Genomic DNA, 72,089 nt, shown 5'->3' on the forward strand with positions numbered 1-72,089 from the left:
TGGGGGCACGTGCATGGTCCAAAGGGGTTCCAGGAGGGTTAGGATCAGGTTTGGTCCACGGTGGCTCGAGGATGGCTCGGGTTTGTGGGGAGTCGTGGCTTGTTTAGGGATTAAGGTTCGATTTTGAGGCTAGGAGAAGAAAGGGTTCGAACCATGTTCCACAGGGGTCGATTCATGGTTTACGAGGGTAGTTTAAGTATAAAAAGTTTAAGTTTAAAATTTGGGAATAAAATATTAAAGTTGGGATTAATTCAGAATTAAAACGTTTTACGAATTAGCAATTAAGAAATTAAATCAAAAAGCTCGAGTTCACGTTAAATAAAATATTAAAAATCAAATTTAAGCTTAAATAATTACTGGGATAATCTTGAGTCAATAAAAGTGAGAAAAAGTCAAAATTGAGAATTTTAGGGTTCAAGGGTAAAAGAATCATTTTACACCTACGTAGTACGAAAAGAGTTGACATAGTCTCGAAAAATCATAACGCATGCTAAAAGATATTTTAAAATGTTAATGAATAAAATATGAAATTTTATGATTTATGGTAGTAAAGCTGTGAAATTCTTATTGTTAAAACTGTTATTTTTCAAATGTGGAAAGAACACGATATTTTATGATTAAAAAGAAAAGGAAAAATATTTTGAATGATGTGAATTGACTGTGACATAAAGGATATGATATATGATTTTTGGGAATATCATGAGAGAGAGGCCTCAGAGAGAGCCCAACGATCATATTTTCATTCTACGTCGGTGCCTAGGGCCAGTCCACATGCGCAATGGTGAGCTAAGACTGATCATTCGAACTGAGATAAAGGCTAGTCACTTTCAAGGATCAAACTTCACTCAAAATGATAAATGATTGACAGCTTTACGATTTGACGATTTATGATTTATTTGTGCTTACAAGCTTATTTTGAATAAAAATATGTTTTCAATGCATGTGTTTGTATATGTAGTATTTGCTACTCATTTTTAGAACGTGCTGAGTCATTACACTCACTAGGTTTGAATGCTACATGTGATGATGATATTGAGGGAAGCGCTGACGCTTGAGTGGATCGAGTCTGGCAGTACACTCCCGAGGTACATTATTTTTCGCATTAGCTTTACAGTCAAAGTTTTAAAGATTTTGTTAATGATTTAATTAGAGATTTTTATTTTGAAGTTATTTTGAGAATGGATGTTGGATTTTGCTAATTGACGAGTTAGGGATTTTATGCACTTGAGATTTAAAATGTTAAATTAAGTTTTGGTGATGGAAATGTTGAGTTATTTTTAAAGGTAACTTTCGAATTTTATAATAATAATAAAAAAAATTAGTAGGATTTTTAAGAAAACAATATAATTGAAATTTCAGTTGATATTAGAGGGAAGGTTTTACCCAAAGGGTGTGTTATCGCCACTCCGAGAAGCAACAATTCACGGCTCAAGTCTGTGAGTTTTTACTGCTTTATATTTTATATGTTAAACTTTAAATGATTTTATGATACATGATATAGAGGAAATATGCATGTTTCATTTAAAATGTTAAATGCATGTTGGTTATGTGGTATGGACGATTTGTACATAGATGCCTTCTAGACGGATTCTACGTAGCATAAGGATAGACATGAAGATTAGATTCTACAGCATCAACCTAATCAGGATGCTAGTGCCCGTGTACTAGCCGGTATGGCTCATTTACTAGAGCAGCACGTGGGAAATGGGGCGAGGGTCCGACCGAATGCTGTCTATGAGCGATTTAGGAGGATGGATCCTGCGAATTTTTCTGGCACTACTGATCCATTCATGGTTGAGGGATGGATTAGATCTCTAGAGGTGATATTTCGATATATGGATATGGAGGACACCAACTGAGTTCGTTGTGCCATCTATCTGCTGAAGGGAGACGCTTACTTATGGTGGGAGGGAGCGGAGCGAGGGGTGAATCTAGCTACACTGACTTGGGAGGATTTCAAGAGGATATTCAATGAAAAATATTTCACCGCCAACGTTCGTTCGAGGTTGAAGAGAGAGTTTATGAGTCCCCGCCATGGGGAATTGACCGTTGCTGAGTTTGTGTAGAAGTTTGATAGGGGCTGTCACTTTGATGCTGCGGAAAAATTACGACATTTCTTGGATGGATTGGGCCGAGATCTATCTAGATGTGATGTTGACTGATCCTATTGACTATACTACTGCTGTTTCTAAAGCTTTTTGAGCCGAGCAATATCTGAAGGATATTGATTGGGACATGCAGGTCAAAAGGAGTCGTGCTCAAGAATCAAGCCAGCAGAACAAAAAGCCATATACAGGATACCAAAGCGGCTCGTGCTCCACAATCAAGCCAGCAGAACAAAAAGCCATATACAGGAGACCGAAGCGGCCGGGACAGCTAAAACCACAAGGAAAACCACCTAAATAAAATGTACCGAAGACTACTGAGAAGCCACTTTGCAAGGAGTGCGATCGCCATCACTATGGGAAGTGCATGTGGGGCACCTAAAAGTGCTTCAAGTGTGGAGGAATGAGGCATAAGGCTGGTGATTGCCCAAAGCTTAAGCAACCCATGATTGGAAGGGCCTATGTGATGCACGCTGAGCAAGCGGAGCCAGACACTACGCTTATTACAGTACTCCGATTATTCAAGCATTTAAAATTGCCTCACTTCTTAAAATAATAAGCATGAATGCTAGAATTGAATTGAGGTGCATGTAACTTGATGACTTAGAATTGTATGTTTCAAATTCTAGTGTTTAAGGAATTAAATTCTAGCAAACGCTAATTATTTGGATCAAATTGTTGAAGATTGAAAATTATGGGACTAAATAGAAATTTTCGAAAATCCTAGAGGTAAAATGGAAAAAACTCGAAATTTCCAAGGGTCAAATTGCAAATTTTAGAAATTTAAGGGGTCACTTGGCAATTTTCAGAACTTAAGGGGCTAATTAGAAATTTACGAAATTTCAAGGGGCTGAAATGCTAATATGATAACTAGAAGGGCCTAGATGGAAGGAAAACTTTTGAAAATTTAAGGCCATAATCGAGAATCATACAAATATTACCAAGACAAATATTGATAGTGGGAATTGTTATGCTTTGTTAGATTCTGGAGTTACGCATTCTTTCATATCTGAATCCTTCGTGAAGAAATTGGGAATCTTACCATTGTACGTAGAGTCGAAATTCCGAGTTACAGTGCCTTCTGGCGAACATATTGTCTCTAGTAGCATGGTTAAGGATGTTGAACTTAAATTGCACAAGAATATTATACGATCGGACCTTATAGTACTACCAATGCCCGAGTTCGACATTATTTTTGGGATGTATAGACTCTCACTAAATGGGGCTACTATTGATTTTCGATGGAGGTCAATATCTATTATACCAGCGAATGGGAAAACATTTATCTTTGATTCGGCGCAAAACAATCAAATGCCGCACATTATTCATGCATGCGTGCGAAGAAGCTTATTCAAAAGGATTGCCAAAGTTTTCTCGATAGTATTGTATCTGCACCCAACACTGACAATCGTTCTATTAAGGACGTGGAGGTATTCAAGGATTTTCCAGATTTATTTCTCGACGATGTTTCCGGCATCCCACCAGAAAGAGAAGTGGAATTTAATATTGAATTGATGCCTGGTATCATGCCAATCTCTAAGGCATCATATCGCCTAGCACATGCTAAAATGAAAGAATTAAAAGATCAAATTCAAGAGCTACTAGACAAGGGATATATTCGTCCTAGTTTTTCTCCATGGGACGCGACAATACTATTTATGGAAAAAAAAGATGGGAGCATGAGATTGTGCATCGATTACAAAGAGCTAAATAGAGTGACAGTGAAGAATAAGTATCATTTACCCCGAATCGAAGATTTGTTTGATCAAGTGCAAGGAGCTTCGGTATTTTCAAAGATAGATTTAAGGTCTGGATACCACCAGCTGAGAGTAAAGGAGACGGATGTGCACAAGACGACTTTCAGAATGTGTTATGGGCATTATGAGTTTTAGTGATGTCTTTTGGATTGACTAATGCCCCGACGATCTTCATGGATCTCATGAATCGCGTATTTCAGCCATACATCGATAAGTTTATTATATTTTCATTGATGACATCTTGAACTATTCCAAGAGCCGAGAGGAGCATGAGCTGCACTTGAAGACGACCTTGCAAGTGTTATGAGATCGGAAATCATATGCAAAGTTCAGCAAGTGCGAGTTTTTGCTGGAGAGGTTGCATTCTTAGGCCACGTCGTGTCAAACGAAGGAATAGAGGTCAACCCATCTAAGGTCGAGTCAGTCAAGCAATGGCCAGTGCCTAAAAGTGTGACGAAAATCCGCAGTTTCTTGGCTTTAGCTGGCTACTATCACAAGTTCATCAAGGGTTTTTCCTCCATTGCAGTACCTTTGACATCTTTGACGAAAAGAATGCGAAATTTTTTTGGGGACCAGAATGTCAAAATAGCTATGATCAGCTGAAGCAAGCACTCACTACCATGCAAGTTCTAGCGATGTCGACAGAACAAGGGAAATATGTGGTTAGACCGATGCTTCGAAGCTAGGATTGGACGCATTTCTTATGCAGCATCAGCGAGTCATAGCGTATGCTTCTAGACAGCTGAAAGTACATGAAAAGAATTATCCGACGCATTTCTTATGCAGCATGAACGAGCCATAGCGTATGCATCTAGACAGCTAAAAGTACATGAAAAGAATTATCCGACGCATGATCTTGCAGCAGTCGTATTTGTGTTGAAAATTTGGAGGCACTACTTGTATGACGAGAAATGCAAGATCTTTGTGGATCACAAAAGACTCAAGTATTTCTTCACCCAAAAAGAGCTAAACATGAGACAAAGAAGATGACTAGAACTTGTAAAGAACTACGACTGCGGCATTAGCTATCATCCCTACAAAGCTTATGTCGTTGCAGACGCTTTGAGTAGGAAATGGATAGTCTTGGCCCATCTATCAGTACAGAAGCCTCTACAAGTGGAAATTCAGCGCTTCGATCTTGAAGTTTATGCTAAGGGAGAGGCCCCTAATCTCGCTACATTGACAGTTTATTCCACCTACGAGATAGAATTCGATCAGTACAGTCTAATGATGAGCAATTGCAGAAATAAAGACAGTGAGATGAATCGAAGGGCAGCATGTTGTATTCAGTCGAGGATGACATTGTTAAGTATCGAGGTCGACTATGGGTTCCTAGTGATGATTCACTTAGAGTTGACATTATGATTGAATTTCACAGTATCCCTTATTCTATAGACCCAGGAAGCACAAAAATTTACAAGGACTTGCAACTTTTATACTGGTGGCCAGGAATGAAATGAGATATTATGAGTTTTGTATCCGAATGCTGGACATGTCATCAAGTGAAGGCAGAGCATCGAAGACCAGCATGAATGCTTCGACCACTTCCCATTCTAGAGTGGAAGTGGGAAAACATTAATATGGATTTCTTGATAGGATTGCCAAAGACGGTGAAAGGACTCAATTCCATATGGGCAATAGTGGACCGTCTTACTAAGTCAGCACGTTTCCTATCAATGAAGACGAATTTTTCCATGACACGGTATGCAGAGCTATATATTTGAGAGATATTTAGACTGCATGGGATTCCAGCGTCTATAGTATCGGACAGAGACAAAGTTTCACTTCATTGTTTTGGAAGAGTCTACATGCGGCCTTGGGAACCAAACTACTATTCAGTACCGCATTTCATCCTCAAATAAACGGTTAGTCTGAGAGAGTTATACAGATTTTAGATGATCTACTCCAAGAATGCATGATTGATTTTCAAGGGAGTTTAGAATCGAAACTACCTCTAGTGGAGTTCACTTACAATAACAGTTATCAGTCATCTATAGAAATGGCCCCATATGAGACACTCTACGGAAGGAAATGTAGATCGCTTATTCATTGGGACGAGGTAGGAGAAAAAGATACATTAGGGCCTGAAATAATTTAGCACACCACAGAAATGGTCGCCAAGATTCGAGAAAGAATGAAAACTGCCCAGATTTGACAGAAGAGCTACGCGGACAAAAGAAGACGAGATCTCGAGTTTGCAGTAGGTGATCATGTGTTTATACAGATAGAACCTATGAAAGGTGTTATGAGATGTGGCAAGAAAGACAAACTTAGTCCAAGATTCATTGGACCATTTGAGATACTAGAAAGAGTGGGAGCATTAGCCTGTCGAATGGCGTTGCCACCTAATTTCGCAGGAGTTCACAATGTATTTCACATATCGATGCTCTGAAAATACATGTCAAACCCTTCACATGTACTGAAATTTGAGCCACTGCAACTTACACCAAATTTGTCATATGAGGAGAAGCCTACTCAAATCTTGGGTAGGCAAGAGAGAAGATGTGGAACAATGTGATAAAAATGGTCAAAGTCAAATGCTAAATCACTCGGAGAAAGAAGCCACTTGGGAGACTGAGTCAGAGATGAGGAGTCGTTAGCCCGAACTATTCGGTAAATCTTAATTTCGAGGATGAAATTTTACTTACGGAGAGAGGATTTGTAACGTCCAAAAGCCAACTCACGTAAATCACATGCATGCAAACGATTTAAATTGCTTAATTGATTTCAATGGATTTTAAATGCTAGCATGATGCATACAACATGATTAAGGGTCTAATGATATGATTTTATTAAAACAGTAGATTTTACCCGAATATTCGATAATAGGCTGGGAAAGGAGACCAGAGATGATTAAGATAAAATAAATATTTTTCAATAAATATTTCTAAGGCTTATTAATATAATTAAATATTACTAAATTTTTCTAAAAATGGTAGAGTTCAATATATTTTACGAGACGCGCTTGATTTTATCTTGGAAGCCGATTTTGGGCAAACAAGGGATTTTTAAAAGATCAAAATTATTATTTTTGAAAACTAATTTTTATAAACTTTTATTTTTCAATTAAATATGTGTTATTGGACCTAATTTACCTAAAATTAGTAGGTTCAAAGGCCCCAAACCTAAGCTCATTAACATATAAATTAAAATCTATAAAATAAAAATCCTAGGTCTTTTGAGAGGCCATTTAGCCGAAATCACACACACACACACAATACACACAATTTTCGAAAATTTGAGTAGGAGAAAACAAGGATTCGTCATCGCACGTTCGTCCTTCTTCGTCCCACGCCAACTATCGCATATTCGAGCGTTCTAAAACGCAAATGCACGTTTCTAAATTCCTTTGACGCATCATTCAAATCATAATATGCTTGTTTTATCTATTTTTGCATGAAAAATATTTAAGCATTAATCATTTAATGATAGAACAAATATTTTCAGACTTTTGACGATTTTATACTTGTTTGAAAAACGTTATGATTTCCAAGGGTTAGGTTGCCAATATAGGATGTTAAATGGGTAGAACATGGACGATTTAAGGTGGAAACGAGGGCTGAAGTCGAGATTGGCTAGGAAGAACAAGCCCAGGGTTTTCGAATGATTCCTACGTGAATAAGCAATAGGCTTGGTGCATGGCTACGTGTGGCTCGTCCAAGGCATGGCTAGGGGTTTTGGGCTGGATGTGTTCAAGGGGGAAGAGTTCTAGCATGGCTAGGGCTCGAGTATAGCAGCTAGGGAAAATTCCTCATGAGCTAGGACTCTCTCCTTGTACATACACGGCTAGGTCCAGGAGAGGGGAGGCTCGCGGCTGGTCTGGGGGGACACATATTGGTATTTTTAAAAGACATGTCTCAATTAAAGGATACATATTGATAATATTAAAAGAAAAACATTGTTAAAACAATTATTTTAACAAACTTTTTTGCTCACGTGAAGTTCGTGCAATACATATCGCTTTTTCTATATAAACCTCAATTAAAGGACTCAAAATATATTTAAAAGATAATAATTGTTGAAATAATTATCCTAATAAACTTTTTCATTAGACTTTTTCACTCACGTAAAGTTCGTGAAAGTAGATTTAAGACACGGAACTTTTTGCCACCATCATACGGCAAAAGTTAATAAAATAATATTAGACTACGTGAAACGATAGTACTTCAGTGATTTGAGCAGTGAAATAACGCTTCACTTGCATGTTCAGAAAGAACATTTCAACTGATTCTACAAATTCGGATGCAGAAAAGTATGCAAACCTATGCTGTAACAAACACCCATTACTTGAGCAGAAAAAATTATAATCGTTTTAAAGGAACAAAATATATCGAGATTATCCATCTATACATGGTAACTACTTACCCAAACCAATATGCAAGAGATCAAGATAAAACAAGAACCAACTTCCCAAGAATTCCTCGATACAACGGAGAAAAATCGAGGTAAAAGCTTATGAAAGAGCTTGATTCATCGTGGAACGCATAGACAGCTGCTGCTCGTAAAGTTGCCGGAATATCTGATATTTAGCATCATGGTACTTCTTTACTTTTGGATCTTTAGATGGATGCACAACCTATTAAAAATTATGAAAAACCATAAATCCAAGAGATAGCAAATATTTAAAGATGAATCGTTAAAAGTATTTAATCTCTCATTTTCTCTGGAAAATTACATTTTTGATGTGTGCACATTTTCTATTTTTGATCATGATATTGTTTATTCTACGGTCTTGGTCCACTATTTATATATTTTTTCAATTTAATCACTTTTCACAATAGTGTTAATGTAACATCGAAAAATGACATTGTGACACCGAAAATCGCTTGTATATATCATCGGCTATTACTTACAAGTTCATGTCCCGTCGTCAGCTTTATATTGAAAACAATACTATAATTGGAAAAAAAAATATCACCCTATTATGAGTTTTACAAAAATCAATTTAAACAAAATTTGCATTATTTGACAAACAATAAAAAATGCCTCCTGATAAAACAATAAAAAAAATAGTTTAATCTTTCAAAACATTTTCCCCAAACATTTCCCAAAAATATAAATTAAAACCAAAAATTGGGTGAATCTTTGTAAAATGCTTAGTTGCTACAAGTCTACAACTAGATAAATACTCGTCTCATAAATGGTATAGATCAGAAACGTAGACAGAAAATTGAATAATCCAAAGGAGAAGAAAAGAGGATAAAGGATAAAAATAGAGGATTTACTTGGTCTGCATCTCTTTATAGTTTTAAGCAGATGACAATGGCGAAAAATATTTATGAGCAAAAGCGGAAGAGATGCCTACCACATGACTTGTATCATGCTACGAACTCAAGTATTATAGCTGAAGATCGTGTGATATCGATAACCATCTATCTCTCCCTTAAACGATTAAATCATTTTGGATATAACAAGAGCAGTTACATGCATACCTGACCAGCTGCATTTAATGCTCTCATGGCCTCTCGGACAGTGGAATATTTCTTTGAGGCAACAGCACCAAGAATAGCAGCACCCAATAACACAGATTCATTTTCTCGGGGAAGAACTATAGGATAACCTGCCCAAATATACAGTAGTACCAAAAGTATCTTCAGACTGAAATTTAGAAACGAAAAGAAAACGTATTAAACTCAAGGCAAGAAAAAAAGACATCGTGGATTGAGTTCTTCTCCCCTCCAAAACAGGCATAGATCAAGTCTGGAAATTTCAAGTATGATCACTGTCATCTAGAGGCGTCACAGGAAAAATGCAAAACCTTTGAAATTCTCTCCAACACAGAATTAAAATGAATATGATGTGTCAATCACCATCTAAGGAGGCCAGTAATAAGGGAAGCTGACAATGAATGTGCATACAAAGTTTGTGAGTTTTATTTTTCCAAAACATTCCGACTGCTATGGCCATCTATACTAGGACAGTGTAAAGATTATACATAAAAAAACATAATGGTTCACGTGTGCAGCTAAACTATAACCCATTCAAGATTCAAGATAACTTATTGGAGAGATAAATGGAACAAAGTTACAAAATAAAATTTCGGAAGTCATCTTCTTCCAAGCATATTCACTTGTACGAATGCATGTATGCGCAAATGCGCACATGTATATATGTAGAGAGACAAAGATAACCTATGATGTCTGCATGCTCTTGAACGAACAAGGAATTCTTTGCAAGTCCACCACATGCAAGCAATGTGTCAATCTGGAGACAATGAGCAGATAGGAATAACATATGGCCAAAAGCCATTGAGAATGCAACATATGAGTGTTAATTTTAAGAACAAATCAGATTGTTCATCTTATAAAATTGTATGGCGCACGGCGCACCAGAGATGTCAGGATAATGTGATGAATATAAACTTAAAGCAATTAGCAGAAAGCTAGCAACACCGCCAACGCAATGACATGAAAATTGGGGTAAATAACAAAGTGGACCCGCCACGTTATGCCAAAACGGCTAAAACCACTCATGAAAGTTTTAATAGAGAACTAAAACTCTCCAGCCGATATTTATTTGTAGTATGCATTTTTCTATGCACCTATGAAGAAGGCAGTCAAAATATCATTTCACTATTATGATAACATAATAAAATTTCTCATTTTATGGCATCCCAAATTCTTCAAATACTTTTGCTTTTAAAACTCCAATTTGCGACAACTTCATGATTGTGTATAAAAGTATGTATAGCACCCTAGAGAAAAAAACTATAGACAGGAGGGTTAATTATTAGTTTAAAATGCTGGACGTTTCCTACCAAGCACAACAAAGAAGATCTATATGAATTATCCTAACAATTGTAAAGATAAAGAAATGATACAATTATAACTACAATTTTTCTGGCGTAATATCTGCCAATGATTTCCAACTATAGCACAGAGAAATTTGCACGCATCAACTTCCTTACTTTGTGTCCATGGGAATTGCAATGCTCTACAATATGCCGTGTCCCATATGCAATTCCCTGTACTGTGGCAAGATAAAGAAGAGCCAGCTGCTTTTCACTTGTATCAAGAGTTAAGCCACATATCATTCCTTTCGATTTTGGATCTGCAATCGGAGATCTAAAATAAAAGTTTAGAAGGTACAATCAACAATTTAGATTTGCGAGTTCCAAATATAAAAGGATTGAGGAAATTTTGAGCTTTTACCTGTTTCCATGAAAATCAGGGAGGACGTGAACATCATTAGTCAGAGCAGCGAGAAAAGGAGAACCTAGTTCTTGTTTCACCGACTCCAGTATCTCACCAAGAAGTTCAAATATTGAAATGCCTACAAGACCAAAAAGAGGAAAATTTTTAAAAGCGATTAGGCGGGAGAAATAGACCAAACATAAAATACAAAACCATATTAAACAGCTGTGAGAAGCTCAGGCAATCTCACATCGAGAAGCCGCTCGATTCGCCAGATGTGGAGAAGCGATATGGTTCTCTATGATATAATCTAGTGAAGCGCCAGTGGCACTCTGGCCTCCTTCTGTAAGCCAATACTGAGGCACCATAGCTGAAAGAATTTTGTGAAGTTGAACAAGTCAGATTTTAGTGCTTAGTCACCTCTTAAATAGAACAAGAAATACATTAACTATTCAGAGAACCACTTGAGACCCCACTCCAGTCACAATCATTTTAGCTATTGTAACTTGTAAGGTCCTGAATTGTACTTACGATAATTTTCTCAAAATTATATTTTAAAAATGATTCGAACCAAATATTTTAGTGTGTAACTTGAACTTCTAAATGGATCGAAAATTCGACAAAATTCTAAGGAAGTAATTAGCATAGCTTAGTGCATGGCCACCATGTGATGTTGATTGTATTTTCTGAAATTATGACTGCCTTTTGCAGCTCAGTGTCGACCCAATCCATGGTGTCATGCAGTGTGCAGGTTAATTTCACGGTAGATGCCCTGTGCACAAATAGTGGTATTTTGGAATTTCAAGCACCCAGTGTGCAGCAACTTGCATGTTTTAAAGCTTTTCTCAACTTATAGCATGGCCACTGCACAATGGTGTGCATAGACGGTGGCTAGGGTTTTGCATAGTGCATGACATCATGCATTTCCATGTTATTTTCTTTAAGGTTCTTACACCAGAATCTTATTTCTGATATTATGAAGCTAAGGTGCTTAAATGTGATGGGTCATGGGCCTTACATGTAATAATCCATTGCAGCAGATGGAAAGATAAGCCCAAAAAATAAATTGATAATCTATTATCTTTTATCTAGAAATTTGATTTGTTGTTATCTTATATTTTTGTTAGGACATGGTGATACTTTTATATATGATCAAATGATCTTTTTATTTTGGTTATGATATGCTGATATTTATTTTTTTATTAAGATTTGATTATCTCTGTTTGAATCATTATACTTGTTATAAATAGTGATAGGTTGTAATAGTAAAATTATCAAGAAATTATTCACAAGCTTGTCTTACGAGATCTGAGGTCCTCTTCCAAGAGTCTCAAACCAAGAAATCAAAAGATTCTCTCTAACGAGCCTGAAAGAATCACCCCATTACTGAATCTAAATCATGGGACCATAACAAACTGGTACAAGAGGGATATCACGTTTTTCAACAAAACTTTAAAGCTTTTGTAGAAAGTTATCAGGAGTACAAGGTAGCTGCCACGAAAAGGCAGCAAGCTCTTTCGGATAAGTTGGAAAAGATTTCCATGTGTCTGTTAACCATGCGCTTGAAAGAACGAGATCAGAGAAGAGGACACAAATCAATGGGGCACCAACGACCAGTATTCCAAAGGACGACGAGGTAGCACCAATGGCCATCTTTTTTTTTGATAGAAAACTATTTTATTAGATTAATATGCCTTTTGTTACAATAGAACGAGGATAAGCAATCCTCTAAAAAAAGCTGCATAACTAACTTAAACTACATTAAATGACACCACATTACTGGCCTGGCAATACAAATTTCCAATCTCGAACCAAATCATTAATACACAGATGACTGAATTCTCTCAATCTTGTCGTCCAGCTTGCCAATCTGAATTTGACTTTTTCCCATACTTGCTCTGCCGAATCTGTTTGTTCTTCAAAAATTCTCCTATTCCTCTCGAGCCATAATGACCAAAAAACGCAATGAACAATCATTAACCAGAAAACATTTAGTGAAGATGTCATTGGGCATTCAAAGTCATCTTGTAACAGCTCTTTAGCAGAGTTTGGAATTGCCCACTGGATGCCCATCTCCCTCTGAACTTTCATCCAAATGCCTCGTGCAAATGAGCAGTGTAGGAGTATATGATCTTGGCTTTCTGCATCTTGCCGACATAGGCAGCACCAATTAGGTAAAAGGGCACAATTCTTCCATCTTCTCTGCACACTGTCACAAGTCGGCAACTTCCCCAAAGCGATGATCCACGAAAAAATCTTAATCTTCTGTGGTACATTTACTTTCCAAATGTTTTTGAAACAACCGAATGTTCGAAAATGAGAGTCTGGGAAGAAAGAATTATAGAAAGATTTGACAGAGAACAACCCCGAGGAATCCCCCAACCATACTCTACTATCTCCCGACCCCAACCTCAACCTGACCCCCTCTAAGACACCTAACATAGAGGTGAACTCTTGAACCTCATCGTCATACAAATCTCTCCTAAATCTCACATCCCAAGTATAAGAAGACACCACCCCATTGTTCACGGTTTGAATGTAATGGCTGATAGGCTTATTAACTGAGACCGAAATACGAAACAATGATGGAAATCTGTTTTTGAAAGTGTCCCCTCCCTCCCAAACATCCTCCCAGAATCTAATTAAGTTACCCTGATTTGACACTAATCTAGTAAGTTGATGAAAAGCCCGGTAAGACCTAGAAATAAATTTCCAAGGACTTTTGAACGATGTTCTCTCCGCCAATCCCAAATCCCACCCATTATCTTGTAAACCGTATTTGCTTTTGATAACCATTTTCCACAACGCCTCCTTCTCTGACGATCCTCTCCACCACCATTTCCCAAGTAGAGCCTTGTTTCGAAGACCGATATTCCCCAATCCCAAACCTCCTTTATCTTTTGGTTTGCACACCTGCTTCCAACCTATCACATGACAATGTCTATCTCCTTCATCCCCATCCCAAAGAAAGTTCCTCATTAACCTTTCCAACTTTGAAGAGGGACATGAAATAAGATGGCATTGCACAAAGGACCGAGTGAATCAAAATAAGGCGGCCACCTCTGGATAGAAAGGCTTTTTTCCAGCTTACTAATTTCTTAGCCATCTTTGAAATGACAGGCTCCCAAAACTCCAGCTTGTTGGGATTACCCCCCAACGGCAGTCCTAAGTACTTAATGGGCCATGATCCTTTAACTCCTCCGAATGTTGCTGCCATTTCCTCCACTTCTTCATCCTCAAAATTCAGACCTAGCACAACACTCTTCCCCACATTTATTTTGAGCCCTGATTTACTTGAAAAAAAACTTAGAATGCATCTTCATCACATCATTAGTAGAGTCCAAGAAAAACAAAGTGTCGTCTGCAAACTGTAAGTGGGAAATTTCCAGCTTGTCTTTTCCAATTATGAATCCTTTTACCTCTTTATCTTCCCTAGCCTTATCCACCATTCTTCCCAACACATCGGCCACAATATTGAATAAAAAAGGTGATAATGGATCACCTTGTCTAAGCCCTTTTTGGCCCCTGATTTTTCCGCAAGTTCTTCCATTCACAAAAATTGAGAAAGAGACAGTAGAAATACACCCTTGAATCCAACTCCTCCAACTCTCACCAAAACCCTTTCGAAGCAGTGCATAGTCCAAGAAATTCCAATCCACATTATCATAAGCTTTTTCTAAATCAACTTTTAACACCCAGCCCCTTTTCTTCTTTTTACGGTATTCGTCCACCATCTCATTTGCAATTAGACAACAGTCTAGTATCTGCCGTCCTTTTATAAAAGCACACTGGTTATCCGCTATAGTGTTAGCCACAACCTTTTTCAATCTTTGAACCAAAACTTTTGCCATGATTTTGTACAAACTTGTCACCAAACTAATTGGCCGGAAGTCCTTAATACTTGTAGCATCATTTTTCTTCGGGATGAGACAGATGTAAGTCTCATTTGTAATTCCATTCACAACCCCTGTTTCGAAAAATTCCGCAAAAACTTTTAACACATCCATTCGTATCGTGTCCCAATTTTTCTGAAAAAATTCCAATGTGAATCCATCTGACCCTGGCGCTTTTGATCCATCACAACTGAATACTGCCTCTCTAATTTCTTTCTCCTCGAAACTTTTTTCCAGCCCATCTGCCTCTGCTCTCGTAATCGGTTTCCAATCCAGACCCTCCATACCCAGCCCCAAATCAAATGACAACCCCGCTGCCCCTTCCACTTTTGTGAATAATTTCTTGTAAAAGCCAACAATTTCATTCTCGATTTGTTTTTCATCCGTAATAATGCTGCCGTTTTCCAATTCCACTCTGTCGATCATGGCTCTACTCCTTCTGTTGCTCAGCAAGGCATGGAAGAACTTAGTATTTTGGTCCCCTTGTTGTAGCCATTTAAGTCTTAGTTTTTGGTTTTGAATTTGACAATATGTAACCGATGCCTTTTCCAGCTCGCATTTCACCCGCTTCCTCTCATCTTTCAACTCTTCTGTCCAGTTTCCAGTTTGCTCAATCCCATCCAATTGACTAATCTTGTAGGTCAACTCTTGTATTCTTACTCGGGCATCTCCAAACACTGTCTTATTCCATTCGGTGATATCTTTTTTCATCAATTTCAGCTTTTGCATGAATTTGTATCCTTCCCATCCCTGAACATCCTCTTTATTCCACCATAACTTAACTAATTGATTGAATTGTCGATGAGACAACCAAGCATTTTCGAATCTGAATGGTGCTGGTCCCCATCGACGTATAGTTGTGTCCAGCAAGATAGGACAGTGGTCAGATGTGAGTCGTGGAAGCACTGTGTGTCTGAAGTTGGAAAAAGCTGCCTCCAACCATCGGAAAATAGAAAAGCTGCCTTGGTATTCGAAACTCGTTTTTCCCAGGTATAAAATAGAATCAAATCTGTTGGGATGGTTTAGATTATGCAAACAATTTTTTCGACTCCAACACTTGCAGGAGGAAAACAAGGTTTGGTCTCTTTCTATCTTGAGAAGAGGATCCAACTCTGGTCTCTGAAGTCAGAACTAGATCATCCAGGGTTACGGTGGAGGAATTTAAGAACTATTGTCATCTATGCTTAATCCTTGAAATATTCCAACAGCCATAATTGTTCTTGAAGATATCCAAGTGCCTCTTTGCACGAACTGTGGTTGCATACCCTTTTCTCATGGTTGAGGACAACCATGATCCAAGGGGGGGGATATCAATGTCATTGGGCCTTACACGTAATAAACCATTACAACAAGATGGTAAGTCAAGCCCAAAGAATAAATTGAAATGCTATCATCTTTATTTAGAAATAGGATTTGTTGTTATTTTAATTTTGGTAGGATATGGTGATATTTTATTTATGGTTAGGATATGGTTTTTATAAGGACTTGATTATCGTTATTTGAATCATTTGTACTCTGTTATAAATATAGGTAGATTGCATTAATAAAATTACCAGTAAAAATATTCACAATCTCGTGTTATGAGATTTATTCTCTTCCACCGAGCCTCAAACTAAGAGACCGAGAGTTTCTCCTAACGAGCCTCAAAGAATCACCCCACACTAAGCTTCAAGTGTTGGTGGCAAAAAATGCTCAAGGAGACTAAAAACTTTTGTAAGAACCTCAGAACTAACATTTCTTAAGCTTAATCTTGTTTTCACAAGTCTTGATCATGTGCTGAGCATGGAGTTAGAGTCCTGAATAGAATGAGGAACTTTCTTGATTTCTATGTTATTGACATGATTGACTGCTAAACATATGATAACTGATTTGTGTTATTGTTGATGGAATTTTTTTCTGAATCAATGATCCTAGCACATTTTAAATTTTTAGGGACGTTTGTTCCATAAATTGCTAGCACTAGTCTAGTACATGGGAGGAAATTCATGTTTGACATTTAGAGATAATGGTCACGTGATATTGTTGAATTTTTTTATGACAGTAGTAAAATAATTGTCTACAGTTATGACTGATTCATGTAAAGAAAGTGTTTGAGAAAAGAAGGAAGAGAATACTTGGGACTTAGGCGATTGCTAATCTTATATTCAGGCATAAGCTTGTTGATAATGGCTTGAGAGACAACAAGTTTAAGTGACTTAATTGAATTAGTAGACTCGTGCAACTATTGTACTAAAACCATGTCTTAATATTTTGAGTATAACACGTGTTTGTGATTGGACTCGATTTATTCATGTTGGATTTAGGAAATAATTTTAAAAGTCATGAGATTTTTTTGTTCCATAATTTTCCACTAAATTTGTGTCTCGACATCCTATCACCAACTTTAGTCATGTCGCATACGTAAGACGAGAAAATAATAGAAACTTTTTGGATCTTAATGACAAATCGAGCAGCATAATCCCACAAGGTATTTTTGTCTGCCTCACTATACATGTGTGGTAAAAGTGGCTTTTATTGTAGCTTCAAAATTCTAAATATATCCTCGTCAAAAAAAATTCTAACCATAGCTCGTATGTAATAGTCATCCCATTTTCTCACCTATTGAGATAAAAAAAATACACATTTGACCACCACTGATTCTTTTGTTTTTCAAAAAAATTATCATTTAACAGAAGCCATTTAGAATAAAGTTGAGAAGGAGACTGAGTAAATTGTTCTTTTGTTTCCCGCAACATTGAATAAAATGAAAGGGCCAGTGGCTGTTCGTGCTAGAGATAAAGAAACCAAAAACATATATTATGTTGAATTAGTGTGTCACCTGACCATCTACAAAAAAAAGAAAGAAAGTTACCTGACCAGAATGGCCCCCAGACCCCAGGGATGAATAGCTTGGTTTTAGAGATAGCCATGTGGCATGTAGAAGTTCCACATACTAATACCATTCTATGACATATAGTCTCCTCATCAACCTCTGCAAGTCCAAAACTCCCAAATAAACACATATACAGGAACATATGACTTTCCAGCAGAACCAATTGTTCGGTTTATTCGCTGATATTTAATTTCCCATAACAATGGCAAATATTGTCAACCCATTTTATTCTCATTCCCCAAAATATATTTTCCCTAATTTTCAGATCTCCCAACAAAATTATTACTATTAATTCAGATTTGTATTGCTTCCCGAAAAGACATTATTATTATATTATATTATATCTTAAAAACAAAATTCAATAATAAATTATATTAATATGACACCACTATCAGATAATAGCTTACATGAGTCGGCATTTACAGAAATAAATCTTCTTTTCCCAAAACAAGGAAAATGAAACCAAACAAGCCGAGTCATTTTGAGAAAACAAAAAAATATTAACCTTTAGATTCTAAATCTGAGGCCGGCGCACTTTCCATTACTCCCACACCACCAGCATGAGCGTCTATCAGCGATGATCCAACTGGGGTTCCAGCCACCAGACCCAATTCCTGAAAATATGATTTTGTTTAGCAGATGGAATGAAGACCCCCAGTAAAGTACATTAAGCAGTTTAAGAAGTGAAAGATTCAAAAATAAAAAATATTAAGAAAATCCTGTCCTATTAAAACATATGAATGCATGTGCTCTCATGTTGGTTAAGTGGTTCTTTAACATTGTTAATACAATCAAGAAGCATCGCTTGGAAAAGAAGATCCAGGACTCCTTGCCTTCGCAGCATCAGGTGTGAGCCCAGAGCCCAAAGCATGACCAGGAAAAGATACACTTCGTCCTGTAAACATAATTTCAAGTAAAAATCAAGAAATACTCACATAAAACAATAGAACAATAACACCAAACATATTAGCATAAAAATAGTATTTTAGAAGCATTAAAAAAATGCCAAAAAGCACCACAGGATCAAGATGTAGACAAAAGATTTATTGTAGGGGCCTAAGAAAGAATTTGCACGAACTTCGTACAATTTGGAACTTTCTCTTTAAAGCTACACTCAAATGACTTCCTATTCAGAATTTACACATCAAACTTGTTCAGCGAAAAATCAAGATAAAAAATATCTCCACACCCAAGAAAGAATGCCATAGTAATTTGTGAAACACACAAGGCAGATCCTTTTCTTTACATTTTAGTGGCATATACCAATTCATCATGATCCAATACCTTAAGAAAAGTAATATATTATATCAACTAATAAATGGTACAAGGAGGCTAAGGAAACTTCTTCAAGTCAAAATGTTTTACTAGTTGTACACACATAAAGTTAGATATATACCGATTTTGGAATGATGACCATCCACAAGATCACCTAAACCAATCTCCTCCCAAAAATCATCATCCCAGCCAAGAGCTTCCATGTCACGGGAGTCTTTCTCGTTGATCTGTTGCATATGTGCATGACCTAAATAAGTCCACTTGCAGACCGTTGTGCAAAGACTCCGAGTATCATCTCCTGTTGCTCTAAGAAAGAATTGATATGAGATATGAATTTGTTTCACTAGTGTAGCACGACAGGTAATATTTCAGGGCTTTACCTATATGATAACCAATCACTTAGATCCATCCACCTAAATGCCATCGACCAAGACTCTGGCAAATTTTCTTTGACCCACAAAAGCTGCAAATAGAATACTGCAGAATCCATAAACACGTTCAGCAATCTTAAATGCACTCGTGATCGTTTATTTCTTTACTTCTTCATTTGCCTCACAAAATAAAAAAAAAATCACCTTAACACACTGCCATTACAATCAGAGACATATTACCAAACTGAACGGAAAATAAAAGGTATCGCATGTAAATTAAAAACGATAAAATTAAGGCCGACTCCCCATCCCTAACAAAATTGAAGTACGGAAAACAAAAACTACCTAAAAAGTCAAAAGTTTCAAGTTAACCATATCCATTTCATCGTTCGGTAACATAAATTTTAATCCTTCTGCTGCAAGACGGTTGTCTTCCCTTTCTCAAGTGACCTACCGCCAACATCTTAACCTTCCCTATATCCATATCTTCTAACATGATTCTCGCCACAAGTTCAGTTTACCCTTAAAGACTCGGTGATTTTCATTGTCCCCGATATTCAATTCAATCAAAACACATATCAGACTAAATTTTCACAGACAATATTTATACAAAGTCACATTATTTACAGATGTTATATCCCGCAAATAAATAAAGCTGGTTAAAGAAAAGGCACCTTGATGTAATTTGTTGTGTAAATTGCATTTGGTTTTGTCTATGCAAAATGATTTACTGAAGAAATGTATCGTCCATATTTACTTGATTGGACAAGTGTCAAATTAACCAAGGCATTCGTAAACTATATTTTTAATGCGTGAAAGCAGAATCTTCTGCCAAATTGCTGAACAGAAATAACTCGTTCTACGTTTATTGTCACAGTTTAAGCAAGAATCTAAAACTGAGGATAGGGTGATGATCCAATTTTTATAGATATTAAAGCCTCTTATGAAAACCTAAGATAAATTATGTCAAAGTTTGTACAAACTAGAAACTTTCAGACTGCAAAACCATCAATTGTGCGTCAAAAATTGAAGTATTCATTGAAAAATGCAGAAGGTTGACTCAAAGAACAAATGTAAGCATTCAAGGGTTTTCTGCTAATGAGTCGGATTGACATGGTGATTTCAATTCCAAATTATTTCGGGAAAACCTTGTATCTAACAACCAGGGAATGGGGCGAGTAACATTTCGCAAATAGCAGACGTGTGACTTTAATAATACTTTGAACTGATCGAAAAAGTCCTTTTCAGATGCAGAAAACATCCTAATAGTTGTTGTTATTTTATAAAGTTCCTAACCATGGGCTGGAAAACACGAGTCACAAGGCCAATGTTCAAACGCCTCAATTCAGCATATGATGTTCTTGACATCTAATACATCATAAACATTTAACACTTGGAACGCCTTCTAGAAGACCTCAGTTTAAAGTAATTCTGCCAGCCATTATGTCGATTACAAAAATGTTCAGATATAAACACCATCATCATACAAGAAAGTGAAGGCGCTTTCATAATTGTGTAAATACCTTAGGTGGCTGCATCTCCGGGGATACAGCCCCACCACAATATTCCAGCACTGGCGAATTAGAGGAATTGATCCTCTCAGCTTGTTTTACAGCTCTATGGTCCATCCACACTATCACATTTCTTCTTGTGTCACTGCTCCAAGAAACTGTCACAGGTTCTCCATCATAATCAACAGCAACTGCAAAAAGAAGCTCCAGCTAAAAGCTGCATGATGTAGACGTAAATAATTGTAGCATAAATAACAATCTCAGAAACATTTTTGCTTACAAACCAAGAGAACAAGTAGCAGCAAATCCCAAACTTGTTACTTCTTCTTTAGATATATTTGCAAGAGAGCATGCTGCTTTGACAGCCGTGCAAATTGCAAGCCAAATATCAGTTGACGATTGCTGCAATTCGAAAGAACAAGGCATATGATTTATATAAATGCCAAACACGTGTGACAATTTTGTACGCCTAATTGTATAATTTAAATTATATTTTGATAATTCGCAATGGTCAATTGTCACCTCAACACAATCACCATCTTTCCAAATCTGTATCGGGCTGCTAGAACAACCTAAAAGTTTCCCATCTTCATCAAAGAGGCCTGTATTAAATTTAAACATAAGAGAAGAGAGAGGGAAGGAGCATCCAGCAACAAGCTCCGTAATGTCAGATTTCAAATAAACATAGATGTGCCATTCCTCAATTTCGATATGTTGAAATAAATAACCCGAGATAAAATATAAAATTGAAACGCAGAACCATAATGACTGATCATCAACCAATGTTTTAAGCTTCGACCCGATCAATAAGCAGCACATAACTTCTTTTCTAAGAGCCCGTTAACTAAGGTACAGCAAAAAATGACCGTTCAGTAATCAAATCTAAACGAATTAGCTTAAACTATAATCCGAAGAAAATAAATGAATGTAGCTGTAAACGCATTTAATACGTACCAACAATAAGCGATGTCAAGAAAATCGAGTGAATTTAACCGTAAAAATAAAAGGATTCAGAAAAAACCAAGAACTAATAATTTACAATTCGACAACCATCACCCGATAAGTTCATTCACAAACAACAGCAGCAAATCACACCATATTCGACGTAAAAATATATGATGGGATGGAATCTCAAAGGACCTGCGCGTGCGCTGCCGGTGCCAACATCCAAACCAAGATAGACGGGGCGTCGACGCGGCGGAACCGGCGGAGCGGTTTGCATTTCGACGGCAGCGGAGAAGCTATGACGTTGGCGATAAGAAGAGGGCAAGTTATGATTCAGTACATGAATCTTTTCCATTTTAGTTTTAGTATCTAGTTTCCCAAAATACCCTTCAACTTCATTTTTTAAATCATTGATTTTCTTTTTTAAATAATGGCCCATCATGCTTTCGAAAAATAAATTAAATCTTATACCTTTTTGACCGGAGTACCACCGGGTTATATCTACCGTATTTTACGAACAGCTCCTCACAGTCCAACCACACGATCGCAACCGATGGTTACAGACGCAGATTCCTTCAGCAGCACTTGGCACAACTCTAATTCGTTTCCTACCTTAGAGTGTACAGTATAAAATAAAATTTTGAAAATAATGCATGAGAGGGGCTAGAGCAAAGATCTCTTTTATTCAAATACAAATATTTATTTATTACATAGTAACCTCCTGTAGAGGAGAAGAAACTTGTTTAGCTACTAATAGTAGCTGAACTTACCACACTCATAAACTTGAAAGAAATATTACAAATGAGTTGAAGAAAAATGAAGAGGTTGATCGATGCCTTCATCTTCCTTCTGCTCTTTTATTTTTAGAAGGCTTTCTTCGGATTTGAAACTCGGACTTCAAATCTTGATAAGCCTTTACAGCTTGCATATGGACCATGTAGTGGTCCTTTTTAAGATGGTCCCTCCATCTTTCTTGATTTGTCTTCTTCTAGATTATTAATCTAGAAACAGTCATTTCTTGCAATTTTATCTGTCTGCATAAATAGTTTATATGCACCTGGATCAGATCAGCTTGTATTTCTCTTCCTGTTTCTTCGAGCTTCTTTTGATATTCTTTGAAATTTTTCAGCTCTTTTCTTGTTCCCTTAATCCTTTTCCTGGAAACTCTGAGATATGCAAAATACATTTTGTTTCCAAGTTTGGTTTAAGTCTGGTGTGAGTTACTGGTTCCCATTTTGGTCTTATTTATAGATTTATTTGGGTCCAGTTTCTCGTCTTTTTATTAGATTTCCTTTATCTTTAAAGATAAGGAATCCAATGTCCTTTGTCATTTTTCACCTATTATTGGTGGTCCTTTCTTTTTCCACCGATTATTGGTGGTCCTTGAATTCCACTCACATGATTTTTCACATGGTGGTCCTTCTTTTCTTGGTGGGATGCTCACATGTTCCTTTTAACTTTGTCGAGGAATCTTTGGCTTTCGGTTTCCTCGAGGAAAACGTGAATGTGGTCCATCCCCACTTGTTCTTGTATCGGTAAAGTGTTTCCGATCAGATCTCGGCTTGAATTTTTTACCGAATTCCGGTTCCTTCTGGTTTTGGCATTCCAGGCAGATGTTTTCTGACCATCTTCCTATGTGTGCCATATTACAGAATTTTCGGCGAGTTTCTTTACTAGCCGGCAGCTTGTTGTTCCACAAAAGATTTCTCTTTTTCTCGAATAAATCTTCTGCAAAACTTGTTGTTTTTCCTGTCAAGGTATTTAACAGGAATGATCCGTTCACTGAATGATTATAGAATTTGAACGGAAACTTGACTTTGTCCATCTCAGTGAGACAGACCCATAGACCCCAAGCTCTTCTGGTAGAAATATCATCTTCAGTAATTGAAGCAACCAGGGGTGTTTCTTCTATCGGAGGATCCTTTATAAATTTTTGGATATTTGTATCCGGCCTCCTTAGCTTGATGAAATGAAAAGCTTCATGAGAACCTTTTCCTGCTGGTTCTGGTGCTGTACTAAAGAAGTATAGCTCCAGGACATCTCCTCTGGACAAATAATCATTATTCGCCCAGGTCTCGTGAACAGCTTCCTGGATCCACTTTGGTAATCCTGAGATTTCTTGAAAGCTGGGTGATGTAGTATAAACTGAGGCAAGAGCCCCGAATTCATACCATTCCTTGACCTCCTTTGGATATGAATTTTGTTTCATCCATACCCTTGGATATTTTCCTGAAACATCAACCCTATTGGTAGCTGGGTTAATGCCAATTCTTGTTTTTAATTTCTCCCAATTCTGCTGATAGACCTGAAATGGAGAAATTGTTGATTCGTTAATACCAACCTTAGATTTGCCTTTGTCAATACGAGGCCTAAGGTTGATCTCTCCCTCTTCAATCCCCGAGGTGAAGGGTTGACTTGATGACTCAAGATAAGGATCAGGAGTCTCAATTTTTGTTTCAGCCGAATCATCTGGTGATGATCCCGACTTAACACTTGTGCAAGGGGTATTTGAATCCCCCGCTACAGGTATAGAGTCCTGTACTCGAAAACTCTCCATTTGGGAAACCAGTGGCTTCTCAATGCCTTGGAGGATAGGCCTTTGCATTACAGACCATAACTGAGTATATGCCTGTAAACAACCTGTAATTCCATCAGAGACAATTCTCTTATCAGCTTGTTGTAGCCTTCCCGCAACTTCTGCGTTAACGGCCAACTTGTTAAACTCGGTTTGAAGCATTTCAAGGTGTTCCCTCAAATGCCTCTGCATCTTGATAATAGCATCAATGTCAATGCTGTCCATCTCTTGTTAAAAAATCTGCAAGAATATTTTCATGAGATTTAATTATCACAATATCAAAAATATAATTCTGACATAGGGCTTGCCATCGTAATAATCTAGCCTTCTCAGGTTTAGACTCAATTCTATTCCTTAAAAAAGCTTTAACTTGAGTGTTATCAACTTTCAAAGTGAATTTCTTTACAAGTAGAAATAATGGCCATTTTTCAAAAGCCCTCTTTACTGCATAAAATTCATTTTCGTTGATATGCCATCTTATGGCTTCTGCATCTGAGAATAACCCACTACAATATCTACATGGTTGTTCTCCTTCTGGGGTGAGCTTCGTAAGAACTGCTGCCCACCAATGATCACTCGCATCAGTATATAATACCAAATCATCTTCATCTTGAGGAATAGCCATTTTCGGAAGATTTTTGCAAACCTCCTTTAAATGGATAAGTCCTTTTGTGTGTTCGTCTGTCCATATAAATCTAGCATATTTTTTCAACAATGGACTGAACACCTTTCTGTGTTTTGCTAGGTTTTTGATAAACATCCCAGCAAAATTAACAACTCCTAAGAAACTTTGAAGTTGTTTCTTGTCTTTGAGATTTTCTGGAAAATTCTGCACTTTCTCTACTATGTGTTCTTGCAGAATTATTCCTGACTCATCGATTTCAATTCCGAGGAATTCAATATTTCTTGTAGCAATGACTGCTTTCTTTTCAGATAAAACCAGTCCTTCTTTCTTGCAAACATTAGAGAAAATCTCCAAATGTTTAACATGTTCATTCATATCTTTGGATGCTATTAAAACATCATCAATATAAACAAACATAAACTTAAAATAATCTTTGAAAAGATTATCCATTTTTCTTTGAAATATCTGGGGTGAATTAGCCAATCCCATTGGTAACACTTCCCAAATATAATGTCCTTGAGGTGTGGAGAAAGCTGTGAATTTCTTTCTTTCTTCCTGCATCCGAATCTGATAGAATCCGGACTTGCAATCAAACTTAGAGAATACCTTGGCATTGCGTATACAACTAATCAAGTGTTCTCTACTAGGTATAAAATACCCATCAAATTCCAGAATTTTATAAATCTCTTGATAATTAATAACCAATCTGGGTTTTCCTCTTTTTATCTCACCATGATTTCTTACCAAAAACCCTGGACTGCTATATGGTGACATACCTGCTTTGATTAAACCAAGGTCCAAATGTTCCTTGATTATTATCTGCATATCCCTTTGATCAATGATGTTCATTGGGATGGGTTTACAACGGACAAATTCATACTCTTTGCCTTCTTTGATCTTAAGGCAAGCCTTGAGTTGATTTTTGTCCCACCACGCCAAAGGATCTTCGTTATAGTTTTCTTTGATCCTCTTCTTGACATCTTCCAGTGATACCTTAGATTCAAACTCTACTTCATTAGTCTGTAGAGTTATCTTGAGGAATTCTATATCTTCTGGTTGGAGTTCCTTATCTGTTCTTAACCGTAGCATTGTTTCTCCAAACCGTCTAGAATCCTTCATTTTTGGGTTCAGAAGTTTTCCTGAATCACCACGCTTGCTGCGAAACTGGATTGGCAATTTTCTGTAAAATGCCTCCCTAAGTCTCTGGACTATGATTTTGTGAGCACATGGTGTTGTGAACACTAATCTTCTAGTCTCATTTTCTTGTGTATAGGACTTGAACATTTGTAGGAAATTATTTCCTAATAATATGTCAGCCCCTGTATCATGAAAATAAATTGGTGGTGTCTTTACCTTGTACCAAGGTGTTTGTCCAGCACCGCCAATCATGATTTCAGTCATCTTAATCCCTTTACATAAGATTAAGATTCTTCTGGAAAAATCTCTTCCAGCAATCTTGGGTAATTCTTCTTCCAAATTATTTGGAAAAATTCCTCTTTTTGCTGTACATATTCCAGCTCCTGAATCAATATAAGCAGCAAAATATTCTGCCTTATATTGTTCATACAACATTCCTATTGGAATGTATATAGAGAATGGACTTGTGGTCATTGGATTTTCCACATTTTAACTTCTGCCATGAACTCCATTCCATACTCTAGACGTTTCCAAGGTTTGTGTTCCTCGAGAAACTCTAGTCCAAGAATCAGTCGATCTGATTCTTTACCTGGAATCCCTTGGATATGGACTTCCAATTCTCCGATATTAATCAGTCCTTGGTAAGTTCCTATCGTCGGTTGTTCTAAATAGTATATTGAATTACAAGGAAATTGATTCCTTTGTTTTGTAATATCAAATACTATTTCTACTTCCTTCCAACCTTCGGGGCATCTGAGCTTTCCTATTGTAGAAAAACTTTTCAGCTCCTGTTGGGTTTCTATGACAGGCTTTTTATCCCATCTGTAACTTGTAATTCTATCTCCTTGAAAAGATAGTCTTCTTGATTCCAGTCTAAGACTTTGATTCCTCTGTAGAATCGGTTTGTCTTGGATCTGGATATCTGTTTCCTGTATCAAAGGAAACTCGACTCTTTCTGGATAAATTGCCTGAGCAACTTTTCCAAATATCTCAGGGATTTCAATAAACTCATTTCTAATAAACAATTCAGAATGGTGTGTATTAGATAGAGCATATGAAATTTGATAGGTAATAGAATATGGCCTATTACCTTCTTTCATCAGCCTTTTTTCCTTGAAGTTCTGATGCAATGTTAAGGCTCGGCTGAAATCTCGATCTGCCAAATTGTAGGCTATCCTTGGATAGATTACTCCTACAATCTTTCATGCACAGAGATTTCCTGAGATTGTTCCCAGTACTGAATCTTGTAGATTCCCCATTCTTTTATCGCATATAGCAATATCAATTGGTGAATCTATCCCTTCCTTGAAAGTAGCTTTTATCATAATTTGGATTGCTCCGATATGAATCCAGGACATAGTCCTTGCTACTTCTATCTTGAGTTTTTGTAATTCCTCCTTGATTTCTTCGGAAGGAATTAACTGCATCTCCATTCTATTTCCTGTAAGTTCCATCGGGATTGCCATTTCCCTTCTAGAAACTTTATAGATTAGATGATGCTTTCTGTTTTTTAGACCAAGACTTCCTAAGAACTTTTCTACCTGTCCTGCAGAGAAACCTTGATATCTCTGTAGACTCGGATTTTCTCTCATGATTCTTTGAACCATGTTATGAGATATTGTTGTCTGACTGAAAAACCCAGACAGATCTTCATGTGTTTCGTGGCGAAACACCTCGTCTTCAGTCAGATTCCGATTCTGTTCCATCAGAGTCTACCTGACTTAAGACTTCTTCTTCTTCATATATACTTTCATCTGAGGCGATGTCCTCAAATAGGTATACTTGAATAAGATCTTGGTAATAAACTGCTTCTTCAATATCCGGGGTAGGATCGAATCGTTTAATACCTCTTTTTTCATTTTCTGGACAGTTGGTCGAGATATGTCCTCTTGCGCCACATGTCCAGCAATTGCAATCCTTAAAACTTTCATTGGCTCGAGTATGAGCTCTTCTGAAAGTTTTCTTTGTAGGTGTTCTTCCTGTGCTTCGAGATGTACTCGATGCTTGGGATGATGTCCTACTTCTTGATGGTCCGCTTCTTTGCCCAGATTTATAAGATCTGGCTTTCTGTCTAGACCATACAGTTCTTGGTTTCCAAGAACTTCTTCCACTTCGTGCATAAGGATGAGTTCTAAAACTTTTCCTTTTATGCTTCTGTGATTTACTTCCAATAATTGTTGGAAGATCATTTTTTTTACAACACAAAGGAGTTCTTTTGTTGATACCCCTTAAGCGTTTGTAATTCTTTTGTAATGCTGCTATGTGACACCATTCTGCCAATTTTCCTTTAAGGAAAGAGGCTCTTCTTGCCAACGTATCTGGATTACCAGGTACGTATTCCCTTATGAGCATTTCTCTCCAAGGGCTCGGCATTTTTGCGAAGAAAAGCTGCATAGCTATATCTTCTTCGACTCCTGAATTCCATCTATATTTAGTGAATAACATAATGTATTCATCCACCAAACATATGTCATGTAATTCAAGACTATACAGAGCTTGAGTGTATTTCTTCTTCTTCTCTGTATCTTGACTGTTGAAATAGTCTACCCCTATAAAATGGGCTTTAAATAGGGTAGCCATTTTTCCAGCGATCTCACTAAGAGATTCTCCAACTAGGACTGACTCTTTCATGTCTGATGAAGTCATGTCCCAAGCAATTTTCACTGATCCCATAAGACTCATTTCCAAAAGTTTAATGAATCCTTCTTTGTTGAGATCGAGTGTTCCTGCTGCAATTCTCATAGCAGATGTCCAATCATCTATGAGATCTTCTCTGTTTTTAAAGTCTAATACATCAAGGTTAAGCATAACCCCGTAAGGATGTATAGGATCTAAAACAGTTTTTCCATAGGGTGTTTGGTGCAAAGGAATTTGATTTCTCCTTGCCCTTGTCCCTGCTGGGTGTGATCCTCCATCAGTATGGAAATCAGATTGAGATTCTCTCATGTTTACATTTCGAGATCCCACACTTTCCCTTGGTGGTTCCTGAGGATATGACCAGGTTATAGCAGGTGGTGTTTCACCTACTGCAATGTTCATCTTTAGATCTACAACTTTGAGATTTGCGAAAGATTCCGCAAGCTCTTGTAGATCCTCTAAACCAATCCTTTCTAAAGTTGTCATCAGATGAATTTCTTTTCTGAGACAGACTTGATTAGATTGATCATCTTTTCTTCTTCAGTCAAAGGTTTTGACACCACTCTGGCCTTCCTTTGTTGATGTAACAAAGGTTCAGTACCAAAAGATGGTGGTAACCAACCTCCTGAAGTTCTTTTACTAGAACTTGGTTGTTGTTCCAGTTTCTGAATTCTTATTTGAATATCCTTTAATAATCCCAGAATTTCTTCTTGGGTTTCAAGGATTTTCTCAACTCGTTGCGGTACAAAATACAACATATTGCCATAATTTTGGACTGTCTTTTGAATTTCTCTAAGATCTAAAGAGAGCTTAGAGGAGTCTGGAACTATCTCCAGAAACTTATTATTTTGAATCATAAGTTTACCTGAGATTTTACCTGAGGGTGCAGTAGCTTCCCTTTCTGTTTCTGATATCTAACAATAGTTAGATGTACTTGTTTATATTCCAAAATATTGGAATATTCCTTGTAAATTATTTTCCTTGAACCGAAGTTCGGATTCATAATTTCTTCAAAATTCTCCTTCTCATACAATTAGTTACTAGTAATAATAAATTTTGTGTTTGAAATAAATCAACCTTGGGCTCTGATACCATTTTCGAGAGCGCGGGGATCAATTAAATTTAAAATAGGAAATGAGGGTATTCTTGGCATTTAAAATTAAATTTTCTCTTTCTATGTACTAGAACCCAATTTCTTTTATAAAGGGTACTGAATCCTATTTAACCCATAAGAAGACAAGAGTGGTACTTTTTCTGCCTCCGACATTTTTATTTAACTAAACAAATATAGTAAAACTAATTGGTGAATGATTCACACATTGAATAATTATGGACAAGAATTTGTGTGAGACGATCTCACGGATTATGCTAAGAGTATTACTTTTTATTGTGAATATCAGTAGGGTTGACCCGTCTCACAGATTAATATCCGTGAGACGGTCTTACATGTGACTCACTCATAATTATGTTAATCTTATTTTTGTTTTTGAGTGAGTCTCATGTGAGACCGTCTCATGGATCATAATCTGTGAGACGGATCAATCTTATTCATATTCACAATAAAAAGTAATACTCTTACATAAAAAATAATATTTTTTCATGGGTCACTCAAATAAGATATTCTTCTCACAAATACGATCAGTGAGACCGTCTCATACAAGTTTTGGCCTTTGTTTTTTTGAAGATTTGATGTTAATCTGATTTTGTTCATCTGATGTAGAGTTCTTCTTGTTTTCTCGGATAAATTGCAAGAGATTTAATCGACTTGATCATTTTTTTTAAGCATATGTTTAGTCTCACGGATATATATTCGTAATACGGATCGACTTGATCCATAATAAAATGAAAATTAATATATTTTGAATAAAAATTAATATTTTTTGTGGTTCAAGTCGTATAAAAAATAAGTTTAACAAAAATAACTCGTGAAATCGTCTTTTGAATTTTTTGTGAGATAATAATAGAATATAATATTTTACTAATTGACGTTATTAACATAGCCAAAGTGTTTTTAGTTAGTGTTGACGTTTCTTTAAATTGTCTCCATCCCCGAAAATTAGAAGTTCATTACATTTTATTTTTTTTTGAAGCAAGTTCATTACATTTTAAAAACTAAGGTTCTTGACAATCCACTTACAAATTCATATTTTATGATAATCACACCTTATTTATTTTTCTAAGATTATTTAATTTAAGAGTGGATCTCATGTGAGACCGTCTCACAGATTTACACATATTCACAATAAAAAATAATATTCTTAGCATAAATGTAATATTTTTTCATGGGTGACCCAAATAAGATATATGTCTCACAAATACAACCCGTGAAACCGTCTCACACAAGTTTTTGCCTTAATTTAAATATTAAAACAAAATATTCATTGGTATGTTTGTCTTTGATTCTTCAGCCATCCACTAACAAATTCAAAATTTTCTGAAAATTGTATCTTATTTATTTTTCTCATATTATTTAACTTAAATATTTTAAACAAATTGATCAGTTGATCTGACTACAACAAAATTCATTTTTTTTTAAATTAAACAAAGAATTCGAATTTCTAAATATAGTTGCCTATTTTATTATTCTTAGGGCATGCTTGGTAGGATAAATGAGGTGGAAATTGAATGGACATTCCTAATCTCATTTCATTATTTTGTTTAGTATAACTTTTGGAATGCCAACACACATTTCAATCAGAATGCTTATTCGCATGAACATGGGAATAAACATTCATATCATATTGATTGGGTTTACTTATTCTCTTTCTCATGCAGGAGGAGAACCATTAGAAATAAATTATAAACTACCACAAGCTTATATTTTCAAAGATAAAAACTGTATTCAAACCAGTTTTTTATTAGCGAAAGATATTTCTAGCCAACTTATACTTGGTCTTCCTTTTATTTATCAAATTTATCCTTTAACATATGTTGATGAAACATGTATTATAGGAACTTATCAGGGTAATCCTATTTCTTTTCAGTTTATAACTAAACATGTTCATAGAATTTTAAATGAATTACAGAACAGATTGAAAGAAAAACTTTTCAAATACATTCTTTAAAAGATGAAATAAATTTTCTTACAATAGATGATAAATTACAAAATCCTAAATTACAAGAGAAAATTAAAAGTATTTATAATAACTTTTTTTTAGAAATATGTAATGATCTTCCAAATGCTTTTTGGAATAGAAAGAAGCATATTATATCTCTTCAATATGAAGAGAATTTTAATGAGAAAAATATTCCTACCAAGGCTCGTCCTTGTCAGATGAATTCAAAATATTTAGAATTATGTAAGAATGAAATTCTTTCTTTAGTAGATAAAGGTTTAATAAAACCTTCTCAATCTCCTAGGTCATGTACTGTTTTCTATGTTAATAAACATTCTGAGCAGGAAAGAGGTGTTCCTAGATTAGTTATAAACTATAAACCCCTTAATAAGGTTTTGAATTGGATTAGACATCATATTCTTAATAAAAAAGATTTATTAGATAGATTAGTACATGCAATCATATTTTCAAATTTTGATTTAAAATCAGGATTTTGACAGATTCAAATAAAAGAATCTGATATATATAAAACTGTTTTTAATATTCCAATAGGACATTATGAATGGACTGTTATACCATTTGGACTTAAAAATGCCTTTTCAAAATTTCAACAGATTATGAAAGATATTTTTTATTCATATAACAATTTTATAATTGTTTATATAGATGATATCTTAGTATTTTCAAATGATATTGAAACACATTTTAAACATTTAGATATGTTTAAAAATATTGTTATTCAAAATGGTCTTGTTATTTCAAAATCTAAAATGATTTTATTTCAAACTAACATTCGTTTCTTGGTCATATGATTGAAAGGGAAAATAATTCCTGTTCAAATAAGTATTGAATTTGGTTCAAAATTTCATGATGTAATAACTGATAAAACTCAGTTACAAAGATTTTTAGGAAGTTTAAATTATATTTCCCATTATATTAAAAATTTAATCAACGATTCTGCTATCTTATATGATAGATTAAAGAAAAATTATTTACCTTGGTCTGATAAACATACTAAGGCAGTTAAAAATATTAAGGAAAAGATTAAAAATCTCCATTGTCTTATGCTTGCAAATCCTCAATGGGATAAAATTGTTGAACCTGATGCTTCAGATATAGATTTTGGAGGTATCTTAAAACAGATAGATCATCAATCAAAACAAGAATATCTTATTAGATTTTATTCCGAAAAATGGAATAATGCCCAGAAAAATTACTCCACAATAGCAAAAGAAATTTTGGCTATTGTAAGATGTATTTTAAAATTTCAAGATGATTTATATAATCAAAAGTTTATTATAAAAGCTGACTGCAAATCTGCAAAATTTATGTTTAATAAAGATTTTAAACATGATGTTTCCAAACAAATGTTTGCAAGATGGCAGGCTCATTTAGCTTCTTTTGATTTTGAAATCATTTATAAAAAAAGTGAAGATAATCATCTACCTGATTTTTTAACTCGAGAATATTTATCCTAATGTTTTCATTTACAGATATGTATTCTCGAAGGAGAGGAGAGTCTTCTTATAGAGGGCAAGGTGGTAGGAGAAAACCCCCTAATATTATTGCACAACATGGAAAACAGAGGCTAATAGCCCAGAACTTATCTAGTTCATCAGCCAGTAATACTGAGCAGAATGAGTTATACAACGAATTTCAAGAATTCTTGAAACAAAAGCAGAGAAATAATACAGATTCTCAAGCTTCTGCATCATATGCTAATATCATCAAAGAAGATAATAATGATTCAGCTCTATATACAGAGACAAAATATCGTGAATTGATTCTTCTTATAGAAGAAAAAGATATCCAATGGGAAAAAACTACATGGACTATCATGGAAAGATATTTAACCAATACAACATATGTATATGGTTCTTATATACAAAGAGGATTTTATGAAAATCTTCTTTTATCTACAAAAAGTGTGGACATAACTCACTTTTTTAGTAATACTCAGCAGAAAGGAATTTATAACTTCTCCAAGTTCATTGTCAAAAAGATTTTATCTATTGAAGAATGGGGTATATCCCATTGGTGGAAAAAAAGTTTTATTCTGAAAGTCATAAAATGAGTTTTAAATTCAATTTTTGGGATTATATTGAAAGTTTTAATAAAACTTTGTTTTATGAAAATGAAAAAAGGAAACATACATGGTTCCTAAAGATTTGTGAAAATGTTTTTCATTATCCTATTCCAAATTGATTTTTAATTTGGTGGAAGATATTTGGTCCATATGCAAAGATTTTGCCAGAGGTTTTTATAAAACCCATGAATACTTGGTTAAATGTTTCCCCAAGTATTAAAAAATCATTTTCTGAACATTAGATCGATGTCAAGACTTTATGTCTATTCTTCATAGAATTTGGAATACCATGGATCTGGAAATGGCAACCAGAATTTGGGTACACTGATGAAGGTATCCCTTGCATATGGCGAGTTAGTCTCACTAAATTTTGGGAAAAATTACTACGTGATGATCCAGAAACTGGAAAACCTTATGGTTATGACACTCTTCATCAAATGGAGGAAAAAATTTCATTATATCAGAAAGAACTTCATAATGAACAAGAAAAGGAAAAAGCCTATGTGAGTCCATTTAAGTTTCTCACTTAGAAATATCAATAAAAGACAATATTAAAGACGATTAAGAGGAATCTCTCAGAGTTGGTGCAAAGTTGGTGAAATATCAAATCATGACGTATCGTGACAAAAGTGGGTGGCATATCACTGTAACCTTTTACTATTTGCTTTAATAAAGCATTGTACTGTTTTTATTTTAAGATGGAATCCGGGGTTTCATGTCCGGCTCTTCTATATATTTATAGGTTCATTCTGTGATCTTAGGAGGACACGGTCGAGTTTGCTCCCCTCTATTCTCTCTTGTAAAAACCTTTTGATTTATCAATAAAAGCTTCAAGTATTCTGATAACAACTTTGTAAGTTTATTGTTTTTATTTACTGTTTTTAATATTTATATATCACATATTAGCCTGTCAAGTATTCGTGTTAAATTATTAACTAACTATGACATGATCTATATTTATTTGTAACTTGGAATCAGATTGAGATAATAAAAGATTTATTTAAATCTTTGTAATTTAATGTAATATAAGTGTTTTTGGTTAGAACATAAGGTAAAAGATGAACCAGGAAATGGTTAACACAAGGTTCGAGTTCATCCGGGAAAAATAAATTCATGTTGTAGCCCTTCAGCCTGCTTAGCCGAGAAATGGCGTTTAAGGCGTTTATGAGTGATTTTTATGAATTTATGATTCTTTGGTCCCTCGATAAATCCTATGTTGTTTAATTTCTTTGGTATATCTTTCGTAAATCCTTTGTGTTTTGTAAAATTTCAAAATAAGAACCTTATATTCATTATTATTCTGGAGTTTAAATTTCTCATTTTCTTAGCTCAATTTGAGTTGAAGATGGTATATAGGCTGGAAACCAATAACCTCCATGTGTGCGAAAGCCACTAAGGAAAAGTTTGGTAAAACAATGCCACGTATTAGATTTATTATTCGAATCAATTATTATTTTAAATAATGTTTCTTTTAAGTTTTCATTTATGTCTAAATTATTAGTTTTGTTTTTAGCCCAACATTGATTAGCATAATGTCCTGGCTTTTTACATTTTCTACAAATTATTAATTTATTTTTAGCTTTATAATTTTCAGCTTTCTGTAAATCACAGCTTTCTTTTCTTTTCTTCTTTTTCTCTTTTTGTCTTTCAGACAAATGTCTTTTCTTATAAATCTGTTAGACTTAACTTTATTTTGGTGATAAGTATTAAAACCAATAGGAATAATATCAACCAGAAGATTATGCAAAACAGTAGCTTTTGAATTGCTCTATCAGAAGCAGTATTTTAGTTAATACTCAACGGCTTAGCAGAACTTAGTTATACTGGATCAGCACTTAACGGCTTTCTACTCGATTGTTTCAATCTTAATTGTTACCGTTATCTTATCTAGTAACTAGCATTTATTGCACCATTAAATGCAATACTAAGTCATTTAATGCGCTTTACCGATTTTAGTATAAAGTAAGACTGATTGTTCTGTAGCTCTTATGCAAGAACCTATTTCGGTATTAAAGCTGATTGTATCAGAAGACAGGAGACAATCTCTGATTATAGACGTTGGACTCAAGTTACCTATATATATGGATCAAAACCATTTAGGTAATAACGCTAATAATTCTTATCCATCCAACGATACATTGAGCAACCTCGAAATTTTCATTATCTTCAAAAGCTCAAACCTGCAGAAAAGCAGTACACGCATCATATTATATATCTGATCTTTGGAGATCATTTTGTACTGCTGTTTCTTTATCTCTTCAAGACAAACTTTATAATATCGTGTAAAAGAGTTTGTAAACTGGAAAAAGTCTTTTCCAGAGCATTGCTATTTTTGAACTATTGTATTGAGTTACTAAGAGTTTCAGTAGGAAATAGATAAGCCCTGCTGAAGTGGGTGTGTACAAGTGTTTACTACAAAACCAAAGTCTTTTAGTGAACCTTCTGGAAACAGAAGAAGGGGAGACGTAGAAGATTTTATCTTCGAACTTCCAGAAACAACTACTGTGTTACTACCTACTGCTATTACTGTCTTTCACCTTACTCCATCAGATTGTTTCCTCACTTTCAATTGTGATCTTCTGGACGTACTATTGAACAAGAACAACTACAATCTCTAACAGGATTTTAACACCCTTTGCATAAATTATCATCAAAGGAGAAGAGTTTATTCACCCCCCCCCCCCCCCCTCTACACTCTACATCGATCCCCAACAAAATCTTTTCAACTTTATCTTTAATTTTCTTCTTACCTTTATTAGGTAAATTCATACCAAATTAATCACAAAATTTACCTAGTTGTTTTTTCTCTAGTAAACTCTGTCTTTTAATTTGATTATTCAATTTTAATTTATTACAGAGAGCTAAACCCTCTTGAATACAAGTACTTATTAATTTTTCGTAAGTATAATTTTCATAAGGAATATTTATATCTTCCTTCCTTAATACTTTTCTAACCCTTTCAGCAAATAAGAAAGGTAAGCCATCTATGAATTTAGCTTTCCAAAGACTATTATTACAGTCTGGAATCTCATATATACGAGATAAGAAAGTATCTTTGTACCATCTAAAATCAGTAAGTGTTTTACAATTTAGATTACTTAATAAAGTTCTAATTTGTTCACTATTATCAGTGAATTTTTCAGTAAAATGTTCAATCATAATCATTATTAATGAATATACTACATTTTTTGATTGAATATTATTTTCAATTTTAATTGAATTAAAAATTTCATCTTTATGAGAATAATGTAAATAATTATCCCACTAACCTTTAAGTTGGCCAGTAAATCCTGTTATTATTATTTTAGCATATTTTTATCAGTATTACCTGATGTTTTACATACAATAATACTATACATAAGCATTCTATGTGCAGTATTATAAACCTGCTTGTCACTAAAACCATCAATATTCCACTCATAAATACTTATAGCTATTAGAAAAGATATATTCTTGTTCTTCAATAAGGACATCCATATGTGTAGGTCTATCATAATAATATCTATGTTGGGTAGGTCTATCTGCCCATTTAATTTTATTAATTTCTTCATCAGAAGAATTATTTATTTTTTCAAACTCTTTATTGAGAGTATTTAAATTAAGATTTTTAAATTCTTTTCTAATAATTTTTCTATATCAGAAACAGAAAATTTAAATTTAAAATTTTTTATATCAGGAGGGGATTGTATAGAAGAAGTAGCAATGAAAACAATATTAGTTTCTGGTTCTTGTATATGAACATCTGGCTTAATCTGATTGATAGCTAAAATAATTTTATCAATCCGGTCTTTAAGAGAATTTATCTCTTTTCCTATTATAGTAAGATATAAATTTGTATAATTTTATTTTTCAATTATCTGTAGTTATCTGTAACATATCATTATCAAATAATTTTGAAAAACAGTAAAATTTAAAATTTTATTATTTTTTTCTATAATAAAAGATTGTTGAGGGGGATAAAAAGATTTTTGAATCTGTCCTGAAGAAAGTTTATAATTTCTTTCAAGTATAGAAATATAATCAATAATAAATGTTTTGAAAAACCAAGAAACAAAATGTATTAATTTATTTTGATTTTCACAATATTTATAAAATTCTGAAACTATATATTCAAATTCTTCTTCAGAGAAACTTTTAAAACACCATTCTCTGAAAGATTCTCATTTGAGTAAATAAAATTCTGCATTGATCTTTGCTCTTGCAAGAGATCCTTTAGTAAAATCAATTTTTGATTTACTATCCATTAAATACTAAAATTCATCTCTGAAACAGTATCAGTTTCTTTAACTTTTTGAAAGTTACTTTTATGAACAATATTATTCTGATTTATTTTTAAATCATCTACTGTATCAGTAGATTCTAAATCTTCTCTTATTTGAGAAGTAGATGCTCTAGAAGTTTGTGGTATATCTACCATATAATCTAAAGGAGATATAAAAGAATGACAGAATCTTGATCTAGCATAAACAGAAGAGGGTAATAATCTTCTTTGTTCATTATTAAACTGTATTTGAACAGATCCTTCATTAGTTTGTATAACTTGTGGTAAATCCCTATTTATTATAGGATTTCTAGGAACAACTTGTTCAGTTTTCCAGTTTTCTGGAAATTCTATTTCTTCATATTTTATAGATCTACGAGTTGTAATATTAGATCTATTAAAATTAGTTCCTATTAGAATTGTTCCATTTAATTTTTTATCTATTCTTTTACACATAGGATTCAGTGTAAACAATGGTTTATAATAAATACGATAACATATACATATAACTTATGTTCTAGGAGTATAATTATAACCATGAGTTTTAACATTTAATGTTAAAGAGTTTAATATATTTATGTCAGACAAAGATAAAGATAAATTAGGATAAACATTAAAATATACTGGAACATGTGCCAGACTAGATTGAATTATTCCCATAAGAGATTGTTTCCAATTTAAATTCCTACCATCTCTTAAGGCTGCTATGAAGCTTTCCGGTAAACCTTCTAAAGTTAAAGGTCTAAAGGAAATTTGTATTAAACCTCTATGAATAAATCTGTAATTTTTCCTATAAGTAAAATATCTTTATTGTTTAACAATCTAATAACCATTTCTTCATTATGAAGAGGTACTGAAGATTCTGTAGTTTTTACCGTTCATAATTTAACGCTTTCCAATCACGATCTAAACCCGTTCATAATTTAACGAGGTGGAGAGGTCCTCGACTATGTTCACCGACTTCCAAACACATTCATAATTTGGTCACAAGACATTTATCATACCTCAAAAAAATAAAACATTTTTCTTGCACGTCAACATACTTACTTGGCGTTGAGGGATTCATTGGACTTCGATCGGGGCCGTGGCTGCACTTACTAACATGAATTGACATACGTACTTGCATAACTTAGACGTAAATGTCATGATTACTCACGAACTCATTCCATTTCTTAAGACGTTCTACAATTCCCATGACTCGACCTTGTAAAACTTTGTACTAAACCATGACATGAAACCTCAAAGAATCCAATAACTTTTCCCAAAAACTAGAGTACACGGACCCCGTGCCCTGGTCCGGGTCCGGGTCCGTGTAGACTCAGTAAAATTTGTCGTGCAGAAGGGGGAAGGCACGGACCCCGTGCTTAGATCCGTGTAGGGGTTTGTGTAGACTCGGGAATTCGACACTTCGAAGAGAGCAAAGGCACGGACCCCGGGTAAGGGCCCGTGAAAGGGTCCGTGTACTTGCGGTAATTGGAAACGCACGAAAATTTTGAACACACAATGTTTGTCATTCTAGACTCAAGTGTACGGACCACGATCCGACACCCCGAGACCCATCCTTGCATGCCATAACACCAAAACAAATTCGTACGACTCCCCAAGCAACGATGTTCAACCTACGACGCCTATCATTCAAAAACGTGGCAATCGACACCGAAAACGTTTCCTATGACTTTTAAGGTACTCGAGTGCCTATCGACACTAAACGATACATCAAATAACAATCCTACATCATACTAATCATACCTAGATGCAGCAACGATCATCCGTCGATTGCCAACGAAGCCTGCAACAATAAAATCTCAAAAACGCATCAACACATAATTTTCTGAAAAACGAAGTTTGAGCAGTATCACGAAAAACGTCATATCTCACTCAATTTTTATCAAAATATTTCAAATTTTATATCAAATCGAAGGTATCAAAAAGTTCTACGTTTTTATTTTTGAAAGTTTTCTCAAAATCTCGACCAAAAATTCACAGTTTTAACAAGAACAGTAAAAACGTGGTTTAGATCTAAAAATTTTCCTTCAAAATCGATCCAAACAATAACCGCTCAAACTATGAACACCATACATGAATTTTACGCATAAAACAACGCGACACATAATATGACATGATCGACGCAACAAAAGAGAGATTATACGTGCCTTTTGATGATAAAATTTACCGAAACGGCGATACCGATGCGGGAACGGAGCGAGGCTTGATCCGGGACGAACGTGGCACTAAATTCTTGCAATAAAACTCCCGAAAATTTGCTAGAAGATGGAGAGGGAGGGGGCGGCTGCTCTCTTGATATGAACCCTAGGTTTTACTCTTTCAAAATAATAAGATTCTGAATGTGTGTGAGTGTGTGTGTATCGGGGTGTGTGTGTGCGTGTGTTAGGTGTGTGTAAAAGTGTGAAAATCGTGTAGAGTGTGTGTGTGGCTAGATTAGGGAATTAAAATATTGCTTAATTAAATAATTAGTCACCAATTAAAACACTAGCTTAACAAGTCTCCCCTAATTAAAGTAAAATACACATTAATTTTAAAAGTTCTAAACTCTTAAATTACTACATACATAAATAAGGCTTTAAAATGCTAAAAGTAAATAAATTATTTAAAATGCCCCATCCTTAACTCAAAATAAAATACCATCTTTTAAATTGCCAAAATCGTCACCGGTCTTTTCCTCGATCCCGCCTCGAATAATCGCCTGAAATATGAAACTCGAAGAATATTTTAACGTGCATCACATAAACATAATTAATTTGAAATAATGCATTTAAATAAATCATGCACTACTAGGACTCCCTTTAAAATTGAGTAAATGCTTTAATAATTAAATAAATGCATGGGTTATACGTGTACTGAATTTGAGCACTACATAAGCAGATATGGGCATTGAGCAAGATTAAATGTGTCAACCCCGACCGAGATGGGTTAACATTAGTTGTACCTCCCATTGATCCAGATGCTATTATTCCGATTTCTCCATATGGTGCACGGTAATATTTAAAATTTATAGTGGTAATATCATGTATATCTTTTATAATTTTTTGATATGTTATTGTATTTGTTAAATTGTAGGTGGAAGATTGGATTTAGTTACACACATCACTTACACATGTTGTAAGAATTATAAGGGATTCTCTAGATCATATGAATCAAAATGAGATATTACAAATGTTTAGCATTTAATTCTGATTAAATGACTATTAAAGGTTTTTATGATAAAATGAATGTTACATTATAACAATTTTTTTTTTACAGTTTAATTTGATCGTTTACCAGAAGAATGACTTAGATGTAAAGGCGATTATTGATTCATACGACAACAAAATATGGCGATGTGTTTGTATCCTTATTTGCTTTGACATCGTGGAGATGCATCGTCCTAATCGGGTGATGCGACAATTCAGAAGACGACAATAAATTCCAGGGTCTGCCATTGACAACGACGATCTCATAATATCACGAGAACATGTCATCGAAACACAAATTGGAGAGATCATCATCAAAATTCAATTGAGTTGTTGAATAGTAGGTTGAGATATGTTGCTAAAGGGGTACGACACGAGCGATCGATGCAAACTAACAAAGACTACTTCAAATGGTATAATCGTATAAATGTACGCACCATATCACTTACATTTAATGTCGTTGGTTTTCAACTATATCCGTACAATACTTTCGCCGGGCTAATGTCCTACAAAATTTCAGTACACCTTCTCCTTTTTAACATCAGTCATCATTCGGGTGGAGAAGTGATATGGTTGGGCAACCAAGTGGGTTTGGCATTACTGTTCCGTCAACTAATTTGCATATTGCAGGACCCTCTACTAGTCAACCTGGGTTTTTAATGATTCGGGGATTGGTGACTTACATTAGTTTGATCACCAGGATTATCAGACTCCATCTTGGTCAAACATACTAAGTTGATCTTCTTAATGTTAGTCCTCAACAGCTTGTTCATGATATGCGACCACAAAGGAATGTTATTTCACCTATCACTTTTCCAGATTACTCAAATGAGGAAAATCCTGAAGAAGTTGGATTGCGTAGAGGGACGAGAAGACGCAATCCACCCACTTTTGGAACCGGGAGTCATTTGTATCATTGTAATTTTAATGATGATTCTTCTAATTGATTGGAACTATATGATTTGTATTGTTGTATCATTTGCATTATTGCATCGTATAAATTGTATTATTTCTACAAATTGTTTTAATCGATTGAGGTATAGTACAATATGTTTTGTCAGACAACAAAAAATTTATGGCCAGTAAATTGCCGTCGAATAAAAACATAGAAACACAATTAAACCAAATCGGAAGACAATCATATAAACAACAATGTGAAATCATATCATCCGCAAAACAACGTCATGTTTGAAGATGTATGCAGATTTGCACATCGTAACACAAGAAATTAAAGAAGCACAACATAAGATGACAAATCAGTGGTGGTGTCTCTGTCCCTAGATTCGTCGTTCTTCTTCTATGTGCTAGATCTTCGCACTCCCGATCTTCGGCTCGTGCATGTATCTTGGTCACACTCGAGACTAAACTCTACTGTGCAAAGAATAACAAATCATGCGAGCGTTAAAAGTAATAAAACAAGAGAAGCATAGGATCACACACCTCATACAATGAGCATCAGGACTCTATGTCCTCGCCTGACATCTCAATCTCCTCATCCTCATCATAATACTCATCATCATCATCGATGGGTCGGTGTGAAAATGCTGGTGGGGTTGGAAATGGCTCGTTGGAGGCAGTAGTCGCAGGGAAGCGCTGCGCAAGCACACGATGAAAATCATGCACGTAATCCATGTGCTCGCGTGTCATCCGCCATTGTCTCCTCATAATGCGCTCTATGTCATCGAGACACTGGTGTGCATTTTGTCCCCTCTCTGCGCGTGCCTGTCGTGCAGATGGTTCCTATGGGGCCAGGTGTGGTTGTGCTCCACTCCCTGAAGCGTGTCCTGGACCACTCTCAATCTGCCTCCGCCTTTTATCCCTCGGGAGCTTCCTAACAAGTAAGATATCGCCTCTTTTGTGCAAGACTGGCTCACTATCATCCCATGTAACCCCGGATAGGCGCCAGAGCACTACGATGGTCGAACAATGGGGCATGCTAAATGTTGATATGCCCCGGGCAGCCTGCAAAATCGAATTCACGATCACCGGGTCTGCATCCACTGTCTCACCCATTTCTCGTACTTCCGACATGCATAATCTGACCACATCTGATTTTCCTGGACCATATGACCAACTCTTGTCACACGTTCAATGAAAAATTGTACGCACCTCAGAAGTGTCAAGTGTACTATCGCAGATATAAAAAGTCTACGAGCATCCTTCAACACACTATTTAAATACTCCGACATATTGGATGTAATCACCCCACGACGCCAACCACCGTCATGAGCCAAACTTCATTTTTCTTTCGCAATTCCAGCCAAATATCTGTGCGCCAAAATATTTTTTTGCTTGATTGCCTCCATTGTTGCTTCAAAGAAACACGTATTCCCCATCGACAAATGACCTTAGAAGAATGATTTCTGCAACGCAATTTCCACAAACTGCATGTGCTATCTACGACACAGTACTCACGCCTGACAACTCTAACAGAATAATCTTTCACAGATGCAATAATATCATTCATATCTTTAAATAACATATTAACGCATAATTCATCTCTCTCCGGATTATGATAGCTTGTTTTCATTCCAAAGGGTACATCGACAGAATCAGGAGGCTCTCCCCCAAAAAATTTATTGAAAAATGATGGCATCTCAAAAGTGTTTGAAAGAAATGGTACAGTCTGCCTCTGTAAAGTGTCACGAGGTGGTTCCAGAGATGATGTCCATTCATCAAGATGTGAAAATGTGTTCACTTCTTCATCATCATTCACTTCTTCTTCTTCTTCTTCTTCTTCTTCTTCTTCAGACTCTTTATATGTTACGCCTTAAACGCATACAAATCTCGAGGATGAGATTAATGTTTTTAATGCTGTAACATATCCCAAAGTTTTTGTTTTGATGATACCAAAACTTGGATTAAAAATGTACTAATGTTTTATATTGAGGCATGCAGGAAATTAAGAACAGGTTACGTTCGGAAGATCCGACATTCGGTTCGGACGGTCCGAAATTGTGCAATTCAGAAGCAAAATAGAAGCTGTTCGGAAGCTGCGAAGAGAGCGTTCGGACGTTCCGAAGACGTGATCGGACGTTCCGAACACAAGCAATCAAATCACTTCAATGCGGAGACAAATTGATATGACTGATTGATCGAGTAAGATTTCGGACGCTACGAAGACATTTCGGACGCTACGAAGTGTTGAAGATTTCAAATCTCCGGAAACGCGGGAATGTTCGGACGGTACGAACTGGAGTTCGGACCTTCCGAAGCTGTGCATAGACGGTCTGAAAGAACTGTTCGGAAGCAACGAAGTGTGATCGGTTCCTCCGAAGCATATGTTCGGACCCTACGAAGTCAAGAACGGACGATCCGAAGTCATCCCAAAATTACGGAAATTGATTTCAATCACATCGGACGTTCCGAAGCATAAACAGAAGATCCGAACCTTGGCGTCCAAGACTAGTATAAATAGGCCTTTGAGGATGCATTTTTAAAATCATCCCACTCCACTCTCTTGTTTCTTACAAAGCTTTCTACTATCTCTTGTGTGCGTTGATTAAAAGAGTTGTAATATCAAAAGAGTTGTAGAAAAAGAGTGAAAGTAATACTCTCGAGTGGGTTGTAAAGTTCGTGGCTATCCTTGGAGCCCTCAAGGCCAAGTAGACGCATCGAGGCGTGGTTGTAAAAGCTAGCTTGGAGCTCCTAAAGCCAAGTCGATATAGTGATACCTCGATCCTCATCGAGAAGGGGAGACGTAGACGATTCTTCGTCGAACTTCCATAAACATCTCTATCCCTCTTTACTTTACGCATTTACTTTACTACGCATTTATTTTACGCACTTACTTTACGCATTCATTTTATTTGTGATTGTCCCTCAAGTCTTCCGCTTGCAATTTTTGCAAACTCGTTTTAAAAACGCTAAAGGGCCTAAAAGAACCTATTCACCCCCCCTTTAGGTTCTTCAAGTGGTATCAGAGCAAGGTTTTTCAAAATCTTTTAAAATGGCCAATCTAGCAAGCGAGTATGCCCAAGGACAATCCACAAATCGTCCCCCTCTTTTCAATGGTACTAATTACGGATATTGGAAAAATAGAATATCTCTATACATCCAATCCGTCGATTACGACCTTTGGAAAATAACGGTGAAAGGTCCCTATATCCCCATGAAAACGGTGGATAATAAGGAAATTCCTAAGGGAATGGATGACTTCACCAAGGACGATATGAAACTTATCTCTCAAAATGCTAAAGCTATGAATATTCTTCATTGTTCTCTAGATATGAATGAATACAACCGAATCTCGGCTTGTACCTCCGCCAAAGAGATTTGGGACAAATTGGAGATTTGCCACGAGGGAACCAATCAAGTCAAAGAAACGAAGATAGACCTTCTCCAACTCAAGTACGAGACCTTTGAGATGGAACCCAAGGAGGATATCGACACCATGTTCCGGCGACTCACCCAAATCATCAATGAGCTTGCCCAACTTGGTGAGAACTACCCAACTAAACAAGTGTGGAGGAGAGCCCTTCGAGCATTACCGGCGGAATGGGATGCAAAGCGCACGGCTATCATTGAATCCAACAAGGGAGATGCGGCATCCTACGACCTTGATCAACTTCATGGGACCCTAAAGACCCATGAACTTGAAGTATCTACCCGGAAGGAGACAAAGAAAGATGACGACAAAGTAAAGGCGAAAGGGATCGCCTTGACAAGTCAACTTGAAGATAGCGACGATGAAGAAATGGCACTCCTCACTAGAAAGTTCAAAAGATTCATGCGGAGTTCCAACTTCAACAAGAAAGACAAAAAGTTTGAGAAGGAAGTGACCTGCTACAACTGTCAACAAAAGGGTCACTATGCAAACGAGTGTCCCTCCAAGAAGAAGGCCGGCAAAGACAAGAAAAAGGCCCTTCTAGCCACGTGGAGCGACAGCGACAACGAAGAGGAGTCTACCCTATGCTTCATGGCGAAGGAAGATCATCTGACCGACTCGGATGACGACGAGGTACCCTCTTACGATGAATTACTCTCCGCTTACACTAGTATGTACAATAAGGCTAAGTCACTTAGAAATGAGAATAAGCAACTTAAAACTGAACTAGAAGCTAGGATGCATGACAACACTAAGCTCAAGACAAACCTAAGAGACTTAGAGAAAGCCTTCAACAAGTTCAATGTGAGTAGCGGTAAACTAGAAAACCTCTTGAGCATGCAAAGGTGTAACTTCGACAAAGGAGGTCTAGGATATGAAAAGAAATCAGTCAACTTCGCTAGTCTTATCGCAAAGGCAAAACCAAGAACACCACCAACATGTACTTACTGTTGTAAGATAGGCCACATAAGACCTAAATGCAAGAAACTTAGACACCAACACAACAAGAATAGTTATTGGAAATGGATCCCCAAATCCCCAACTACTACTAACCCCAAAGGACCCAAAGAAACGGGTACCAACTATCAAACTGTATCTCAACCTTGTAGAGACAAAGGGGAGACAAGTCATCGAGCACTTGGTATCTTGACAGTGGATGCTCTCGACACATGACGGGAGAAAAGAAGCTGCTACAATCCATTCGACCAAAAGAAAAGGGATCGGTGACCTTCGGAGACAACAGCAAAGGGATCATAGAAGGCATCGGCTCAATAGGTATATCTAACTATACTATTATTGATGATGTACTTCTTGTGAAAGGGCTTAAACATAACCTCCTAAGCATTAGTCAATTGTGCGATAGGGGTTATGAAGTCAAATTCACACCACACGATTGCACTGTATCACTCACAACTGACAAAACCATTAGTTTCAAAGGTTATAGAAGTGAAAATGTTTACAAGGTCGATTTAAAGATTTCATCTTTTTCAAAAATAAAAAGCCTTGTAACATTAAATGTTGATGACAACATTCTTTGGCATAGACGACTTGGTCATGTTGGGATGAGCACCATAGAAAAACTTTTAAAACTTGACCTAGTTTCCGGAATGCCAAAGCTGAATTTAAAATTAGATTCTTTTTGTGATGCTTGTCAACTTGGTAAACACACAAAGGAATCTTTCAAAAATAAAAATTTTGTATCCACTTCTATGCCCCTTGAATTACTTCACCTAGATTTATGTGGTCCCTCGAGGACAACTAGTCTAGGAGGAAAATCTTATGCTTTTGTCATTGTTGATGATTTTTCACGTTTTACTTGGACATTGTTTTTAGCCCACAAAAATGATGCCTTTGATCATTTCAAAATTTTTGTCAAAAAGGTTGAAAATGAGAAAAATCTTTTGATCAAACAAATCCGTAGTGACCACGGAACGGAATTTCAAAATGAAAATTTTTCAATTTTTTGTCAAAGCAAAGGCATTGGTCACAACTTTTCTTGTCCTAGAACTCCTCAACAAAACGGTGTCGTTGAGAGGAAGAATAGGACCCTAGTAGAGATTGCAAGGACCATGCTATGTGAGCATTCTCTACCAAAATATTTTTGGGCTGAAGCAATGAGTTCTGCTTGTTACATCATCAATCGCGTATCAATAAGGCCAATTCTCAAGAAAACTCCATACGAACTATGGAGAGGGAGAAAGCCTAACATTTCTTACTTCCGCGCTTTTGGATCAAAATGCTTCATCCACAACAATGGTAAGGACAACCTGGGTAAGTTCGATGCTAAATCGGACAAAGGTATCTTTCTTGGTTACTCTACTTCTAGCAAAGCATATAGAGTCTTTAATAAACGTACTTTACTAGTTGAAGAATCTATTCATGTCATATTTGATGAAACTAACCCTTGCTTGCCTAGAACTGTTGTTTCTGATGATGATGATATAGATATCCTTGGCGAAAAGTTGGAGTCCACAAGCCTAGATGATGTTCCTAAAGATCAAGAGGACGCACCTCTTCCGAAGGAGTGGACTACACACAAGGATCATCCCATGGACCTCATCATTGGTAGCCCATCGAAGGGAGTATCTACTCGCTCTTCTAATATGTGCAATTATCTTGCTTTTCTTTCTCACATAGAGCCTAAGAACATAGAAGAAGCTTTACTTGATGATTCTTGGATTATTGCTATGCAAGATGAACTAAATGAATTTAGAAGGAATAAAGTTTGGAATCTTGTACCTAGACCCACTGATAGACCTGTCATAGGAACTAAATGGGTATTTAGGAACAAGTTAGATGAGCATGGTACAATCACTAGAAATAAAGCTAGGCTAGTAGCTAAAGGATATAGTCAAGAAGAGGGAATTGATTATGATGAGACTTATGCCCCTGTTGCTAGACTAGAATCCATTCGCATGCTACTTGCTTTTGCTTGCTCTAGAGACTTTAAATTGTTTCAAATGGATGTTAAAAGTGCTTTTCTTAATGGTGATTTGAAAGAAGAAGTGTATGTTGAGCAACCTATTGGTTTTGAAGATGTGCACTTATCTGATTATGTGTATAAACTTGATAAGGCTTTGTATGGTTTGAAACAAGCTCCTAGAGCTTGGTATGAGAAATTATCTACCTTTTTGCTGTCTAATGGTTTTTGTAGAGGTAAAGTTGATATTACCTTATTTACCTTGACTAAAAATAATGATTTGCTGATAGTACAAATATATGTAGATGATATTATTTTTGGTGCTACTAATGAACACTTGTGTAGAGATTTTTCTAAGCTTATGCAGGATCACTTTGAGATGAGCATGATGGGCGAACTCAACTACTTCCTTGGTCTCCAAATCAAGCAATGCAAGGATGGTTTCTTTGTCAACCAAGGAAAGTACATCAAGGAGATGCTAAAAAAGTTTGGGATGGAGTCTTCCAAAGCCTCATCCACACCTATGAGCACGACAGTCAGACTCGACAAAGATGAGGGAGGTAAACCTGTTGACCAAAAGTTATTTCGTAGCATGATTGGCTCCCTACTCTATGCGACTGCTAGTAGACCTGACATTATGTTTAGTGTTTGCTTGTGTGCACGATTTCAATCATGTCCAAAGGAATCACACTTATTCGCCTTAAAACGCATTTTCAAATATCTTTCAAATACTCCAAATCTCGGATTATGGTATTCTAAGAACTCATTTTTCGATTTAAAAGCTTACTGTGATGCCGACTTTGGAGGATATAAGGTGGATAGAAAGAGCACTAGTGGAACTTGTTTCTTTTTGGGAAATTGCTTGGTGTCATGGTTTTCTAAAAAGCAAAACTGTGTTGCACTTTCAACGACCGAGGCCGAGTATATGGCTGCCGGTAGTTGTTGTGCACAAATTCTTTGGATGAAGTATCAATTACTCGACTATGGTGTTACTTTTTCAAAAATTCCAATCTTTTGTGATAATACAAGCACCATATGTCTAACAAAGAATCCAGTTCAACATTCTCGTACTAAACATATTGACATTCGACATCATTTCATTCGTGATCACATTGAGCAAAATGATGTTGAACTTCACTATGTTGACACCAAGAATCAAATTGCTGATATTTTTACAAAACCACTAGATGAATCTACTTTTACTCGTTTGCGTGGTGAACTTGGCATGATTGAGTTGTAAACACTAGTCTAATACTCTCGTACATATTTGTTAAATTGAGGGGGAGTATTATTAATGTGAGCATTATAATGTCGGATAATACAAATTAATTGTATTTATCCATAATTATGGCTCAACATTCATTTATGTGCTAAATATTTTAAATTTTAGGTGTTCCTCATCTTGGCCACTTCGGAATCACCGTTCTTTTTCGGATGCTTCGTTTCCCTTCGGATCCACCGAACGTGTTCGGATCGTCCGAACCTGACCATAGGTTCCAGAACCTCCGATTCCCTCTTCGGACCATCCGAACAAACATCGGATCGTCCGAACTCCTTCCGATGTCATTTAATGTTCGCGCCTTCCCATGCCTGATTGTCAGACTTCGGACCCTCCGTTTAAGCTTCGTAGCCTCCGTTCTAGGATCGGATCGTCCGAGTATTAATCGGATCGTCCGAACCTCCTGCCAGCTAACCGTTCCGTTCACATTCCGGACCTTCCGAACTCATGTTCGGACCGTCCGAACATGGCCTATAAATAGGCGTTCGGATCCTCTGATTTATTTGCCAATTCACATCTTCTTTCTTTCCCCACACAAAACACTCACTACTCACTATGCCTCCGCGCCGTAACGTAGTTGGCCGAAATGTTCGCCCTCGTCACGGTGCCTTTCACCATGATCTTACCCAACCACCCAACCCTCGTCCTACCCCACCTGAATTCGAAACCCGTAACATTCTGCCTGGTCGTACCCTTCACACCGATTACCTTCGTGCAAATTTCTTTACGTTGATTACTCTTATTGAGTCTCAACGTTGGGGAAACTTTTTCCTACCTTCCGTACCCGATCTTATCTACCCTTCTCTCATACATCAGTTCTATGCGAACTTTTCCTTAGTTCTTGGTGGTGATGACACTCGTGTTGTTACCATTGTTCAGGGTCGGTTCATTTCTTTTTCTACCGCCGACCTCTCCACTTGGTTCGATCTTCCTCGAGACGGACCGAGTGAGTTCTTTTCTCAGTCTTGGACTGAGAATGACCCTACTTTTGATCGAGTCACTGCCTTGACCACCATCTTCGGTCGTCCGCCTACTCCTGCCGATGACCGTCCTCATGCGAAGGACCTTTCTCCTCAGCTTCAGCTTGTTCTGAAGCTCATCACTTCTTCTATTGTTCCTCGCAGTGGAGACCTCTCCACTTGCAAATATCTCGATCTGTACATTCTCTATTATTTAGTCTCCCAGCGTCCTTTTAACCTTCCCCGTTTTCTTATGTACGCCATGGAGTACGCGGCTTCTTCTACTCGCGTCTCTTTTCCATTTGGCCGGTTCATTAACCGGATTCTAGCCCATTTGGGCATTGACTTTACAGATGAAGAATCCTTATCTATTTCTCCTCGCGAGACTATCGACCATGATACTGTTGTTAAGATGGGACTCTCTTGGAATCCCGTCTTATCCTCTTGGGTCATCGACAAGGATCGCATCTTTGCGTCCTATCGTCCGACCGAACACTTTCATGTTCCCTTCGGTCTCCTTCCTCCTCACGTTCAGACGAGAGGATTTCCCGCTGGTCCCCCTACTACGGGTACCACTCCTACCCCTTCGGTTGATATTCCCTCTTCATCCCATCAGCGTGTTCCCGACCCTATTAGCACTCCTTTGATGACCATGGATGACCTTCCTCATGGCTTCACTCCGCCTGCTCCCTCTGGACCCTACGATCGGATTTTCGAGTATCTCGAGCGATTGGAGACTCGTTTCGACACTCGTTTTTCTCTTTTAGAGTCTACCTTAGAGCGCCATCATACCGAGACTTCTTCGCGTCTGGATTCCATCGAGGCTGAGATGAGGAGACATAGAGAGTCGCGGGATGCGGATTCTTAGATTATGTTTTTTGTTATTTTTGTTTATTTTATCTTTATGCATCATTGTATAAAAGACTTGCATTTATTAGTGGATATTTTACCTGTTTATTTGTCTCTCTTTATGCTTATGTCTTTTTGCTTATCACAAAAAGGGGGAGAATTTATTTGGTTAAAATTGCTATTAATTGGTTATTAAATTCGCCTTAATTCAACCTCTTAGACTTGTTATTTGATTAAGGGGGAGTTATTTAATAACCATTTCGATTATGTTGATTATTGTTATCTCAATTTTTAACCAAGTTTTGTGATCATCAAAAAGGGGGAGATTGTTACGCCTTAAACGCATACAAATCTCGAGGATGAGATTAATGTTTTTAATGCTGTAACATATCCCAAAGTTTTTGTTTTGATGATACCAAAACTTGGATTAAAAATGTACTAATGTTTTATATTGAGGCATGCAGGAAATTAAGAACAGGTTACGTTCGGAAGATCCGACATTCGGTTCGGACGGTCCGAAATTGTGCAATTCAGAAGCAAAATAGAAGCTGTTCGGAAGCTGCGAAGAGAGCGTTCGGACGTTCCGAAGACGTGATCGGACGTTCCGAACACAAGCAATCAAATCACTTCAATGCGGAGACAAATTGATATGACTGATTGATCGAGTAAGATTTCGGACGCTACGAAGACATTTCGGACGCTACGAAGTGTTGAAGATTTCAAATCTCCGGAAACGCGGGAATGTTCGGACGGTACGAACTGGAGTTCGGACCTTCCGAAGCTGTGCATAGACGGTCTGAAAGAACTGTTCGGAAGCAACGAAGTGTGATCGGTTCCTCCGAAGCATATGTTCGGACCCTACGAAGTCAAGAACGGACGATCCGAAGTCATCCCAAAATTACGGAAATTGATTTCAATCACATCGGACGTTCCGAAGCATAAACAGAAGATCCGAACCTTGGCGTCCAAGACTAGTATAAATAGGCCTTTGAGGATGCATTTTTAAAATCATCCCACTCCACTCTCTTGTTTCTTACAAAGCTTTCTACTATCTCTTGTGTGCGTTGATTAAAAGAGTTGTAATATCAAAAGAGTTGTAGAAAAAGAGTGAAAGTAATACTCTCGAGTGGGTTGTAAAGTTCGTGGCTATCCTTGGAGCCCTCAAGGCCAAGTAGACGCATCGAGGCGTGGTTGTAAAAGCTAGCTTGGAGCTCCTAAAGCCAAGTCGATATAGTGATACCTCGATCCTCATCGAGAAGGGGAGACGTAGACGATTCTTCGTCGAACTTCCATAAACATCTCTATCCCTCTTTACTTTACGCATTTACTTTACTACGCATTTATTTTACGCACTTACTTTACGCATTCATTTTATTTGTGATTGTCCCTCAAGTCTTCCGCTTGCAATTTTTGCAAACTCGTTTTAAAAACGCTAAAGGGCCTAAAAGAACCTATTCACCCCCCCTTTAGGTTCTTCATTATATGACATATCGGGTTCAGAATCACTCCTAAAATTGTCATCATTAGTGGCCACATCCGGACAACGAGCACTTGTATCTAATGTTGTATTTGGCTAATATGGAGCATGATTTTGTTCCGACGAGACATTGATATATTGATCCCAAGACCCATTTACATTATCGAAATTTATATTACTGAGTCCTTCAGTATCCTGGCAAACATAAGATTCTAGATCCTCGAAACCACCATATGTAGAAGTACCGAGTTGGCTATTGAACCCTGAATCAGATGCATGTGGAACGTAGGATTCAGGATCATCAAATCCAACATGATGCTCAATTGAATTTGCTTCCACGTATAAATGCAACATATGCATATTGTCACATTGCATTATAAACTGTAAAGCATCATCAACGAGATTGACTTGAATTTCATGCCAGGTTGATCTCTCCATGAATGAATATTTGGTTGATAACTTCAAAGAAAAATTTGTTGGATCGATTCCTAACATTTTATGCACAACTCCAACAAATTTATAGATCGTAATACTCGTATCGGTCTAACAAATGAAATAATATATTCAACCGATCCTTTATCGATAAGTACATGACCACCAAAACATAAAAGTACATCGATGTTAGACATTTTGCCGATGAATTTGAGAGAAATTTTATGCAGAATGAAAGAGAAAAATTATAACTCATTCATCGAAGTTCACAACATTATATAGAAAGAAATTACTGAACTCATTCATTGAAGTTCAGAATTCACAAGATTCAATTATTGAAGGAAATTTAGAAATCACGTGAAGATTTCAGAAAATTATTGAGAGAATAACCAATAGAAACTACGAATATGTGGGAAAAAGGTAAAATATTATTGAGTGTCTGTGCCAGCGTGAAGCGTTTTAAGCAGAGACAAGGCTCCACGTTGGAGCATCTGTGCTTACCATGGAGCATCGTCCGTGCTTACGAAGCAAGGATAATGCTCCCGTGGAGTTTAAATTCGTGCTTCATAAGCACGGATTGCCGTATATGTGAAAATAATTTTTTTAAAATAATTTTTGAAATAATTTTTTTAAATTAATTATAAAAATAACCCATAGTTAGATGATATTTAAGCCAAGTTTGTAACAATTTTACACACAATTTTGTATTGTATTTTCATGAGAAATATTTTTCCTTCTGTTATCAATGAATCACTTTGGATTCTTCAGCAGAACACTAGATCTTAACATATTTCAAGAGTGCGCACACTACCAAAAACCACATATATGTATAGGAGCTTCTTTTTATTATTATGCTATATATATATATACACTAAAATTAAGGTATATATATATATATACACTAAAATTAAGGTATAAATTAGAGTGGGAATAAATTCGTTGATGACTAGACACGAAGCTCTCCGACCTCAAATATCCAAAATGCGTGGATGGCCCTCTATTGTTATATACCAACAAAAAGAATGGCTATAATTTTTTACGCCATAGAAACATTTGACCTACAAAAAACATACGAAGAGAAAATTAGATAAACTTGGTACGAATAGTAGAGGTGTACGAGAATTATGGTTATTGCGGCAAAATAATGATAGAGAGAAGACAATGCTTCACAATTTTCTCTCTTTTATTACAAGAAATCAATCGTTATGCGACCAAGAAACCCTCATCCATCTCGTTCCAACAAGTTAATCCCATATTTGGCATTCATTGTGTTCTCTGCCATCTTTGTTTTCAAGGTATATAACTAATTCAGCTCCCTTTTTCAATACATACATATATATATACACACATATATGATAATTCACATCAAAAGTGTGCGAAAATTCTTTTTATTATTCATTTCAGGTGGACGTTATTATTTCTCAAACGATTTTTGCAGCCAAACGCAATCAAGAAATTAGTACGAGGTACTTGATTTTCGTTACTACTTTCTTGGCAATTTATGAGGGATTGTCTGAAAATGATTTTGTGACAGTCAAAGTATTGTTGTTAAAAATGGTACGTTTTATCAACAATTCATCATCTCGTGGGGTGAAAGCCATACCCAGATACTGGAAGATGGCGAGCTTCTTACCCTGTCCCTCGACAAATCATCCGGTGCCGGCTTCGAATCCAAACGAGAAATACTCTTTGGAAAGGTCGAAATGCAAATCAAGCTCATCCCTGGAAATTCCGCTGGCACCATCACAACCTTTTATGTAAGATTTATTACCAAAAAAAAAGATTAAACTATCTATTCATCATCATCTAATTATGCGCATTACTTGAATATATAATCATTCATTTTAAATCCTTAGTTGTCTTCAGAAGGAGATCATCATGATGAGATAGATTTCGAATTTATTGGAAACTCAAGTGGCAATCCGTACACAGTTCACACAAATGTATTCAGTCAAGGCAAAGGCGAAAGAGAGAACCAGTTTTTCTTATGGTTTGATCCAACCGAAGATTTCCATACTTATACAATTATATGGAACCCAAAATGCATTGTGTAAGTTTCTTCTTTTAATTTTCTAATTTATCAATCGAGTTTCTTCAGTTGAAGCTTTGCAAAGTGCAAACTGGTCAAGTCGATCTCCAGTTATAATGACATATATATATTGATGAAACCATCCTTAATTTTCATGTCATCAGTGGTAAAAATCTTTAACAAATGAAAAAATCACATAGTAAACTAATAATCGACGTTATATTTGAGGATTAATAGTTCTCACGCAGTACTCGCACTCCACATGATTTAAGAAATATTTATGGAAAATACATTATTTTCAGCTTCTTGATCGACAACATGCCGATAAGAGAATTCAGAAATGTGGAGAGATTAGGCGTACCATACCCTAAAGACCAACCGATGCGAGTGTATTCGAGCCTTTGGAATGCGGACGAATGGGCTACACAACACGGCAGGGTTAAAACCAACTGGACTCTAGCTCCTTTCATAGCTTCCTACCGAAACTTTTCTGCAGATGGGTGCATTTGGTCTTATAGAACTCGAAGTACTACGTGTAATGAGACCGATTTTTTGACGAATCAATGGCTGAAAATGGAGTTGGATCGAAGAAGTAGGGTGAGGATGAAGAGATTGCAGAGAGATCATATGGTTTATGATTATTGTACAGATAAATGGAGGTTTCGTAGAGGCCCTGGTAAGGAATGCAGAATTAACTAGGTAAATTAAATACTCTTTTTCGAGTGTTTTTTTTAAAAAAAAAATTAGAAACTAGTTGTTGTAGCATGCATGCATGCGAATGAGTTTTTTTTTTTTTTTATGTTGAAAATATTTAATTTACTAATTATGTATTTTAGAATTGTAAAACTTCATAAAACAGACTTTGTTGGAATTTGGACGATAATGTGAACTGCGAAGGATTAAAGCTTCCGGTGAATTGTTTTCCAATCTGAAAGACATAAAGTTGAGAAATTAGGTCTTGCTATAATTCCGATCTCGAAAATTATTTGTGATTTACTTACAATTGATTTCTATTGTTCCTGTATTTGTTATACAAGTATTTTTATATCTTATGTTCGCATGGTATTCCACACGTTTGACATGTGATGAATGACGGAATATATTTGATGAATGTTATCTATAATTTTAGGTGAAGTATTTGTGCATTAATCGAACTTTTACCTTTTGTTTTTACGAGATAACATTGATGTGATCATTTGAAAATAATTATTTAGGCCGTAACTTGTACATTTTTCATCTTTGATCGTCTTATAAGCAGGGACGGGGACATAATCATGAATTTTTTGCTTGGCGGGCAAAACTGGTATTACCTTAATATATTGAAAAAAAATGCACAAAAAGTATAAATAAAATATGTTAAAATTCTATTTAAGTCGTACTCTACATTCTTCGTAATATCAAACTTATCGAATCTATATCAATACTTAGAACAATTACACTCACAATTTTTTGCCTTGCAGATAACGACCATCTAACTTATGAACATCGATATCATTACTTTCACAAAACTCCACAACACTCCAAAGTTAACTCTCCCATCTATCCTCTCGCATCTCTTGAAGAACCAACTCAGTAGTAGAATCTAAATTCATGGCGTTCAAAATTTCTATATTTCTCTTTGCAATGCTTGACACAACATAACTAATAATCCCAAAACTTCGTGCAACAACAAAATGTAAACAAATTCAAATTACTTTATTTCTAAGTACAAACCTTTAGCTTTTTCACGAGTATTATCATTTAAACCTCCATTAATAATATATCCAAGAAGCGTACATATTGAACCACACAAATCAATCAATCTCTAAACATAGTAAAAATGTGAACTCTGAAAGTTCTGTTCCCACAGTGTGAGAGAGACGAGGCTGATTGTTCTGTGTATCAGAATGTAGGTGTTGTAACACCCACGACAACATGCAGCGGAAATTATAGTTTAACACACTAGCACGCAACTTGAATGATAACAATACGAGATATGAATTATGCACAAGTATAAAATACTTGTGCGGTGCCTCAGGGCAAAATAATTCACTAGAAAAACTTGTAAGTTTACAAAAACCAATACTAGTGAGAGAATAAAAAAACTCCCTTATTGTGGGGACCCAGACGCTAATCAAGTTCTTAATCATAATTGGGAATAATCAATCAATTAAAAACAGGGTCTAAATTTTTTTTTTTAAATGCGGAACGTAGTGAAATCAAGCTAATATACATATCAGTATATAATACAATACAAGTCCTGTACTGCATGCATTCAAAATCAACTAAGGTTTAACAACTAATGTCAAGTGTCCAACCCTATCTCTAATCCAAGTCTGGAGCCTCCACTCTAATCACGATCTCTCCTCATCTCCTGGACCCTGATCCTGTCCCACCTGTTGTCATGTACACATACAGACAAGACAACAGCCGGATAACTCCGGTGAGAATAAATCCCAGTATAAATCAACGAAACATGCAATCATATAAACAAATATACAGCATGTAATCAGGTAACAGTAATATGTATCCAAATCTGAAACATAATTACAATTCTATAATTCAGACTAGACTCAATCCTAGTCTAGGGATCTCGGTTTCCAAATGTGGTATTCCTATATCGAATTCCGTAATAGAAGGAATTCTTGATCCTATTACTCGATATAACCAAATATGGTATTCCTATATCGAATTCCGTAATAGAAGAATTCCAATCCTAATTACTCGATATAACCAACATCCGGAGTCCTGACCTATCCGTCATGGACTGTAGCTCTATCGCTAATATCGTTATCTTGAGACATCGTGCAATGTTCCCGTGGCGATTCCACCACTATCAGGAACTTCTGTCACAAGATTACTCCTCTGATACCTGCTATCTATAATCAAGAAAACAAGTACATCAATCAAATCAATGCAAATATCAATGCAATAAAGTAACGTATGTGATTTAGGGAAACTCAAGTCTAATCCGACTCAAGTCGATCTCCCAATACCACACTAAGGTGGTTTCTAGCTCAGTCGAAATCCTGAACTCACAATCTGTCTGGCAATGACAATATCAATAATCTCATGTTAATATACCTTTCAAATCAATAACAATCTGATCAATCTTGATTTAATTCAAAATCAACGGCATAACGGTACAATCTCAGTATCCCCTTCAATACCACATCAACAGATAACAGTTACAATCCATAACCCATATTCAATACAATTCGTAATCCAATCACAATTCAAATCTGTCTGGTATAAATCAATATACCCTAAAAATTCATAACAATTCCATAATCAGTCCGTTTCTTAGTCTGACTTCGATTCTACAATGTCGAACATGTCAAGAACAACATATATGAGTTCCATTCAATTCTGACAATATCATAATTCTAAAACATGTCAAAACGTAGTAAAACTTACGTCCAGTTGTAGCCTACGTTGCCAGGAACTCAATACCGAAGTCGGATTCAAAATCAGACGGACGGATTTCTCGCAAAAGGCGTAAGGATTTTCAACACAATTCCTCAGAACTTTTTCTCGATTTTTGGCTGAATGATTTCGAAGGGATAAACGTTATATATATATATATATATATATACCCTACTGGAATTGCACCGCGGGTGCGGTGTATTCCTGAGCGCGGGTGCGGTGTTGCTTTGGCAACACATGCTGAAATTCAAAATAAATAGCCGCACATTCTCTTAAATCGTGTCTCAGTTGGCCCCTTCGTAATCACGTTAGATTATAAGTCAATAATCCTTGATTAACCGTGATTAATTCTCGGGCATTACACTTATTCAGGCGAGTAACACATTGCATCCTAAATCTCTAACAAACCGTATAACCAAAATACATAGGATGCATCAACTGAGAAGTGAAAAAGTCTTCAAAAATCAACGCACTAATCAAAACAGTGATTAGGTGTTGTCTTCAAATGTGGTCAGCACTTCACAGCAACTCTTTATCAACGACGCGAGGTTGCTACAATCAGAAAACCTTTCTTCGTCCCAAAAATACGTCTGTATCTCCCTTCCCCTTTTTTACTATCTCATCTTCTCTCCTCCTTTTTGTTAAACATAGAAAAAGCAATTTCATAAGGAAACAAACTCTTAATCATATCTTAAAGATTATATCATATCTTAAGGATATTATTAACTCATATCTTGAAGATATTATTAGTCATATAAGTCTACACGAGATCATAGTCTAGAAAGGCAAAAATTATAAAAGATATTTTTTAGAAAAAGGAAGAATTCAAAAGGAAATATATCAAGGAATAAAATTCCTTTCAATCTCCCCATTTTTTGCCTTTCTGGACAAAACAACCCAAAAATGATATTAGGCTGAACTCCCCCTGAGTTAGTAAGTCAGTGACTCGGCCATCTTTAGTTGACTCCCCATGAATCAGCAAACACAGTAAATGTTGTATGTTAGATGTGACAACACTCAGAGCACAACATTCAAGCAGTTACTCAAGAATCATAACATTAAACAAACTAAGATCAGATGAATCAGCTTACAGTACTACAAACCAAAGTAATAAGAGAAACACTTAAAGCATAAACTCAAGCATAATCAATCAAAATCTTAGTCACTTTCATTCTCCTGCATTGTCAGCCATTTGTGTTCCACTGGTTCCGGCTGCATCATCTTCTCCCCCTTTTTGTCCAGAATGGATACTAGCAGCAAGTAGAAGCTCATAATCTGACACTTGATTTTCATAATGATCAATGGTCTGCTTGGCATTAGCAATCTATTGTCGACCATAGGCAATCTGAGCTCGAATGTAGGAATAACATAACCAGGAGGAGGTGTAGGTGGTAGACTAGTAGTGTCAGGTAGAGGCTCAGATGTATCAGTAGTGTCAGGCAGAGGCTCAGATGTTGTGTCACCAGTGTGGCCAACATCCGAAGCAACACTCGAACTCAGCCAGGGCAGATCGATCTTTCTGTTGCCCTTAAAATAGACAGGAAAAATCTTCAGAGTTCCTCCGACAGGACAGAGTTCTTCATCAATATCCGTGATGAAACCTTGAGATTCCATGATTCCATAAATGAGGGAAGGGTAAGGAAGCTTGGTTTGCTTGAAGTCTCCTTCAGCATATTGCAAGGCTGTCTGGAACACCAGCTTCCCGAAGTTGAAGGCACGTCCAGTACCAATAGAAAATAGCACCAGGGCCTGAGATCGAGTCACCGTAGTAGAGTTGGTTGACGGTGTCCAGTTCCATATGAAATTTTTTTGGAGCACAGTGAAGAAGGAGGTGAGATTGGCAGCGCTCAACTTCTTGGGATGATCAGGGAATACTTGGATCACACCTCCAGTAAGCACAGAGGTTACATCATGTATGTCCAGATCTTCTTCAAACTCTTCAATATCAGGAGTGTCGTAGAATGCATTGATCACTGACGACGGTGAGAATTTGTAAATATGATCACGAACAAACACTCTTCCATACTTCACTGAGTCCTCATCTCCAACACTCCTCAAGAGATTGCAATAAAATTCCAGCACTACACGGCGGCAGTAGGGAATAGAAGTAGTGAAAGTGGAGAACAACCTTCGGATCTTTAGGAATTCAATCAAATTGTATTTTCCATATGCATTAACATCAATATTTTTCTCCTCGATCAGTTCTCTTTCAATGAACAAGGGCCACAATGCCAAGGCCTCTTCAGAATAAAACTTCGGGGAGAAGGACTTACTGAGATCATAATCAGCAGAGTCAGTGTTGGAGTTGGTGTTGTCAACATCCTCCTCAACACCGGTTGCAGTAGCAGCAACATTATCAGAAGACTCGCTAGCTTTAGAGTCAATGTCCTCAGATGCATCATCACATTGTTCCTCAGATTCAAAGTCAGATACAGACGGTGAGGAGGAATCATCAAAAGCGTCTGGCCGGTTTTGCTCGAATTCCTTCATCATTTCTGAATCAGGTTCATCATCCTTAGACATTTGTTTCTTGGCGGCCTTATCTTCTTAAGCTGAGCAAGAAACTTGGCCAGCGATTGTTCATCATCTTCAGGTTCATCAGTAAATCGTTCTTCTGAAGTTTCATGAGTATCAGTGATGGGGTTTTGCTTTTGACTGCCAGAAGTTGAACCAGATTTCTTTGCAGCAACAGGTGGTTTGGGGCGAGCCACCAACTCGAAATCATCATCATTGGAGTCGTCTCCAGATGAGAAGTCAGGGTCTAACAGATTTGAGGAGATAGGTGCCCATGGTTTCTTGGTTGGAACAAAGTCAGGGTCAAACCATGCTCGTCTCTTTGACCTCCAGCGCATAAGAGCAGGGGGGAAAACTTTATTCAAGGTTTCAAAATCCGGTGGATTCTCAACGTTTATCTCATTACCAGGTTCCCCAGAGGCGATTATTTCCAACGGAGTTGGTTCTTCGGCCACACCCACAATTTCCATCCCCTCAACATTGGTTTCGGCTGTGGGTGTTGTGTCAGGAGATTTTCTGCCCATGCTTGCAGCCATTTCACTCCTAATGTCATGAGGATCAAAGCCAGCCATCTGCGAAATCGAGAACAAAGGAAGTAGATCGGTTCGAAGGACACATAAAATTGTGAAGAACAGAGATATTTTTACGAAAAAAACAGTGAGGGCAGGAAAAACTCTAGAATGTGAGGGAAAATATTAAACAGTAAAGTTATTCTTTATCCATTCACAATTATTTAAGCACAGCCCACCAACGGTAACATTTTGTTGAGACGTAACGACAGACCCTTTCCAAATCGATTTTTACTCTCACCCAACGGTAACTTTCTGAAACAGTGCCATCATTATTTCAATAAATCAGGCAGGATAAAATGCCACGTCGAATTAAGCCCACAAAAATTTAGAAATCAAGAAATTTCAAAATTAAGTCGGATAGGGTTTTCTTCGTATTTCATGAGTTAGAAGCTGATAGCCCACTGGACATGATAAATTCACATAACAGCAGTATGAATGACTTAAATTTATGCCTAAAATATGATAAAAAATGAACTACACACGCATGTGATCAAACTGTGATCAGTCTGTACTTAGGTGTTGGCAACACCTCTTGGAAACACTCACAAGTTGGACTCAAACTTTCTTGAACATTTTTAAATCAGACATGGTAGCTCCCACTCTAGAAGAACTGTCTTCATAGGACACCTCTAGGTAGCTTTTTCCATCTGTATTTTGGCTTAGAAGTGGTAGCTCCCACACTAGAAGAACGGTCTTCATTGGACTCCTCTAGGTAGCTTTCTCCGTTTTTCTTCTAAACAATTTTTGTTCAAGTTTTCTCCTCTTTTCTATTTTTCACCTTATTGCTCAAGAATTTTCTTAGTCATTTTCTACATTGGACAAGATCATGTGGTACACGAACATCCTCAACAGTTTAATGACTTAGATTGAGCACACTCCATACTTTAAAAAATTTTAATAGAAAGTTTGATTCTCAACTGAGAGTTCACCATTTAGTATCCTACACTTGTACAGGCTTCATACAAAACAGAATGAATGCAATATGACTAGCATCCTAAAAATAACATGCACATGCATGCTGAGTGTTTTCGACAGGTGTTGTAACACCCAGGACAACATCCGTGAGTGATCATTGTGCACACAAGCTGAGAGACTTCCTAAGATTGGAAAATCTCTCAAATCCAATGGTTTTGTAAAAATATCAGCCAGTTGGTTCTCAGTTCCAATAAATTCCATTCGAATCATACCTTTCTCAACTAAATCTCGAATAAAATGATGTCTAATATCAATGTGTTTTGTTCGAGAGTGTTGTACTGGATTTTTTGAAATATCAATTGCACTTGAATTGTCACAGTATACTACTAGGGTGTCACTGTTGAATTCATAATCTTTAATCATTTGATTCATCCACAACAGTTGTGAACAACAACTAGCAGCTGCAACATATTCAGATTCAGCAGTGGACAGAGATACACAATTTTGCTTTTTGCTATACCATGACACCAAATTGTTACCTAGATAGAAACATCCTCCAGTGGTACTTTTCCTATCATCTAAATTTCCAGCCCAGTTAGCATCACTAAACCCTACTAGATTTGTGTTTGTTTCTTTGGTGTACCACAAACCTAGGTTAACTGTCCCGGCTATATATCTCAAAATTATTTTGACAACTTTTAAATGAGTGACTTTAGGATCAGTCTGGTACCTGGCACACAGACATACACTAAACATGATGTCGGGACGAGTTGCACTTAAGTAAAGAAGACTGCCAATGATGCTGCGATACTGGGTATTGTCAACACCTGCAGCAACATCGTCTTTGGACAACTTTTCAGTCGACCCCATTGGTGTTTTCATGTGTTTAGTGTCCTCGGTAGAAAATTTCTTTACCAAATTCTTGGCATACTTGGATTGACACAAAAAGATACCATCATGTATTTGTTTAATTTGCAATCCAAGAAAGAAACTTAATTCTCCTACCATGCTCATTTCAAATGTGGTAGACATGCATTTAACAAATTCATCAACATGTTTTTGAGAAGAAGCACCAAAAATGATGTCATCCACATAAATTTGACACACAAGATGTCATGCTTCGATTTTTGAATAAAAATGGTTTTATCAACTTCACCTCGTTTGAAGCCTAAGTCAAGCAGATATTCAGTAAGCCTGCCATACCATGCTCTTGGAGCTTGTTTAAGACCATAAAGCGCCTTCTTCAACTTGTAGACATGGTTCGGGTGGTTTGGATCTTCAAACCATTTAGGTTGGCTTACATAAGCTTCTTCATTCAAAATGCCGTTCAAAAATGCACTTTTCACATCCATTTGATATAGTTTATGTCCATGTGACAAGCAATAGCAAGTAAAAGTCGGACTGACTCAATCTGGGCAACAGGGGCAAATGTCTCTTCAAAATCAATTCCTTCAATTTGAGTATACCCTTGAGCAACTAACCTTGCTTTATTTCTCACAACAATTCCAGATTCATCAGTTTTGTTTTTAAAGATCCATTTGGTTCCAATAACATTCACATTATCAAGTTTGGGAACCAAATCCCACACATCATTCCTAACAAATTGTTCAAGTTCCTCATACATCGCATCAACCCAAAATTCATCTTTTAAGGCTTCATTTATATTTTTGGGTTCAATGAGTGAAACGAAACAAGAATGGCTTACATGAGATTATACGGAAGTCATGCATACTACACCCATCATTTTCCGATAATCTACCTTCTCCTTTCTTCTAGTTTGCATTCCTCCAAATGCTTCTCCAATGATCTGAGATGATGGATGATTTTTCTGAATCTTACTGGGAATATCAAACCCTTCATTGGTTACATAATCATCATTTACAGTGTACTCTCCTGGTTCATCATTTGATTCTGCCAGTGCAGGTGTTGTCTCAGATGTTACAACACCGGGTGCAACATCTGTGTTAGGCTGTGTCTCACTTACGTTCAGTAGCCCATCAATATCATCCTCGATTTTTTTTCCCGTTAGATCTGCAAGATCATCGAAAACAACGTTAATAGATTCCATAGTCGTTCTTGTTCTGAGATTATACACGCGATATACACGACTATTGGATGAATAACCAAGGAATAAACACTTGTCACTTTTAGAGTCAAATTTTGCAAGATGGTCTCGGTCATTCAAAACATAACATACACACCCAAAAACATGAAAAGTACTTCAGGTTTGGCCTCTTTCCCATTATAATTTCATAGGATGTCATAGTAGAACCACTCCTTAAGTACACGCGGTTTGAAATATGACAGGCTGTGTTTAAGGTCTCGGCCCAAAATCGTTTTGAAATATTCTTTGAACTCAACATGACCCTTGCCATTTCTTGCAGTGTCCTATTCTTCCTTTCGGCTATTCCATTTTGTTGAGGAGTCTTATGGGCCGAAAATTCATGATTTATCCCTCTCTTTTCACAGAATGATATAAAGTCTGAGTTTTCAAATTCCTTACCATTGTCGGTCCTTATCTTACCAACCCTCAAATCATGTAGATTAGTAATCTTAGCATGTAATTTCTTAAAAACAGTAAATTTGTCGGATTTTTCTCTAAGAAAACTTACCCATGTAAAACGAGAGAAATCATCCACACAAACACATGAATACTTCTTACCTCCAAGGCTTTCCACTTCCATTGGACCCATAAGATCCATGTGCAAGAGTTCAAGGCACCGTGTTGTCCCAAAGTGTTGCAACACTTGATTGGAACACGTGTTTGCTTACCCTTTTGACATGCACCACAAACATACAAAATTCCAGAAGATAAATTAGGCATACCTCTTACAGCATCGTACTTACCAAGGTTCTTCAATGTCTTGAAGTTTGCATGACCCAATTTTTGATGCCACAAGTTTAATTCACTCACCTTTGAATGATTGCACACAAGGTCCTCTCCAAGTTGATAACAGTTGTCAGCAAACCTTGTACCTGTTAAAATACAAGTATTAGTGTCATCAAAAACTTCACAAATTTCTTTATCAAACTTAACATGTAAACCATCATCACAAAGTTGGCTTATGCTTATTAGGTTTGAGTTAAGTCCCTCGACATGAAGCACATTGTGTAGGTTAGGCAATCCATCAATATTCAAGGTCCCTTTTCCAGCAATTCTTCCTTTAGCACCACCACCATACGTCACATGACCACTTCTTAGTTCAACATAGTCAATCAGATGGACTTTAGAACCTGTCATGTGGCGTGAACAACCACTGTCAAAGTACCATATTCCTGCAATGTTAGTCTTTAGTGAAGTATAGATAACAGAACATTGAATATTGGCTTTTGGCACCCAAACCCTTTTTACCGACGGTTTTCTATTGGCAGTGTTGCGCCGGGTGTTGTACAATACCTAAGGCAACACCTATTCAGATTCTCATCTCTTGTAGTCATCTCTCAATTTAAAATAGTAGGGTTTGATATGTCCAGGTCTAAAACAATAGTGGCAGATAAAGTGGCGTTTCCTGGACTTGGACTTCTTGGTAGATATTTGCCTTTTTGATGAAACACCTTTTTCAGTGTGTGAAGTATTCGAGATTTCAGCACTTCCTTTGACAAATACAGTTGGTTTTCTTTCAGTGTTGGAAGACTCTCCAATTTCAAACTGGTGATTCGTATAACCAAGTCCAGCTTTGTCATTCTTTCCAATCATCAAGAGTGAGTCAAGTTTAGATGAACTTGAATTAAGCTTCGCAAGAATCTGAGTTGCTTTTCCAAGCTCCTCCTTGACTTTGCATAATTCCAGATTTTTCTTACTTAAGATTACTTCAAGTCGAGATACTTGTGACTTCAGCTCAGTGTTCTCTTTGGAGAGAATTGCATTCACTTTATTTCTTTTGATCCAGTCTTCATACAATTCTTCATACATTGTCTGCACACTTTCCAGAGTGACTTCATCATCATCTTCTTCTTCTTGGATTTCAGACTGACTTGTTTCACCAAGGGTTGTAGAGTTAAGACACACTGAGTTTGAAGAGATGTTGCGACCAGGTATTGCAACACCTGTGGCAACACGAAAAGGATTGATCTGAATTAAATATTTCTCCTTGACCACAGCAGACAACGATGTGTGATTTTCAGATTTATTTGATCCTTGATCATCATCAGACTCTTCATCACTCAAAGTGACAGCCATGCCTTTGTTTCTCCGAAGTCGATTGGCACACTCATTGGCATAGTGTCCAAATCCAGAACACTCTCTGCATTGTACTGAGTCCAAATTTCTGGCATTTGATTGGATTTGCAATTCAGTTTTTGGTCGAAATTGTTCTTTCATAGGAGTAAACTTTTGAACTTTTGCAGAAGTGATGATGTTGGGCAGCACAGATTTTCGTCCAGTATTCTTCTTCTCTCTCATTTTCTTCAAGTAATCACCAAATTTCTTAGTAATTAGAGAGATATAATCTTCACCCAAATCAGACTCATTCACTTCCTGAGATAGTTGAAGGATTTCATCATAAGAGCCGGTTGAAACTTCAAGGGCTATTGTTTTCCCTTTATCCTTCTTTTGTAAATCAAGATTCATTTCAAAAGTTCTGAGAGAACTCATTAATTCATCCAGATTGATTTTGGAAGTGTCTTTAGATTCTTCAATTGCACAAACTTTGACATTAAATCTCTCAGGGAGAGATCTTAAAACTTTTTTCACCAATCTTTCATTGGGCATGGGATCTCCAAGACTGTGAGCTTCATTAGAAAGTTGTCTCAAATGGCTATCATACTCAAGAATAGACTCCTTGTCCTCCATCCTCAAGCTTTCAAATTTTGATGTCACCATCCTTAGCCTAGTTTTACGCACGCTCTCGGATCCTTCACAATGTTTCTGAAGTAAATCCCAAGCTTCTTTAGCACAGACAAAATTGGTGATTAAATTAAACATCCTTGTGTCAACAGATGAAAATATAGCATTGAGAGCCTTGGAGTTAAAATTTGAAGTTTGCACTTCATGGATTGTCCATGTACTTTCAGGTTTGAGCCGAGTGTCTCCATCGACATCCTCGATCTTTGGTGGGCTCCAACTATCAAGTACACGTAGCCAAGCTCTTTCTTCAATAGATTTTATAAAGACCCTCATCTTTACTTTCCACAATGCATAATTTGATCCGTCTAACACGGGAGGTCTAAACACAGTTTTTGTTGATGCTTCCATTTTCTCCTGTGAAAACAAAACAAAACAGGATCTCACTTAGTAGCGTCAAGTGGAAGCTCTGATACCAATTGAAAGTTCTGTTCCCACAGTGTGAGAGAGACGAGGGTGATTATTGTGTGTATCAGAATGTAGGTGTTGTGCGTAGGTGTTGTAAAACCCACAACAACATGCAGAGGAAATTATAGTTTAACACACTAGAACGCAACTTCAATGATAACAATACGAGATATAAATTATGCACAAGTATAAAATACTTGTGCGGTGCCTCAAGGCAAAATAATTCACTAGAATAACTTGTAAGTTTACAAAAACCAATACTAGTGAGAGAATAAAACAACTCCCTTATTCTGGCGAGTAACACATTGCATCCTAAACCTCTAACAAACCGTATAACCAAAATACATAGTATGCATCAATTGAGAAGTGAAAAAGTCTTCAAAAATCAACGCACTAATCAAAACAGTGATTAGGTGTTGTCTTCAAATATGGTGAGCACTTCACAGCAACTCTTTATCAACGACGCGAGATTGCTTCAATCAGAAAACCTTTCTTCGTCCCAAAAATACGTATGTATCTCCCTTCCCTTTTTTTACTATCTCATCTTCTCTCCTCCTTTTTGTTAAACATAGAAAAAGCAATTTCATGAGGAAACAAACTCTTAATCATATCTTAAAGATTATATCATATCTCAAGTATATTATTAACTCATATCTTGAAGATGTTATTAGTCATATAAGTATACACGAGATCATAGTTTAGAAAAGCAAAAAGTATAAAAGATATTTTTTAGAAAAAAAGGAAGTAATTCAAAAGGAAATATATCAAAGAATAAAATTCCTTTCAAACTCCAATTAGTATCACTAGCTCATACGTCCTAAGAACAAACTTGGTTAGCTCTAGTACGGATCTCAACTTCTCCAGATGCTATCAAATCAATAATCTCAACTTCTCGAATTAATTTCAATTGAAAATGGAATTTTGCGGAAGCACCAACAAAATTGATAATTGAATGTAGTTTTGAAAAGAACCACCACACATCATGTACCTCTTAGAAACTGTAACTAAAGCAAATTGTGACATATGAGAAAAACAATGAACATAATAAGGATGCAAATTAACAACCTTTAAGAAATAAATTTTGACATCCATTTCATTGACCTCGTGTATTGCTAGCACCATCATAACCTAGCCCACTTAAATTTTCAACAAAAATATTGTATCGATTCAATACATCATATATCTCTTTTTTTAAAGTCAATACATTCGTATTTTCAACATTCACAACTTCAAACAAAAGTTCTCTTATGAACCCATTCCGATCCACAAATCTCAAAATTATAGCCATTAAATGTTCTTTATTGCATCCATCAACTGATTTATCAACAAGATTACAAAACTTGGCATCACTGATTTCTTCACGAATTTTTCTCTAAAAATATCAGCAATAATCTTCAAACTTTCATGTTGAATTAATGGTGATGTATACCTAGCATTTTTTTTGCCTTCTCTAAAACAATTTCATCAATTTATGGATTCTTTCTTCCTAGTAATTTCATCAATTCAATATAGTTTCCTCAATTGGTAGAGTCAATTGATTCATCATTACATCTAAAAGCACATCCTCTTGTATTGCCGAAAACCTCACATTTTCTATAGATGCTTTTAAAGGCAACCGAATTTTGCTCGATTTCCATGGAAGATTGTTCTTCTATCCTTCTATCATTGTGTTGATCCAATTTTTTTAAGTCTGTCCATTTTCTCATAGCAAAACTATGTCTTGAGTTTCCTTTTCATTCATGTCGTTTGAATGGCTAATTTTTACATTTTTACAATGATTGTATCAAGTTGTACTCAATTATTGTCAAAGATATAACTCGAGAAACAAAATGCACTCTCTTTCTGTCTAGAAAACTCGATCCATGGATATTTTAAGAACAAAGTGGACTAATTAAATCCGCGATTTTGACCCGCACAATCGTTAGAGGATAATCATACACAAGTTGACTCTGTCCTTTATCAATGTAGGCTCTTCTTATATATCTCATCATGTATCTCAATTGGATAATGTGATATTGGAATATGTTTTTCCAGAATCTGAGGTATTCTTTTCGATTGGCTTGACATTCACTTCATTACAAATTCTGGGTCTTTTATTCTCCGGTGGTGATGTTAGAGTCGAAATAGACGAGTGATGTGGATCATTTGGATTATTTGTTGATGCATCATCCTTCTTATTAAAAAATAAACAATATTAATATTTTTCATTACAAGCTACCTCTAACTAAAACCTAATAATAATATTTATTTTCAATTGAGAAATAAAATGTTGTCAAATTAAATAAATAATTTCAGAACGTTAACATAAAAATCACAAATAAAAAGGAACAAAAAAAATGCATCTACAAAAGTTTTCCGATGATCCGAAAACTTTTGTAAAATGTGTATATTATGTGAACTATATATATAAACTCCTTTCTAAAAGTTTTATTTATTCTTGAGAATATAATTATTACTCAAATCACAACATATATTTAACAATGGAGCTTAATATTTAATCAAAATCAGAAAAACATTTTTATAATCTTCACCCAAATCAGAATCATTCACTTTCTTAGATAGTTGAAGGATTTCATCATAAGAGTCGATTGAAACTTCAAGGACTATTGTTTTCCCTTTATCCTTCTTTTGTAAATCAAGATTCTTTTCAAAAGTTCTGAGAGAACTCATTAATTCATCCATATTGATTTTGGAAGTGTCTTTAGATTCTTCAATTGCACAAACTTTGACATTAAATCTCTCAGGGAGAGATCTTAAAATTTTTCTCACCAATCTTTCATTGGGCATGGGATCTTCAAGACTGTGAGCTTCATTAGAAAGTTGTCTCAAACGGCTATCATACTCAAGAATAGACTCCTTGTCCTCCATCCTCAAGCTTTCAAATTTTGATGTCACCATCCTTAGCCTAGTTTTACGCACGCTCTCGGATCCTTCACAATGTTTCTGAAGTATATCCTAAGCTTCTTTAGCACAGACAAAATTGGTGATTAAATTAAACATCCTTGTGTCAACAGATGAAAATATAGCATTGAGAGCCTTGGAGTTAAAATTTGAAGTTTGCACTTCATCGATTGTCCATGTACTTTCAGGTTTGAGCCGAGTGTCTCCATCGACATCCTCGATCTTTGGTGGGCTCCAACCATCAAGTACACGTAGCCAAACTCTTTCTTCAATAGATTTTATAAAGACCCTCATCTTTACTTTCCACAATGCATAATTTGATCCGTCTAACACGGGAGGTCTAAACACAGTGTTTGTTGATGCTTCCATTTTCTCCTGTGAAAACAAAACAAAACAGGATCTCACTTAGTAGCGTCAAGTGGAAGCTCTGATACGAATTGAAAGTTCTGTTCCCACAGTGTGAGAGAGACGAGGGTGATTATTGTGTGTATCAGAATGTAGGTGTTGTGCGTCGGTGTTGTAACACCCACGACAACATGCAGCGGAAATTATAGTTTAACACACTAGCACGCAACTTCAATGATAACGATACGAGATATAAATTATGCACAAGTATAAAATACTTGTGCGGTGCCTCAGGGCAAAATAATTCACTAGAATAACTTGTAAGTTTACAAAAACCAATACTAGTGAGAGAATAAAACAACTCCCTTATTCTGGCGGGTAACACATTGCATCCTAAACCTCTAACAAACCGTATAACCAAAATAGATAGTATGCATCAACTGAGAAGTGAAAAAGTCTTCAAAAATCAACGCACTAATCAAAA

At 36.3% G+C, this 72,089-nt stretch overlaps 3 protein-coding genes across 4 annotated transcripts; 1 reads left to right on the forward strand and 2 right to left on the reverse strand.

The window, feature by feature from the left end:
• Nucleotides 1-8,130: 8,130 nt before the first annotated feature.
• On the reverse strand, nt 8,131-22,175 carry LOC140839397 (uncharacterized). Of its 2 annotated transcripts, XM_073206071.1 has the most exons (15): nt 22,058-22,175; nt 21,440-21,519; nt 21,202-21,319; nt 20,930-21,108; nt 19,416-19,498; nt 19,157-19,341; nt 18,594-18,655; nt 18,266-18,374; nt 17,740-17,859; nt 11,246-11,365; nt 11,014-11,134; nt 10,770-10,926; nt 9,994-10,066; nt 9,295-9,422; nt 8,131-8,438 (listed from the first exon to the last, which is right to left on the reverse strand). In XM_073206071.1, exons 1-15 carry the CDS (start codon nt 22,137-22,139, stop codon nt 8,316-8,318), a joined length of 1,740 nt encoding a protein of 579 aa, XP_073062172.1. In that variant the 5' UTR covers nt 22,140-22,175; the 3' UTR covers nt 8,131-8,315. The 2 variants fall into 2 exon arrangements, with proteins under 2 accessions (XP_073062172.1, XP_073062173.1); XM_073206072.1 differs by lacking the exon at nt 22,058-22,175 and having other exon boundaries at nt 21,198-21,319; nt 21,440-21,458.
• Nucleotides 22,176-54,602: 32,427 nt separating this feature from the next.
• On the forward strand, nt 54,603-56,617 carry LOC140837889 (xyloglucan endotransglucosylase protein 7-like). Its single transcript, XM_073203970.1, has 5 exons — nt 54,603-54,968; nt 55,078-55,139; nt 55,208-55,430; nt 55,530-55,723; nt 56,005-56,617. The coding sequence occupies exons 1-5, from the start codon at nt 54,879-54,881 to the stop codon at nt 56,399-56,401; spliced, it is 966 nt and encodes a 321-aa protein (XP_073060071.1). The 5' UTR covers nt 54,603-54,878; the 3' UTR covers nt 56,402-56,617.
• An 8,202-nt stretch (nt 56,618-64,819) lies between these two features.
• LOC140839173 (uncharacterized) lies at nt 64,820-71,257 on the reverse strand. Its single transcript, XM_073205804.1, has 4 exons — nt 70,874-71,257; nt 66,664-68,308; nt 65,935-66,384; nt 64,820-65,139 (listed from the first exon to the last, which is right to left on the reverse strand). Exons 1-4 carry the CDS (start codon nt 71,255-71,257, stop codon nt 64,820-64,822), a joined length of 2,799 nt encoding a protein of 932 aa, XP_073061905.1.
• Between the last annotated feature and the right edge of the window lie 832 nt (nt 71,258-72,089).

This window comes from Primulina eburnea, chromosome 8 (assembly GCF_022965805.1).
Source record: "Primulina eburnea isolate SZY01 chromosome 8, ASM2296580v1, whole genome shotgun sequence".
In the NCBI taxonomy this organism is placed as follows: domain Eukaryota; kingdom Viridiplantae; phylum Streptophyta; class Magnoliopsida; order Lamiales; family Gesneriaceae; genus Primulina; species Primulina eburnea.

Excerpts from the sequence above, each read along its gene's own strand:
- LOC140839397 (XM_073206071.1), bottom strand. The coding sequence starts at position 22,139 with ATGCAAACCGCTCCGCCGGTTCCGCCGCGTCGACGCCCCGTCTATCTT. Across the intron at positions 21,320-21,439 it reads AAGATGGTGATTGTGTTGAG|CAATCGTCAACTGATATTTG; the intron begins GTGACAATTGAC and ends TTCGAATTGCAG. Across the intron at positions 11,366-17,739 it reads CTGGGGGCCATTCTGGTCAG|CTATGGTGCCTCAGTATTGG; the intron begins GTAACTTTCTTT and ends AAATTCTTTCAG.
- LOC140837889 (XM_073203970.1), top strand. The coding sequence starts at position 54,879 with ATGCGACCAAGAAACCCTCATCCATCTCGTTCCAACAAGTTAATCCCA. Across the intron at positions 55,140-55,207 it reads AATCAAGAAATTAGTACGAG|TCAAAGTATTGTTGTTAAAA; the intron begins GTACTTGATTTT and ends ATTTTGTGACAG. Across the intron at positions 55,431-55,529 it reads GCACCATCACAACCTTTTAT|TTGTCTTCAGAAGGAGATCA; the intron begins GTAAGATTTATT and ends TTAAATCCTTAG.
- LOC140839173 (XM_073205804.1), bottom strand. The coding sequence starts at position 71,257 with ATGGTGACATCAAAATTTGAAAGCTTGAGGATGGAGGACAAGGAGTCT. Across the intron at positions 68,309-70,873 it reads TGGGTGAAGATTATAAAAAT|GAGAAAATGGAAGCATCAAC; the intron begins GTTTTTCTGATT and ends TTGTTTTCACAG. Across the intron at positions 66,385-66,663 it reads TACTTCACACACTGAAAAAG|GAATATGGTACTTTGACAGT; the intron begins GTGTTTCATCAA and ends CTAACATTGCAG.